Source organism: Zea mays, chromosome 1 (assembly GCF_902167145.1).
Source record: "Zea mays cultivar B73 chromosome 1, Zm-B73-REFERENCE-NAM-5.0, whole genome shotgun sequence".
Lineage (NCBI taxonomy): Eukaryota > Viridiplantae > Streptophyta > Magnoliopsida > Poales > Poaceae > Zea > Zea mays.
The window spans coordinates 204,540,124-204,611,317 of NC_050096.1; the positions used below are offsets into that span (position 1 = coordinate 204,540,124).

The following is a 71,194-nucleotide window of genomic DNA, read 5'->3' on the forward strand; positions in this document are numbered from 1 at the left end:
TGTTTCCAGCACTTAGACACAATACATTAGTCCATAAAACAATGTACTAAGTCTGAGAAACATACTTTTATCCTTGATTTGTACTTTGTCCACCTTTTTACACTTAGGCACTTGTGTTGGACACTAAATCACCAAAATACTTAGAAATGGCCCAAGGGCACATTTCCCTTTCAATCTCCCCCTTTTTGGTGATTTATGCCAACACAACATAAAGCAAGTAGAACAAGTACAAAATCAATTCAAATAAGAACTCAAAATTGTTTTGATTCAATTTTGACATATATGGATCATCATTTGCCACCACTTGATTTGTTTTTGCAAATCAAACCCAATTTTCTATCTCTAAGTCAAACATACTTGTTAAAACATAAAGAGAGTCATTACAAGAGAAATTGATTCAAGATTTCAAAAACTCCCCCTTTTTTTCATAATCAACATTTCTCCCCACAAGAAGCCAACTTTTGACAAGAGAGACAATAAAAGAGTTTTGACAAACCAAAAGCTCTATTTTACTATTTTCAAAATCTCTCAAGTGGTAGCTGATCCATTTATCGCTTTGGCCTTTATTTTCTCCCCCTTTGGCATCAAGCACCAAAACGGGATCAATCTTGGCCCTTTAACCCCATTGCCTCACCAAAATCTTCAAATGAGAATACAAAGGCAATAAGAGTACATGAGATGAACTTGGAATAAGTTACCCTCTCATCGGAGTGCAGTGGAAGTCTTTCATGGTCCAAGTCCACCTTTCCCTTTCAAACCTCCTTTGAGACTAAATCAAGCAAACTCAAGCAAACGGTTAGTCTCAAAGGGTCAAGTTGTAGCACAGCTCCCCCTAAATATGTGCATCACTTGCAAAAAGGACTTGTGAGGTCCAGGGAGTGTTTGTACAACTTGAGCACCACAAGTAAACAAAATGCATAAGGAACATGATCAAAGGCATAAATGCATGTATGCTATAAATCAATCCAAGTTCCGCGAATCTAGGACATTTAGCTCACTACGCAGCCTGCAAAAGGTCTTTTCATCTAAAGGCTTAGTGAAGATATCGGCTAGCTGGTTCTCGGTGCTAACATGAAACACTTCGATATCTCCCTTTTGCTAGTGGTCTCTCAAAAAGTGATGCCGGATGTCAATGTGCTTTGTGCGGCTGTGCTCAACAGGATTTTCCGCTATTTGGATGGCACTCTCATTATCACATAGGAGTGGGACTTTGCTCAGATTGTAGCCAAAGTCCCGGAGGGTTTGCCTCATCCAAAGTAGTTGCGCGCAACACTGTCCTGCGGCAACATACTCGGCCTCAGCGGTGGATAGGGCAACGGAAGTTTGTTTCTTAGAGTTCCACGACACCAGGGACCTTCCTAAGAATTGGCACGTCCCCGATGTACTCTTCCTATCGACCTTACATCCAGCATAGTCGGAATCTGAATATCCAATCAAGTCAAAGTTAGACCCCTTTGGATACCAGATCCCGAAGCAAGGCGTAGCGACTAAATATCGAAGAATTCGCTTCACAGCCACTAAGTGACACTCCTTAGGATCGGATTGAAATCTAGCACACATGCATACGCTAAGCATAATATCCGGTCTACTAGCACACAAATAAAGTAAAGACCCTATCATAGACCGGTATGCTTTTTGATCAATGGACTTACCTCCTTTGTTGAGGTCGGTGTGTCCGTCGGTTCCCATCGGAGTCTTTGCGGGCTTGGCGTCCTTCATCCCAAACCGCTTTAGCAAGTCTTGCGTGTACTTTGTTTGGGAGATGAAAGTGCCGTCCTTGAGTTGCTTCACTTGGAACCCAAGGAAGTAGTTCAACTCGCCCATCATCGACATCTCGAATTTTTGCGTCATCACCCTGCTAAACTCTTCACAAGACTTTTGGTTAGTAGAACCAAATATTATGTCATCGACATAAATTTGGCACACAAAGAGATCGCCATCGCAAGTCTTAGTGAAAAGAGTTGGATCGGCTTTCCCAACCTTGAAAGCATTAGCAATTAAAAAGTCTCTAAGGCATTCATACCATGCTCTTGGGGCTTGCTTAAGTCCATAGAGCACCTTAGAGAGCTTACACACGTGGTCGGGGTACCGTTCATCCTCGAAGCCAGGGGGTTGCTCCACGTACACCTCCTCTTTGATCGGCCCGTTGAGGAAAGCGCTCTTCACATCCATTTGGTACAACCTGAAAGAATGGTGAGCGGCATATGCTAGCAAAATACGAATTGATTCTAGCCTAGCCACAGGAGCGAACGTCTCCTCAAAGTCCAAACCTGCGACTTGGGCATAACCTTTTGCCACAAGTCGAGCCTTGTTCCTTGTCACCACCCCGTGCTCGTCCTGTTTGTTGCGGAACACCCACTTGGTTCCCACAACATTTTGCTTGGGACGAGGCACCAGTGTCCAAACTTCATTGCGCTTGAAATTGTTGAGTTCCTCCTGCATGGCCAACACCCAGTCCGGATCTAGCAAGGCCTCTTCTACCCTGAAAGGCTCAATAGAAGAGACAAAGGAGTAATGCTCACAGAAAATAACTAATCTTGAATGAGTAGTTACTCCCTTGCTAATATCACCCAATATTTGGTCGACTGGATGATCCCTTTGGATCGTCGCTCGAGCTTGGGTTGGAGGTGCCTGAGGTGCTTCTTCCTCTTCAACTTGATCATCCTGTGCTCCCCCTTGATCATGCGCCTCCACTTGAGGTACCTGTTCGTCATCTTGGGTTGGGGTTGCACCATAGTTGAGGAAGACGGTTGATCTTGCTCCAATTGTTCCTGAGGCCGCACATCTCCAATCGCCATGGTGCGTATCGCGGTCGTTGGAACATCTTCTTCATCTACATCATCAAGATCAACAACTTGCTCTCTTGGAGAGCCATTAGTCTCATCAAATACAACGTCGCTAGAGACTTCAACCAAACCCGACGATTTGTTGAAGACCCTATACACCTTTGTATTTGAGTCATAACCTAATAAAAACCCTTCTACAGCTTTGGGAGCAAATTTAGAAGTTCTACCTCTCTTCACAAGAATATAACACTTGCTCCCAAATACACGAAAATAAGACACATTGGGTTTGTTACCAGTTAGCAGCTCATATGAAGTCTTTTTGAGGAGGCGGTGAAGGTAGACCCTGTTGATGGCGTGGCAAGCCGTGTTCACGGCTTCCGATCAAAAATGCTCGGGGGTCTTGAACTCTCCAAGCATAGTCCTCGCCATATCAATGAGCGTCCTGTTCTTCCTCTCTACCACACCATTTTGCTTAGGTGTGTAGGGAGCGAAGAACTCGTGCTTGATCCCTTCCTCCTCAAGGAACTCCTCCACTTGAAGATTCTTGAATTCGGACCCGTTGTCGCTTCTTATCTTCTTCACCTTGAGCTCAAACTCATTTTTGAGCTCTCCTGAGGAAGCGCTTGAGGGTCCCTTGGGTTTCAGACTTATCCTGCAAAAAGAACACCCAAGTGAAGCGGGAAAAGTCATCAATAATAACTAGACCATACTTACTTCCTCCTATGCTCAGATAGGCGACGGGTCCGAAGAGGTCCATATGCAGCAGCTCCAGAGGTCTTGAAGTGGTCATCACATTCTTGCTGTGATGTGCTCCTCCCACTTGTTTACCTGCTTGACAAGCTGCACAAGGTCTATCTTTTTCGAATTGCACGTTAGTCAAACCTATCACGTGTTCTCCCTTTAGAAGCTTGTGAAGGTTCTTCATCCCCACATGTGCTAAGCGGTGATGCCACAGCCAGCCCATGCTCATCTTAGCAATTAAGCATGCATCTAGACCAGCCTCTTCTTTTGCAAAATCAACCAAATAAAGTTTGTCGTCTAGTACACCCTTAAAAGCTAGTGAACCATCACATCTTCTAAAGACAGACACATCTACATTTGTAAATAGACAATTATATCCCATATTACATAATTGACTAACAGATAGTAAATTATATCCAAGAGACTCAACTAAAAACACATTAGAGATAGAGTGTTCATTTGATATTGCAATCTTGCCTAAGCCTTTCACCTTGCCTTGGTTCCCATCACCGAATATGATTGAATCTTGGGAATCCTTATTCTTGACGTAGGAGGTGAACATCTTCTTCTCCCCCGTCATATGGTTTGTGCATCCGCTGTCGATAATCCAGCTTGAACCCCCGGATGCATAAACCTGCAAGGCAAATTTAGGCTTGGGTCTTAGGTACCCAACTCTTGTTGGGTCCTACAAGGTTAGTCACAATTGTCTTAGGGACCCAAATGCAAGTTTTATCACCCTTGCATTTTGCCCCTAATTTCCTAGCAACTATCTTCCTATCCTTTCTACAAATAGCAAAGGAAGCATTTAAAGCATGATAAATTGTAGAGGGTCCATTCATAACTTTCCTAGGAACATGAACAATATTCTTTCTAGGCACATGATGAATATTTTTCCTAGGCATATCTCTACCATGCATATAGGAAGAACTGGGAGCAAACATAGCATAAGAATCATAGGCATGTGAATCAAAAGCATTACAACTCCTATGAGATTGTCTTCTATCATTGTACATAAAAGCATGGTTCTTTTTAGTACTACTTGCCATAGGGGCCTTCCCTTTCTCCTTGGCGGAGATGGGAGCCTTATGGCTTGTTAAGTTCTTGGCTTCCCTCTTGAAGCCAAGCCCATCCTTAATTGAGGGGTGTCTACCAATCGTGTAGGCATCCCTAGCAAATTTTAGTTTATCAAAATCACTTTTGCTAGCCTTAAGTTGGGCATTAAGACTAGCCATTTCATCATTTAACTTTGCAATAGAAGCTATGTGTTCACTACAAGCATCAATATCAAAATCTTTACATCTATTGCAAATATCAACATTTTCTACACAAGTTGTTGATTTACTAGCTATTTCTAACTTAGCATTCAAATCATCATTAATGCTTCTTAAGCTAGAAATTGTCTCATGGCAAGAAGATAATTCACAAGAAAGCATTTCATTTCTCTTAACTTCTAAGGCATGAGATTTTTGTGCTTCTACAAATTTGTCATGTTCTTCATACAACAAGTCCTCTTGTTTTTCTAAAAGCCTATTCTTATCATTCAAGGCATCAATCAATTCATTAATTTTATCTACCTTGGTTCTATCTAGGCCCTTAAATAAACATGAATAATCTATTTCATCCTCATCACTAGATTCGTCCTCACTTGAAGAAGCATAAGTAGAGTTTCGAGTACATACCTTCTTCTCCCTTGCCATAAGGCATGTGTGACGCTCGTTGGGGAAGAGGGATGACTTGTTGAAGGCGGTGGCGGCGAGTCCTTCATTGTCGGAGTCGGACGAGGAGCAATCTGAATCCCACTCCTTGCCAAGATGTGCCTCGCCCTTTGCCTTCTTATAGTTCTTCTTCTTCTCCCTCTTGTTCCCTTGATCCTGATCACTATCATTGTCGGGACAGTTAGCAATAAAATGACCAAGCTTACCACATTTGAAGCATGAGCGCTTCCCCTTTGTCTTGGTCTTGCTTGGCTGCCCCTTGCGACCCTTTAGCGCCGTCTTGAATCTTTTGATGATGAGGGCCATCTCTTCATCATTAAGTCCGGCCGCCTCAATTTGTGCCACCTTGCTAGGTAGCGCCTCCTTGCTTCTTGTTGCCTTGAGAGCAAGGGGTTGAGGCTCGTTGATTGGACCATTCAATGCGTCGTCCACGTATCTTGCCTCCTTGATCATCATTCGCCCGCTTACGATTTTTCCAAGGACTTCTTCGGACGACATTTTGGTGTACCTGGGATTCTCACGAATATTATTCACCAAATGAGGATCAAGAACGGTAAAGGACCTTAGCATCAATCGGACGACGTCGTGGTCCGTCCATCGCGTGCTTCCGTAGCTCCTTATTTTGTTGATAAGGGTCTTGAGCCGGTTGTATGTTTGGGTTGGCTCCTCGCCCCTTATCATTGCGAATCGTCCAAGCTCTCCCTCCACCAACTCCATCTTGGTGAGCAAGGTGACGTCGTTCCCCTCATGAGAAATCTTGAGGGTGTCCCAGATCTGCTTGGCATTGTCCAAGCCGCTCACTTTATGGTATTCGTCCCTGCACAAGGATGCTAACAACACAGTAGTGGCTTGTGCATTTCTATGAATCTGTTCATTAATAAAAATAGGACTATCCGAGCTATCAAACTTCATTCCATTCTCAACAATCTCCCATATGCTTGGATGGATAGAGAATAGGTGACTACGCATTTTGTGGCTCCAAAATCCGTAGTCCTCCCCATCAAAGTGTGGAGGCTTGCCGAGAGGAATGGAGAGCAAATGTGAATTTGAACTTTGAGGAATACGCGAATAATCGAAAGAAAAGTTTGAGTTAACCGTCTTTCGTTTGTCGTAGTCATTGTCGTCGTTGTCCTTATGAGAAGAAGTGGATTCATCACTGTCGTCGTAGTAGACGATCTCCTTGATGCGTCTCGACTTCTTCTTCCTTCCATCTTTGCGTCTATGGCCCGAGCCCGAGTCGGTAGGCTTATCATCCTTAGGCTCGTTGACGAAGGACTCCTTCTCTTTGTCATTGATCATGATTCCCTTCCCCTTAGGATCCAACTCTTCGGGCGATTAGTCCCTTTGTGAAGAGAACGACTCTGATACCAATTGAGAGCACCTAGAGGGGGGTGAATAGGTGATCCTGTAAAACTTGAAAACTTAAGCCATAAATACTTGGTTAAGCGTTAGCACAGTAAATGCCAAGTGGCTAGAGAGGAGTCTCAACAAAACACAATAACCACAAGAAATCAATCACATAGATGACACGGTGGTTATCCCGTGGTTCGGCCAAGACCAACGCTTGCCTACTCCACGTTGTGGCGTCCCAACGGACGAGGGTTGCAATCAACCCCTCTCAAGCGGTCCAAAGACCCACTTGAATACCACGGTGTTTTGCTTGCTTTTCTCAATCCCGTTTGCGAGGAATCTCCACAACTTGGAGCCTCTCGCCCTTACACTTGAAGTTCACAAAGAAGCACAGAGCAAGGGAGGATTAGCAACGCACACAAGACACAAGAATCAGAGTGTCAACACGCACACAAGTCGCAACAAGAGCTCACAACACAACTCAATGAGTTCACAACTCCACTAGAGCTCTATATGCTATCACAATGAAACAAATGCGCGGAATCGAGGTCTTGGTGCTTAGGAATGTTGTAGGAATGCTTGGTGTGCTCCACCATGCACCTAGGGGTCCCTTTTATAGCCCCAAGGCAGCTATGAGTCGTTGAGAGCATTCTAGGAAGGCTGATCTTGCCTTCTGTCGACTGGTGCACCGGACAGTCCGGTGCACACCGGACACTGTCCGGTGCCCGATTTCCTTCCAAAAATGGCGCAGTCGACCGTTGGCATCCTGAGAGCCGTTGGCGCACCGGACATGTCCGGTGCACACCGGACAGTCCGGTGCCCCCTTCTAGCCGTTGGCTCGGCCACGTGTCCCGCGCAGATTGCGCGGCCGACCGTTGGCTCACCGGACAGTCCGGTGCACACCGGACAGTCCGGTGAATTATAGCCGTACGTCGCCGGTGAATTCCCGAGAGCGGCCACTTCGCTCGAGCCAGCCTGGCGCACCGGACACTGTCCGGTGCACCACCGGACAGTCCGGTGCTCCCAGACTCAGCAGAGTCTTGGCTGCTCGAGCCAAGATATTTTCAATTGGATTTTTTCTGTTTCCAGCACTTAGACACAATACATTAGTCCATAAAACAATGTACTAAGTCTGAGAAACATACCTTTATCCTTGATTTGTACTTTGTCCACCTTTTTACACTTAGGCACTTGTGTTGGACACTAAATCACCAAAATACTTAGAAATGGCCCAAGGGCACATTTCCCTTTCACCGGACTATCCACGCATAGGTGTCGGGCTGTCCACGATGCTCGAGTCAAGTTGTCGTGCTCGACTGCTCAATTGAGCCTGCCCCCGGCGTGACTTGTTAGTCTTCTTGTCTAGAGCCTTCCGAGCAATCCCTTCTTGTGATATGTTTGACGTGCGAGGATCACCAATGATGATGCTTTGGTCCTTGCCTTTATCGGCCATTTACGACCGAACCAAAACTTTTTGCTTGTGGGTTCTATTGTATTGACATGAAATGGTTGTGTGTCCACTTGCATCTTCTGAAAAAACAACCGGCCGTCATTTATGGTCTATTGTATATGTCAACCAAAAACATTGCAATCATTGGTGGCATGAGAAAAAGAGTTATGCCACTTACAATAAGCACGTCTCTTTAATTCGTCCATAGGAGGAACAATATGTGTTAATTTAATGTTACCATTTTTTTAGTAGCTCGTCAAATATTTTATCGTATTTGGCTACATTAACAGTAAATTTAACATATTCTTGATGATTTTTTTGAACTGGCTGTAAAGAAGAACATACAAAAGATTTGGCTTTCGTTAGCCAAACAAGCTCAGCGGTATATACATCTGCGGATTCATCATCTGAACTATCTCGCTCTACTAGATATATAGTACGAGCGGGCGATTTTGATGTCTCTTTAAATTGACTTTCATATGCCATATAGCTGAGCTATTGAAAATAACTGATTGTCATGTAACTTGTCTCTTAAGTAGGATATCAACCCATTAAAAGACAGCCCTGCTAGCTTTTTGTCTACGACATGGATTCGAAAACATCGATTTCTGGTGTCCCGAAACCTCATGATATAATTATTAACCGATTCTCCGCGTCCCTGTCGGATTGAGGCTAAATCAGCCAACCCTAATCCATATTCCCCAGAAAAGAAATATGTAGGGGTGGAACATAATGTTGTTGTGGTGTGTAATAATTTGGTGCATAGTGTGCATCAGTAGGTTCTGCGTATGCGTATCTTGTTTGTCCGGTGGTAAATCCGAACTGTCTGGTTGTGTTTGCTACTATTGGGGCGTCATATGGTGGTCCTGGTGCGGCCCCGGACTGTCCGGCAAGGAAAGCCGAATGGTTCGCGTAAGGGCCGGACCGTCCGGGCAAAAGCTCGGATGGTCTGACTGTGTCCAGAGATGCTAATCTGCCAAGCAGGGATAGAGGTGGTGGCATTTACCCTGGATATGAGTTTATCAGCATATCATATAATGACTAGGGTTGCAAATCTTCATTTGCTACCAATGTATTATATATATATATATATATATATATATATATATATATATATATATATATATATATATATATACTGTTTTTATATATTACACCTGGGTGCATTCAATATAGAGAATGCACCCAGGCCGAACCTACGCGCCAGGTCCGAGCCAACCGTCCCACCCAGGTCGTCTTCGTCCGTCTTCGTCCCTCCCGCACGTCTTCGTCGCTCCCGCCCGCTCCCGACAAAACCTTTTCACTTTCCCGCCCACGCCCCTCTTTCTCCACGAACGACTCAACCTCTTCACATAAGTTGCAATCACATCAGACCAGCAGTTGCAATTACACCAGACAGTAGTTGCAATCATTATTTTGTTTAACAGATTTTTGGACATAGTTATATAGAAGTTGGAATCACACCAGACCAGCAGTTGCAATTACACTAGAAAGCAGTTGCAATCACACCTGACAACAGTTGCAATCATTGTTTGTTTAACAGATTTTTGGACATAGTTATATAGAAGTTGCAATCACACCAGACCAGCAGTTGCAATTACACCAGACAACAGTTGCAATCATTGTTTGTTTAACAAATTTTTGAACATAGTTATAAAGAAGTTGCAATCACACCAGACCAACAGTTGCAATTACACCAGACAGCAGTTGCAATCATTGTTTGTTTAACAAATTTTTGGACATAGTTATATAGAAGTTGCAATCACACGAGACCAGCAGTTGCAATTACACCAGACCAGCAGTTGCAATCATATTTTTTTAACAAAATTTCCAGAGTTATTCAGTACTTGCAATCACATCAGAGCAACTCAACAGTTGCATCCACACCACACCAGCAGTTGCAATTACAACACACCAGCAGTTGCAATCATTGTGTTTACATTTTTAACAGATATTTGGGTAGAATTATACAGCAGTTGCAATCACACCTAATGCGAGGGACATGGAGGCGCGCTGACAGAGAGGCGCGCGGCGGCGCGGGGACAGGGAGGCGCTCGGCGGCGGTGGGGAAGAGGGTGGCGCTCGGCGGCGGTGGGGGAGAGGGTGGCACTCGGCGGCGGTGGGGGAGAGGGTGGCGCGGGGACAGGGAGACGCGCGGCGGCGGGGGGCAGGAAGGCGCGCATACAGGAGGCCGAGACGTGCTCGAGGTGTTATTGCAGGTGGGTGCATTCAATATAGAGAATACACCCAGGTGCATTTTAGTGCCGCCGTGTATATATATATATATATATATATATATATATATATATATATATATATATATATATATATATATATATATATATATATATATATATATATATATATATATATATATATATATATATATATAGTTTCATACGACAAAAAACTAGCAGCAACAAATTTCTCCCATAAACGTGTTAATTTTGAGCTCGCCGCGCCGCAACACGTGGAGGCGAGAGCCGGCGGCTAGAGAGAGGCAGCTAGGGGTGGCGGCGCGGTGAGCCAAAAGGCGGACACGGGACAGCGCCATCGAGCACAAGCGCGTGGCATCAGGAGCGAGCATGAAGAAATGAAAATAAGAAAGAAGGGGTTTCGAGGGGGATAAAAACGGTTAAATTTCAGCGGCAAGAGCACCGGCTGCTGAAAATAATTTTAAATTTGACGGTCTTGATGTAAGCTGCCGAAACTTGCTTTATTTTCGTCGACCCGTACGAACGGCCGAAATTTACTTGTTATTTTCGATGGTGAGGCAGCCGAAAATAATTCTAAACCTCCAAAATCATTCGAACTCCTGTAGTGATATTCTTCACTTCATCACGGCATCACCTGGGCTAGCCTGGTACCGTCCCTTCTTTCCTGAAAGATTTGAGCCCGTGGATATGTCTGACGAGTCGAGATATCAACTACACGTCTACACCACTTGCCCAGGTTATACTGAAGCGAAGAAGTTGACAATAGCGGCATGAGGAATAATGGTACATATATAATAGGGCCGTGCCAGCAAAATCTGAGGCCCTGAACAGGTTTTAAAACGAGGCCTTTTTTATTGGTGGAGGGCACCAGTCGCTGGTGAATGAAACGTCGTAAAACTACAGATATACACGTTATGGCTAAACTCACACCTCACAGTTATATAATAGAAGCATGTGCAGAGACAGAGCCAAAACGAATGAGAGGACTAAATGAAACTGCTAACGTATAAGATCTTTTTTGCATTATATCATATATATACATTTTAAATTTTAGAGGAGTCTTTAGTGGAGTAGGGGCTGGAGCCCCGTCTACTTCACTATTACTTGCGTTACTGAGCATAAGTACAGACAGATAAGTAAAAAAATAGGGATTAACACTACACCAAAATAGTAAACTTCCTAGAGCCTAAACCCTAGGAAGTTAGGCCTAAACTCTAGGAAGTTAGCAAAACTCTCGGAAGTTAAGCCATCCCGTCGGAAGTTTGGCTCTCGAAAATTTTTTGTCGGAAGTTAGCTTAACTTCCTAGAGGGCTCTAGGAAGTTAGCTAACTTCCTACGGCCTGCTAAGCCTCTCGGAAGTTAGTAGATTCTCGGAAGTTAGTAGTTTCACGCCGTCAGCGCCGTCAGCTGGCTAACTTCCTACGAGTAACTTCCTACGGCTTACTGTAGCCTCTAGGAAGTTAGCTGGCTAACTTCCTACGGCTAACTATAGCCCCTAGGAAGTTAGCTGGCTAACTTCCTACGGCTTACTGTAGCCTCTAGGAAGTTAGCTGTCTAACTTCCTACGGCTTTCTGTAGCCTCTAGGAAGTTAATTTGGCCAGCATTACAAATGCTGTTTATATTTTACACCACATTGCACAAAATAACAAATATATCAACAGCTATATAACACAACAGATTATCACATAAAATATCTCACACACAATCACATAACAATATTTAAATCCATAGTCTCATCAATTATTACATCACAAAAGTCTCATCCATAGTCTCATCATCACAAAAGTCTCACAAATATCATCATCCAGTACTAATAAAAGACAATATCTCATACATAGTCATAATAAAAGTCTCAAGTATCAGAACACAATAACATGGAAGCTCACGGTCGCCGATCACCATCGATACCTCCACTATTCAAGAGGGTATCGACAAAGTCTAACCCGTCCTCTTGTTCATGCGTCGGCAAGGTAGCTGGAGGGGTCTAATATATATGTACAAATGACATTTGCTCAGTTACATCAAAATATACTAACAACAACTAAATGATGATAAATATGCATACCTGATGTTCGGTAGATGGAGATGTAGGTATAGGTGGAGGTGAAGACCAAGGATAATGGACGGGAGGTGGGGGGGGCACCGGGACATGTATCCCTTGGGCCTGTGCTAGTTGCTACAAATTTGTCGAACCCATTCACATCAGCATTTTAAATCAATACATATCTTAAAGTGAAAGCTATTATCTTTTGAACTTACTTGTATGAGTGTTTGCTGTTGCTGAATCTGTGTAGCATAATATTCATGTTGCGCAGCTTGTTGCTTCAAGTAATCCTGATGTCGCCTAAGTTCTTCTCGCAGTTGCTCCACTTCTGCTGGATCTTGAGTGGAGCGACGGGAGCTACGAGCAGCAGACCTCGATGAACCTCCACGCTGAACCCTAACCTGGCTCAAGTCGATGACGTTAGCAAACATTGTGTACCTACAAAACAAGTAACATCACGACAGGATTAAGAATACATGTATTGCACTCAACCAATGAAACAATATAAGATATGTAGAGTCCTCACCTTCCATGAGCTTTTCAACCACTTGCATACACAGCCTGAGGATCAATAGGTGAGGTCCTCCAGTCATAGTCTGGTCCGTGCTGACTAGTCATCGCCTCGCCATATGCAGCCTCATACAAAAGAACAATGCAATCTTACATACAAAAATCCATATAAACAGAACCTACCAAACATTTCCAAACACTCACCACACGATCTGTTGCCTTTTGGCTGCACAACACATCTGGATTTGCAGGATCTGGTACTCTGTGCCCCCTAAGGTAGATTTGAACATCACTGGTTACTGCACCAGTGCTAACTTCCTGTATGTACATTTGACAAACACTATAACCAGAAATTACAGCAAGTCAACTACAATCAACGAAAATGGCTTAAACTGTACTTACCATTCGTTTTGCCAAACGAAAGTGATCATCACCTCCATACCTATGATACGACTCGGTTCCACGATTGGAACTGTGTCGCACAGACTTTGCCTTGAATTCAGCCGAAGCCCAGTAACGACATAACGCATGCCAAGCAGCATCATTGGCAGCTATCCATGGAATCGAATGCTACATGAACACAATTCATTTATAAGTAATTGTAATATCTAGAAGCAATGGAAATTTTTTCAACACAAGCAAAAACATCCATTACCTCAAGATATTGTTGCTCAGTCATATCGACTCCATACTGTGTCGCCTCATTCTTACTCTCTGGACGTCGCCCTTCACTACCAAACATGGCTTTACTAATCACCTGGATTCGAGCATAGTACATCATATCCCCAACAACACTTGCCGCATTCCTATGGAACATGGAGTGTGCGTGTTCCGTATGAGTATCTCCTTCAGGCAACTTGTAATGTTTCTAAAAAAAGAAGCATAGTCAAAATTAATAATATGATAGCTTAACAAAAAATTACAACTTGTCGCATTCCTATCGAGATTACAACTTAACAAAAAAAATTAACATACCCAGAAGTCGTGCCAAACTGCAGCTTGTGCATTCCCATGTTGCGCATTTATTGCAAGGGCATATTGATCCCATCTTGTGACAGGGACCTCCTTACCATCCTCTATCAACAATCCAGGCCATTTCATACGACATATGTTGCCCAACACTTTCTTTACTTGCCTTCGACGAAGCAAAAGCACGATCAATAAAATTCTCTGTCTTTCTTATCCACTCCATCGAGGGATGATTCATACGCCAACCTTCATACATCCATCGACGGTCCTCACCCACCATATTTGATGCTAAAATAAAAGAACATGTGATTTATAAATTTTCACGATAAGCTTAATTAACCTAACTATATGCAGCGGTTAGCCACCATATTATTAATCAAACATAAACTTAATTTTAGCCATAACATACAAGATTAATTTTAGCCATAACATACAAGATTAATTTTCATCGAAGGTCCTCACCCACCATATTATTAATTAAACATAAACTTAATTTTAATCATAACATACAAGATTAATTTTAGCCATAACATACAAGATTAATTTTAGCCATAACATACAAGATTAATTTTCATCGAAGGTCCTCACCCACCATATTATTAATCAAACATAAACTTAATTTTAGCCATAACATACAAGATTAATTTTAGCCATAACATACAAGATTAATTTTAGCCATAACATACAAGATTAATTTTCATCGAAGGTCCTCACCCACCATATTATTAATCAAACATAAACTTAATTTTAGCCATAACATAAAAGAGTTTAGCATAGCTAAACTATATGCAGCGGTTAGCCAATCAAGTTAATTAACCTAACTACCGACGACATTATTTGAGTAAACTCTCGGTAGTTAGCACATTGAATAAAAAATAAAAAAAAGTATAAACACGGTACCTGACGGTTGCAGCGGGTGCAGATCGATGATTTGGGTCGGGGACGTCCACGGCGGAGTCGTGGCTGCGCAGCGGGCGCCGACACGGGCGGGGTCGACGGGGGGCGAGGCGGCCGTGCGCACGAACACCAGGCACTACCGGAGGCGGGCGCTGCCGGGGCGAGCTCCTCGTGGACGGGCGCTGCCGGGGGTGGGAGAGACAACCGCGGGGTGGGAGCTGCCGGTGGTGGGCGCTGCCGGGACGGCCTCCTCGGGGGCGGACGCAGGCGGGGGGCGCTCCTCGGTTGTGGGCCGGCGACGGCTCGGTTGTGGACGCAGGCGGCGGCGGCTGCTCAGGCCCAGGACAGCGGGCGCGGCCGGCGGGGCCGGGACGGCGGGCGCGGTCGGCGGCGGCCGGGGCGGGGCGGGCGGCAGCGCGGCTGTAAAAGGTGAGAGAAGAATGGCGTGCGGGCTGTAAAGGAAAGAATGGCGTGCGGGCTGTGAAAGGTGAGAGAAGATGGAGGTAAAAGCTAAAAATATAACTTCCTAGAGTAAAGCCGTAGGAAGTTAGGTAACTTCCTAGAGTTTATGCTTTGCCTCTAGGAAGTTAATTAACTTCCTACAGCCGGCTGTAGGAAGTTAGATTTTCGTTTGACCGGTCAACAGATGAATCCTAACTTCCTAGAGGAGGCCGTAGGAAGTTAGCTGCCCAGATAACTTCCTAGAGCCAGCCGTAGGAAGTTATGTTTTCGGTTGACTGGTCAACAGCTCAAAGCTAACTTCCTAGAGGAAGCCGTAGGAAGTTATCTGGGCAGCTAACTTCCTAGAGCCAGCCGTAGGAAGTTAGCTATTCTATTGTCTTGTGAACGGATGAAACCTAACTTCCTAGAGGAGACCGTAGGAAGTTAGATAAGTTCCTACGGTTTTTTAACTTCCGACAGCTTTTATAAAAAACTGTAGGAAGTTATGTTTATTTCCTAGAGGTACCAGTTGCCTCTCGGAAGTTATGTATTTCCTACGGTTTTTTATAAAAGCTGTAGGAAGTTAAAAAACCGTAGGAAGTGTATGATTTTGGTGTAGTGTAATATTGTATTTCTATTTTATAAATGTACTATAAACCTACACGTTTGGGCCCCAAAGATTTAGGAGCCCTGTTCCATCGCACACCTCGCACGCCCTCTGGCCCGGACCTATATATATATATATATATATATATATATATATATATATATATATATATATATATATATATATATATATATATATATATATATATATATATATATATATATATATATATATATATATATATATATATATATATATATATATATATATATATACGCCGAAAGCATGAAACACACGGCTCTAGAACAGTACTGAAACCTCATTCTGCAGGCCGGATGCAGCTCAAGCGTCACCACCGTAGTACCAAGCTTGATGTTGAATTTGAAACACTTGTTCGGAATTCATAATAAGCTCGTTCTGGCGCCGGCGCCGTCGCTCGTCAGAGAGCTGCCTGGCGAACTTGGCGAGCCGCTCGGCGTTGGTCCCTGCACCGGGCACCTCCACGTTCCGGCCGGTCTCCAGGTCCACCCGGGAGACGTTCATGTCCAGGAGCTTGTTCCCTATCCTCACCAGTCTATCCATGTTCTTCTTGGACGAGTCGTCTATGGAGCCCGCGCTGCCCGTCAGCTGATCGTACTGCATCATATATTTGCATGCATGCACGAATGATGATTGATGATGATGGAAACAATTCACATATATATATATATGCATGCCTGAATGCGCAGGTAGTTTTCGCTGGAGCGCAGGGCCCTGAAGAGGACGCAGAGGTGGATGTCGACCATGTCTGCGCTGGCGGAGTTGAACATGTCGATGATGGGAGCGCTGCCGTCCTTGAAGAGCCAGCTGAAGACGCCCCACCTGGCGGCGGCCTTGGCGCAGTACCTCCGGTTCCGGTTCGACCCGCAGCCGAGCGAGATGACCATGAACTTGCCGTAGTCCGCCGGCATCACCGGGAAGAAGTCGTCGTCCGCAAGGATGATGTCCTTAGACACCTGGCCCATGGCGCACAGGGTCTGCGTGTGTCCAATGCATGCATGTTGTCAGGTCGCGTGCCATGCATGCGTGTGGCTGCATGCATGCATGGCTAGCTGCTTACGGGGTTGTTCGCAGCGATTCCGCCGTCCACGAGGTTGAAGGCCTTCCTCCTGCCATTCTCGTCCCTGGTCTGGAAGTAGTGCGGCGGGAAGTAGGTAGGCGCGGCAGAGGTGCTCATGCATATGTCTGACAGAAGCGCATTTGTCGACGGCCGGTGCTTCAACTGATCGATCGATCATATATAGCAAAGCCACGAAAACAACGAGCAAACTAGGTAACTAAGAACACACATTCTCCAATAATTAATCAAAATACGTCCAGACGGACATCATTCACGAAGCTAGGCTAATAAGGAGATCACTAACACTAACACCCATAGAGAGCCCGAGAGGGCCGGCGCCGGCGGGAAGACAAAAACAATTATTAGCTACTAATGATAGACCGAAATAAATAATGAAGGTACAATGATGATGTCCTTATTATCATTATCATATACTAGAAACTGTAAGGGGGTGTTTGGAAGTAAAATGCTTTGCTAAGTTGTCGGTCGTGAACTGATGATTGGACTAGACTCTAGAGTAAAACTAGCAGCTGGATGTCACTGTCAAAGGTATATAGAGAAAACAAGCTAGTTGGGTTATATGCAGCCCATCAGCACACCTATCTTTGGGCTTTCCCCAAACTTACTGCTATTGAAGTGTGTCACCTTTACCCATGACTCCTCACTCCTGAGCATTACCTTACCTATATCCGACAAAAAAAAAGAATGATTTACCTACTAGGGTGCAGCTGGGGATGGACAGCCGAACAGTCTTCAGACTTCAACACCCACATGCAAATGTTCCTCAGAGATAGAAACAGACTTCGTACGAGGTGTTTTTAATTCACAATCATCTTCCTGTTTTATTTGAAAATGACTTTTCTTTAGGGGCTTTTTTTTACAAGATACTATCTTTTTTTTTCTTGAACAGTGAAATGTTGTATCTCTTTACTACTTCTGAATCTGCTTGCATTGCTAGCTTATTATGTGACCAAAAAAAAACTGTGAACAGCGTTGGTGTTCAAAAACCTCCAACTGAACCTCTCCGCTAGTGTGTCTGTCCACTAAACACGTTTTCTTTTTTTATCACGATTTGATACGTCAACCGAAACAAAAGAGAAAGATAAGACAAAAGACAGCACAGCACACCGTACCTTTCTAGCGTTCTCTAATCTCTTGTCTCCATGAGTCCATGCACTGCATGCTGAGTGTGTGATACCCCCACTCCCCTCACACTCTACATGCCGATACTTTGCTGCGTTGACTCGGCCACATGCTTTGCAGGCTACGTTTTTTTAATTTATTACACGTTACTTGGCTCATCTACAGTAGAAATATAACACATAAATATCTACTGACTAACAGTAGTATATAAATATATTACATATAAAACCATATTAGCGTCTAAACTATTATTATTGGAAAAAATAAAATTCAATTCCAAGAATCCAGACCGAGTTCGTGTTCTCGAAAACAAAGTCGGTGGACACTCCAGGACTGCTTGTTTGGTACTTGAGTGAGTTACCTACCTCAAAGCTGGAGAAAATCATGGGTTGCATGTAGGCAATGTCGAAGGTCGGGATGACAACATTGGTCAGTGTCCTGTCCAGCCTCATATTACCAAGAAGCCGTCGGAGCTGCGCATGGAGGTACTTGCCGTCGTACTTGGGCCCACAAGCCATCCTCAGCTTGCCGACGAGCTTGGACCCCATAGCATTCCTGCACGGCATGGCATCCTTGTGTATGAGCACCCCGATCGATGCATGCATCTTTTTTTTCCTTTGAACAATCACCATGCATGTGTATGAGAAAACTCTAGTCAAGTTTCAGCTAGCAATGCATATATGCATCCTTGTGTCGTTATCGTTACTTCTGCCGGAAGATTTTGGGCGAGTGCTGGATGTAGAACCGCGCCAAGTCCTTGGCGGCGAACAGCGGCCGTTCGTTCGTGTCAGGGGCCGTGAGCATCGCCGTCAGGAGACCGCCGGTGCTCGTGCCGGCGACGACGTCGAAGTAGTCCGCGATACGAGCGTCTGGCCCGTCCAGTTCCTACACGTACACGCACAGGCCGGTTAGGCACAAAATGTGAGGACGACGACGCAAACACCATGATATGATCGATGCATGAAGCAATATATAGGTGAACTCCATCTCTTTCTTGGTTATTACCTGGAGCTTCGCTTCCAGGAAGGCGAGGATGGTGGCCGGGATGATCCCTCTGATGCCGCCGCCATCGATGCTCAGCACGGTGATCAACTTGAGATTGACAGGCAACGTCCTGCCTGCACCTTCTGCAGAGCTACTACGACTTGCCATCTCTGATTTGATCTGTTTGGTACGGTACGGTGGTGGCACAAAGCAAGCTATGCACTTAAGAGCTGCGAGAAGAAACAGGGTATGGGTGGTGGGAGTCTCGTGAAGTAAGGTCGTAGTAGTAGTTCTATTAGGGAACAGCCATTAAGGTTAGTTATAATTACACTTACACGCCCCAAAGCTAAACATCAAATATTTGCAATCGCTTTTAGTACGTAATTAGATAAACCAATCATCAGAGCCGACGTCAGCAATCCAATATATATGCAACCACCGTTTCGGCACCAATTAATGGGTTCTACCAATTCATTGAGCCCTAGTCCAGTACAAAAGACAACCACGCACCAATTGATTGCCCATCAGTACATTATATATATGGACCAAACTGAACCACCGATGACACATCAATCCAAGATGTAACTAACCATTCAAGACCGCTCCACTTGATGGGTAAACAGCTATAAAATGGCGGCGGGCCTGATGACATTCATATACACGTACTGGATGGTGTGATGTGTGAACCAATCAGAAAGTTGATCCACATATGGATGAGCGAGCTGCAAAATGGCGATTAGTTTGTGTTAATATATATATAATACGTACGGTGATTGACGTAGCAATTAGCAATACAATGTTGGTACTATTGGAGTACATAATATTCAAGGTTGTTCCACTAAACATTATATCGTATGTGTGGGAGGTATACTGGACACACGAGCAACGCATCGCTGCAAAGTTCTATAGCCAACAGTGAAGGACCGGTGAGGCGACGAGGGTGTGAATGGAAGTCAATCACATTTTGCCGCCGAACATTGAAAATGAGCACTTCATATCAATTGAAGTGAAGTAAGCACTCAAACTAAAATCATCAGCAAACCAGTGATATCATGATTTCAAAATGTTCCTAATACTTACACGAGACCAGCAAAACAAACGTTCCTATTACCGGTTGTGGATCCAACTGGTACTAATGTACTAGCTTTAACACCCTTTGGAGCCACCAACTGATACTACTCTCTTGAGCACAGGTTAGTACAGATTGGTGGATCCAACTATTACTAAAGAGCTTACTTTAGTATAGATTGGTAATGCCACTCGGTACTAAAATTACAAGAGTCATTATCACTTGTTAGTAACAAAAAAAACTTGGTCTAAAATATGAGTTAGAGAGAATTAAAATCAAGTTTGAGAGTAGAGACAAGAGAAAAGTTCCTTTTACTTGATTGCTCTTTCAAGATATAATTTAGACTTTGGAGCAATATCACAAGTGAATAATTGGAAGGAAGAAGAGATAAAAATACAATGAAGCAAATGGCACAAGAGACACGACATTTTTTATCCCATGGTTCGGTCAAGCGTAATATGTTTGCCTACTCCACGTTGTGGCGTTCCAATGGATGAGGTTTGCACTCAACCCCTCTCAATTGATCCAAAGATCAAACTTGAGTACCACGGTTCTTCCTTATATCTCACAATATCCCGGTTGTGAGGAATCTCCACAAGTTAGAGTCTCTCACGCCTTACACAAACGAACATAATCAAAACATGATTAAGGGAGGGATTAAAATACGCACACAAGAACACAATGCAGCATCAACACGCACAAATGCAAAGAAGAGAGCGCAACAACAAAGCGACAGAGTAACGATTCAGAAAATACGCTCAAATCTCTCTCAAACACTTCGGAGGCGTGGCTGCGAAGTCTCGAAGTTGTAGTGTGCTCAAAGCATGCTTGGTGTACTGCTCCATGTGCCTAGGGGTCCCTTTTACAGCCCCAAAAGGCCTACGAGCCGTTGAAGTCCTATTTGGAAGGCCCTTGTTGCCTTTTGTCTGCGGGGTGCACCGGATTGTTCGGTGGTGCACCAGACAGCTCCTGTGCAACGGCCACAGAATCGTATAATTGGCCGCCTTCCTCTTTGGGTGGGCACTAGACTGTCCGGTGGCACACTGGACATGTCTGGTGACCCTCCCGACTGTTGTCCTGCTGACATGGTCGACGCAGATCGTACGACCGACCGTCGGCGCTCGCGAAGAGCCGTTGCTCGCCTAACCCACCGGACTGTCCAGTGATTTTTAGCCAGCGAGCCTCGACATATTCTCGAGAGCGGCTAGTTTGGGCCAATCGACCATGCCAGCACTGGACATGTCAGGTGCACACTGGACTATCCGTTGGTGCCCAGTCTGGCCCAACTTTGTCCACTTTGAGCCAAACTTCTTAACTCCTTTTTGGCTCGATTTGAAGAGTTCCCTAGCACTTAGATGAACATAGTTAGGCCCTGTTTGGGATAGCTCCAGTTCCAGGAAATTTGGTGGAGTTAGTGGAGTAGGTCATTAGGTGCTCCAAAAAATCATGGAGCTAGAGCGGTAAGCCTTTAGAAGACATTTTAGATAAGTCATTTCGTTCATTATTTAGATTAAAAAATTTAAAACTATTTAAATCGATATTATAAACTACAGCTCCATACTGGAGCTCGAACCTGTAGCCATCCCAAACACCCCCTTAGTCACTAAATCAATTGACCAAGTGTTAGATACATACCTTTATCACTTTGTTCCATAATGGTTTGCAATATGCCCAAACTCAAGTTCAACAGGTGCCTTTCTTATTTTCACCAACCTTTGAATTTGATTGCTTCAATTTGCTTTATAAACACCTGTGTTCATGCTCATACCAAGATGGTTAATTTATAGTGGTGTGTTGAGCAGTTAATCACCAAAACACTTAGAAATGGCTAAAGGGCACATTTCCCTTTCAATCTCCCCCTGTTTGGTGATTTATGCCAACACACCTAAAGCAACTCAAAACTCACTAGCTTAACCAAATATGAGCCAACTTTTATAAATTGAAGTCAAGTTAAATACCAATAGAATAGGTATAGGATTCGGCATATTTGGATCATTTTGCCACCACATGGATTATTTTCGCAAAACAAATTCATTTTTTCTTACTTCTAACTCAAAACACTTTAGTTTTGCAAATCAAACTATTTTTCAAGACTAGTTTTGATCAAAAGCTAAAAGCTCCCCCTTTTCTCATAAGAAAGATTACTCCCCCACAAGAGAGTAGTTTTGCAATTAGAGGGCTCCTCTTGCTGTCAAGAGGGTTTTGATCAAAAAGACAAGTTCAAAAACACACTAATTTTTAAAATTCACAAGTGGCGGTCGATCCAGTTTCTTTGGTCTTAATTTCTTCCCCTTTAGCATTAAACACCAAAATAGAGAAAACTAGTGGCCTTTAACCTCATTGCCTCACCAAGAATTTGAAATGAAGGGTAAAAAGACAATAAACATCGAGGGCAAATTGAACAAGATACACTGGTATCGTTATGCAGTGGAAGCCTTTTCCTTTGTCCAAGTCCACCATTTCCCTTTCAATCCACCTTTGAGGCTACATCAATATCGCTCAAGCAAACATATTAGTCTCAAAGGGTCAAGTTGTAGCATATCCTCTCCCTTAAGATAGGGATTAATGCATAGGGACTTGTGAGGTCCAGGGATGACATTCTACAACTTGAGCACCAATATAAGCAATAAGCCACAATTAATATTAAAAGAACATGATCAAAGGCATAAAGACACATGTATGATCTAGATCAATCCAAGTTTCGTGAATCTAATACATTTAGCTCACTACGCAGCTCACAAAACCTTCTTTCATTTAAATACTTGGTGAAGATATCGGCTAGCTGGTGATCGGTGCTAACATTTTGCGGACTGAAGACAGGAGGGGGTCCGCAGATAGGACGACATGACGAACGCAACAGGATCCATTGCGGTCCCTTCCTTCTGGGTTGGGACGCTGGAGCTGGCCTCCGAATCACCAGGATGAGACGGGCCACCCTCGACTCTAGGGGATCTATCCCATCGTAGGCCATGGAGCTCATGTTCTCTTTATTAGTAGACAGGGAGATGCCCCCCGGCCTGGCACGAGCCAAGCGTGCGACCTTCTTCTCCCTCTTTCTTTGGAGGTGGCACTTCTTGCGCGCCGCCAGGGCCCCCGCTTCTGCCTCCCTCTTTCGCTTTTTCTCCACACTAATGGCGTCGCCTTCTGGGAGAGGAGGGAGGGAGGCTGGGATGACCCCGAGCCCCTACAGTGCGAACATCGATGAGTCCCTGAAAGAAGCAAATCCCTTGAGGATAATAGAAAGAAAGGAGAATCTCACCAACTCACTCAACCTCGCGTGGTTGAAAGGCTGGGGACCCCTCTCCCATGAACTCCGACATCACTCCACCCGTGATGGCAAGGACACGAGCCACGACCTCCACCTTCTCAAGGTTCACGATGGAGTGGAGATCGGAGTTGTTGTCATCGGTGAACCGTCGCATCAGTCTCTGAGAGCACCTAGAGGGGGGTGAATAGGTGATCCTGTAAAGATCTAAAACTTGTAGCCACAAAACTTGGTTAAGTGTTAGCACACTAGAATCAAGTGGCTAAGGACCGAGCTCTTGTGAAACAAAATGGTCACAAAGAAAACAAGCACAAGAGACACGGTGATTTATCCCGTGGTTCGGCCAAGTATAACACTTGCCTACTCCACGTTGTGGCGTCCCAATGGACGAGGGTTGCACTCAACCCCTCTCAAGTGATCCAATGATCGACTTGAATACCACGGTGTTTTTCTTTCTTATACTCTCTCCCGTTTGCGAGGAATATCCACAACTTGGAGCCTCTCGCCCTTACAATAGATGATCACAAAGAAGCACGAAAGTAAGAGTGGGAAGAGCAACACACACAAGACTTAAAGCACGAGCACAATCACGCACACAAGCCACAACTTGAGCTCACAACACAACTCAAGGAGTTCTCTACTCAAATGGAGCTCAAGTCACTATCTCAAAGAATCGAATGTGCGAGAGTGGAGTCTTAGTGCTTAGGAATGATCAAGGAATGCTTGGGTGACTCCTCCATGCGCCTAGGGGTCCCTTTTACAGCCCCAAGGTAGCTAGGAGCCGTTGGAACCCAACAAGGAAGGCAATTCTTGCCTTCTGTCGGGTGGCGCACCGGACAGTCCGGTGCACCACCGGACAGCCACTGTAGCATGTCCGGTGCGGATCTCCTTCCATTCCTGGTGCAGCCGACCGTTGGATCTTCGGGCTGGTTGGCGCACCGGACACTGTCCGGTGCACACCGGACAGTCCGGTGTCCCCAGCCGACCGTTGGCGTGGGCCATGCGTCGCGCGCGGATTGCGCGGCCGACCGTTGCTCTGGCGGTTGTTGGCTCACCGGACAGTCCGGTGCACCACCGGACAGTCCAGTGAATTATAGTCGTACGCCGCCGACGAATTCCTGAGAGTGGCCAGTTCGCCAGAAGCCAGCCTGGCGTACCGGACACTATCTGGTGCACCACCGGACAGTCCGGTGTGCCAGACTGCACTAAGTCTTGGCTGCTCCAGCCAAGTCTTTTCCTTTTTCTCTTTTCTCTGATTCTAGCACTTAGACAAATATATTAGTACACAAAAACCAATGTACTAAGTCTAGAATCATACCTTCTTGTTGATTTGCACTTCATTCATCATTTGGCATACAATTACACTTAGAGAATATGTGTTGGCACTTAATCACCAAAACAATATAGAAATGGCCCAAGGCACATTTCGCTTTCAATCTCCCCCTTTTTGGTGATTTATGCCAACACATCAAAAAGCAACAAATAGAAGTGCAACATCAATGCAGTTGAGAACAAAAATAGTCTTTGATTCAAATTTGGCATATTTGGATCATTCTTTGCCACCACTTGGTTTGTTTTTGCAAATCAAATTCATTTTCCTATCTCTAAGTCAAACACACATGTTTAGACACAAAGAGAGATAATCCAAGAGAAAATTGATCAAGAGCCAAAAACTCCCCCTTTTCCCATAATCAAATATTCTCCCCACAAGAGACCAAATTTTGCACATTAAGAGTATTTTGATAAATCAAAAGTTCTAACTCTACTATTTTTCAAAATTCTCAAGTGGTAGCTGATCCATTTGCTTTGGCCTTAATTTCTCCCCCTTTGGCATTAAGCACTAAAACGGGATCATTGTTGGCCCCTAAACCCAATTGCCTCACCAAAATCGTCAATTAAGAGTAAAAAGGCAATAAGAGCATGGAGATGAACTTGGAGTAAATTACCCTCTCATCGGAGTGCAGTGGAAGTCTTGCATGGTCCAAGTTCACCTTTCCCTTTCAATCCACCTTCGAGACTAAATTAAGTAAACTCAAGCACACGGTTAGTCTCAAAGGGTCAAGTTGTAGCACATCTCCCCCTAAATATGTGCATCACTCACACATGGACTTTTGAGGTCCGGGGATTGCTTGCACAACTTGAGCACCATAAATAAACAACAAAATGCATAAAGGAACATGATCAAAGACATAAAACACATGTATGCTATAGATCAGTCCAAGTTACGCGAATCTAAGACATTTAGTTCACTACGCAGCCTGCAAAAGGTCTTCTCATCTAAAGGCTTGGTAAAGATATCGGCTAGCTGGTTCTCGGTGCTAAACATAAAACACTTCGATATCTCCCTTTTGCTGGTGGTCTCTCAAAAAGTCATGTCGGATGTCTATGTGCTTAGTGCATGTTCAACAGGATTATCGACCATGCGGATTGCACTCTCATTGTCACATAGGAGTGGGACTTTGCTCAGATTGTAGCCGAAGTCCTGGAGGGTTTGCCTCATCCAAAGTAGTTGCACGCAATACTGTCCTGCGACAACATACTCGGCCTCAGTGGTGGATAGGGCAACAGAGGTTTGTTTCTTAGAACTCCAAGACACCAGGGACCTTCCTAGGAATTGGCATGTCCCTGATGTACTCTTCCTATCAACCTTGCATCCAGCATAATCGGAGTCTGAGTATCCAATCAAGTCAAAGGTAGACCCCTTTGGATACCAGATCCCAAAGCAAGGCGTAGCAACTAAATATCTAAGAATTCGCTTAATGGCCACAAGGTGACATTCCCTTGGGTCGGATTGAAATCTAGCACACATGCATACGCTTAGCATAATATCCGGTCTACTAGCACATAAGTAAAGCAAGGAACCTATCATAGACCGGTATGCCTTTTGATCAACGGACTTACCTCCTTTGTTGAGGTCGACGTGTCCGTCAGTTCCCATTGGTGTCTTTGCGGGCTTGGCGTCCTTCATCCCAAACCGCTTGAGCAAGTCTTGCGTGTACTTCATTTGGGAGATGAAGGTGCCGTCCTTGAGTTGCTTCACTTGGAACCCAAGGAAGTAGTTCAACTCGCCCATCATAGACATCTCAAATTTCTGTGTCATCACCCTGCTAAACTCTTCACAAGACTTTTGGATAGTAGAACCAAATATTATGTCATCGACATAAATTTGGCATACAAATAAGTCACCATCACAAGTCTTAGTGAATAGAGTTGGATCGGCTTTCCCAACCTTGAAAGCATTAGCAATAAGAAAATCTCTAAGGCATTAACACCATGCTCTTGGGGCTTGCTTAAGTCTGTAGAGCGCCTTAGAGAGCTTACACACATGGTCGGGGTACCGTTCATCCTCAAAGCCAGGGGGTTGCTCTACGTACACCTCCTCCTTGATTGGCCCGTTGAGGAAAGCGCTCTTCACATTCATTTGGAACAACCTAAAGGAATGGTGAGCGGCATAGGCTAATAGAATGCGAATAGACTCTAGCCTAGCCACAGGAGCAAAAGTCTCCTCGAAATCCAAACCTGCGACTTGGGCATAACCTTTTGCCACAAGTCGAGCCTTGTTCCTTGTCACCACTCCGTGCTCATCTTGCTTGTTGCGGAACACCCACTTGGTTCCCACAACGTTTTGCTTTGGACGTGGCACCAGGGTCCAAACTTCATTTCACTTGAAGTTGTTGAGCTCTTCCTGCATGGCCAACACCCAGTCCGTATCTAGCAAGGCCTCTTCTACCCTGAAAGGCTCAATAGAAGAGACGAACGAGTAATACTCACAAAAATTAGCTAATCTAGAGCGAGTGGTTACTCCCTTGCTTATATCACCCAAGATCTGGTCGATGGGATGATTCCTTTGAATCGTCGCTCGGACTTGAGTTGGAAGGGCCTATGGTGCTTCTTCCTCCATAACTTGATCATCTTGTGCTCCCCCTTGATCACACGCCTCTTCTTGATGAACCTGTTCATCATCGTGAGTGGGGGGATGCACCATTGTTGAGGAAGAAGGTTGATCTTGCTCTTTTTGTTCTTGTGGTCGCACATCTCCAATCGCCATGGTGCGTATTGCGGCCGTTGGAACACCATCTTCATCTACATCATCAAGATCAACTTGCTCTCTTGGAGAGCTATTAGTCTCATCAAATACAATGTCGCTAGAGACTTCAACCAAACCCGATGATTTGTTGAAGACTCTATACGCCTTTTTATTTGAGTCATAACCTAGCAAAAATCCTTTTACCGCTTTGGGAGCAAATTTAGAATTTCTACCTTTCTTCACTAGAATGTAACATTTACTCCCAAATACACGAAAGTATGACATGTTGGGTTTTTACCGGTTAGAAGTTCATATGAGGTCTTCTTGAGGAGGTGATGAAGGTAGACCCGGTTTATGGCGTGGCAAGCTGTGTTCACAGCTTCCGACCAAAACTACTCGGGCGTCTTGAATTCTCCAAGCATCGTCCTCGCCATGTCTATAAGTGTCCTGTTCTTTCGCTCTACCACACCGTTTTGTTGGGGTGTGTAGGGAGCGGAGAACTTGTGCTTGATTCCTTCCTCCTCAAGGTACTCCTCCACTTGAAGATTCTTGAACTCGGACCCGTTGTCACTTCTGATCTTTTTCACCTTGAGCTCAAATTCGTTTTGAGCCCGCCTTAGAAAGTGCTTGAGGGTCCCTTGGGTTTCTGATTATCCTGCAAAAAGAATACCCAAGTGAAGCGGGAAAAATCATCAACAATAACAAGACCATACTTACTTCCCCTGATGATAAGGTAGGCGACGGGTCCGAAGAGGTCCATATATAGTAGCTCCAGTGGTCTTGACGTGGTCATCACATTCTTGATGTGATAAGTACTTCCCACTTGTTTACCTGCTTGACAAGCTGCACAAGGTCTATCTTTTTCGAAAGAAACATTGGTTAGACCTAACACATGTTCTCCCTTTAGAAGTTTATGAAGGTTCTTCATCCCTACATGTGCTAGACGGCGATGCCACAGCCAGTCCATTTTAGTCTTAACAATTAAGCATGCATCTAGATCGGCCTCCTCCTTCGAAAAATCAACTAAATAGAGTTTGTCGTCTAGGACACCCTTAAACGCTAATGAACCATCACTCCTTCTAAAGACAGACACATCTACATTTGTAAACAAACAATTGTAGCTCATGTGGCACAATTGACTAACCGACAGAAGATTATAGCCTAGTGACTCTACTAAAAATACATTAGAAATAGAGTGCTCATTTGAAATAGCTATATTGCCCAAGCCTTTGACCTTGCCTTGGTTCCCATCTCCAAAGATGATCGAATCTTGGGAATCTTTGCTCTTGACGTAGGAGGAGAACATCTTCTTCTCCCCCGTCATGTGGTTTGTGCATCCGCTGTCGATAATCCAGCTTGAGCCCCTGGATGCATAAACCTGCAAGGCAAATTAGGCTTGGGTCTTAGGTACCCAACTCTTGTTGGGTCCTACAAGGTTAGTTACAATTCCTTTGGGACCCAAATGCAAGTCTTATCTCCCTTGCATTTGGCTCCCAACTTCCTAGCAACCACTTTCTTATTTTTACATGAAAGTACAAAATTAGTGTTGCAGGCATGAAAAACAGTAGCAGATTCATTAGGCATTTTCTTAGGCACATGATGAATAACATTTCCCTTCCTAGGCCTACTTCTACCGTGCACAAAAGTAGAACTTGAAGCAAACATAGCATGTGAATTATAAGCACCATAACTCCTATTATAATGAGTATTCCTAGAAACTTTTCTATCATAAATGAACGCATGATTCTTTTGAATACAACTAGCCATAGGGGCCTTCCCTTTTTCCTTGTTGAAAATGGGAGCCCTTTGGCTTGTTAAGTTCTTGGCTTCCTTCTTAAAGCCAAGTCCATCCTTAATTGAGGGGTGTCTACCAACAGTGTAGGCATCCCTAGCAAATTTTAATTTATCAAAATCACTTTTGCACGTCTTAAGTTGAGCATTAAGACTTGCTACTTCATTATTTAATTTAGAAATGGAAATTAAATGTTCATCACAAGCATCAACATTAAAATCCCTGCATCTATTGCAAATTACAATATTTTCTACACAAGAACTAGATTTGTTAACTACTTCTAGCTTGGCATTTAAATCATCATTAATATTCTTCAAGCTAGCCACAGTTTCATTGCAAGTAGATAACTTAGAAGATAGTAATTCGTTTCTCTTTAGTTCTAAGACAAGAGACTTTTGAACACTAACAAACTTGTCATGTTCCTCATACAGAATGTCTTCTTGCCTCTCTAGAAGTCTATCTTTCTCATTTAAGGCATCAATTAATTCATTAATTTTATCTACTTTTGATCTATCTAAGCCCTTAAATAATTCAGTATAGTCTACTTCATCATCACTAGATTCATCATCGCTTGAAGTAGTATACTTAGGAGTTTCACGAACGCTTACCTTTTTCTCCTTTGCCATGAGGCAGGTGTGGCGTTCGTTGGGGAAGAGAAAGGACTTGTTGAAGGCTGAGGCAGCGAGTCCTTCGTCGTCGGAATCAGAAGATGAGCAGTCCGAGTCCCATTCCTTTCCGATGTGTGCCTCACCCTTTGCCTTCCTATAGCTCTTTTGCTTCTCTTTCTTCCCTCCCTTTCCTTGTTCCTGGTCACTAGAGTTATCGGGACAATTTGCTATAAAATGACCAGTCTTACCGCATTTGAAGCAGGAGCGCTTTCCCTTTGCCTTGTTCTTGTTTGAGTACTCCTTGCGTCCTTTCAATGCGGTCTTGAAGTGCCTTATGATTAGAGCCATCTCATCCTCGTTTAGTCCGGCCGCCTCAACTTGTGCCACCTTGCTAGGTAGCGCCTCCCTGCTACTTGTTGCTTTGAGAGCAACGGTTTGAGGCTCGTAGATGGGCATTGGGCCATTCAATGCCTCATCTACGTACCTTGCTTCCTTGATCATCATACGCCCGCTTACAAACTTTCTGAGTATTTCCTCGTGCGTCATCTTTGTGTACCTAGGATTCTCACGAATTGAGTTCACAAGATGAGGATCAAGAACAGTGAAGGACCTGAGCATAAGTCGGACGACGTCATGGTCTGTCCATCTCGTGCTTCCATAGCTCCTGATTTTATTGAGCAGGGTCTTGAGCCTGTTGTACATTTGCGTTGGCTCCTCTCCCCTGATCATTGCGAACCTTCCCAGTTCGCCTTCCACCAATTCCATCTTGGTGATCATGGTGGCGTCGTTCCCCTCATGAGAAATCTTGAGGGTGTCCCAAATTTGCTTGGCGTTATCCAAGCCGCTCACCTTGTGGTACTCGTCCCTGCACAAGGATGCTAGCAAAACAGTGGTAGCTTGTGCATTTTTATGGATTTGCTCATTAATAAAAATGGGGTTGTCAGTATTATCAAAGAGCATTCTGTTTTCAACAATGTCCCAAATACTTGGATGGAGAGAGAATAGGTGACTACGCATCTTGTGACTCCAAAATGAGTAGTCTTCTCCATCAAAGTGCGGAGGTTTCCTAAGTGGAATTGAAAGTAAATGAGCATTGGAGTTAACCGGAATACGTGAATAATCAAAAGAAAAGTTTGAGTTAACCAGTTTCTTTTTCTCGTCATCGTCGTCTCTTGGGGAAGATGAAGACTCATCGCTGTCGTAGTAGACGATCTTCTTGATGCGCCTCTTCTTCTTCCCGTCTCTTTTCTTATGACTTGAGCCAGAGTCTGAGGGCTTATCATCTCTTGGCTCGTTGACGATGGACTCCTTTGTCTTGTCGTTGACCACCATCCCCTTTCCCTTATGATCCATCTCTTCGGGCGATTAGTCCCTTGCGTGAAGAGAACGGGTCTTGTACCAATTGAGAGCACCTAGAGGGGGTGAATAGGTGATCCTGTAAAAATCTAAAACTTGTAGCCACAAAACTTGGTTAAGTGTTAGCACAATGGAATCAAGTGGCTAAGGACCGAGCTCTTGTGAAACACAATGGTCACAGAGAAAATAAGCACAAGAGACACGATGATTTATCTCGTGGTTTGGCCAAGTATAACACTTGCCTACTCCACGTTGTGGCGTCCCAATGGACGAGGGTTGCACTCAACCCCTCTCAAGTGATCCAATGATCGACTTGAATACCATGGTGTTTTTCTTTCTTATACTCTCTCCCGTTTGCGAGGAATATCCATAACTTGGAGCCTCTCGCCCTTACAATAGATGATCACAAAGAAGCACGAAAGTAAGAGTGGGAAGAGCAACACACACAAGACTCAAAGCACGAGCACAATCATGCACACAAGCCACAACTTGAGCTCACAACACAACTCAAGGAGTTCTCTACTCAAATGGAGCTCAAGTCAGTATCTCAAAGAATCGAATGCGCGAGAGTGGAGTCTTAGTGCTTAGGAATGATCAAGGAATGCTTGGGTGACTCCTCCATGCGCCTAGGGGTCCCTTTTATAGCCCCAAGGCAGCTAGGAGCCGTTGGAACCCAACAAGGAAGGCAATTCTTGCCTTCTGTCGGGTGGCGCACCGGACAGTCCGGTGCACCACCGGACAGCCACTGTAGCATGTCCGGTGTGGATCTCCTTCCATTCCTGGTGCAGCCGACCGTTGGATCTTCGGGCTGGTTGGCGCACCGGACACTGTCCGGTGCACACCGGACAGTCCGGTGTCCCCAGCCGACCGTTGGCGTGGGCCATGCGTCGCGCGCGGATTGCGCGGCCGACCGTTGCTCTGGCGGTTGTTGGCTCACCGGACAGTCCGGTGAATTATAGCCGTACGCCGCCGACGAATTCCCGAGAGTGGCCAGTTCGCGAGAAGCCAGCTTGGCGCACCGAACACTGTCCGGTGCACCACCGGACAGTCCGGTGTGCCAGACTGCACTAAGTCTTGGCTGCTCTAGCCAAGTCTTTTCCTTTTTCTCTTTTCTCTGATTCTAGCACTTAGACAAATATATTAGTACACAAAAACCAATGTACTAAGTCTAGAATCATACCTTCTTGTTGATTTGCACTTCATTCATCATTTGGCATACAATTACACTTAGAGAATATGTGTTGGCACTTAATCACCAAAACAATATAGAAATGGGCCAAGGCACATTTCCCTTTCAGTCTCTGGCGGGCCACAAGCGGCTGGAGGCACCGCCACATGAAGGTGCAGATTAGCCTCTCACAAGAGAGACCTCGCGCCCCTCTGCTTGGTGATGGCATCTAGCATGTATTCAATCTTTGGCTTGAACTTCTTCTGTGTGCCATAGTTCCACTCGGGTTTGGATACGGGATCCAACTGGTGAACTGTGGCACTCTCTCCCAGGGTTCCACATGTAGAACCACTCTCCCTTGTAGCCGCGGACTGAAGACAGGAGGGGGTCCGCAGATAGGACGCCTTACGTGACCCATAGAGTTGGATGTTGAAACACCTAACAAACAACTGGTCGCCCTCGATCGGGGCTCATGCATGGGTTAAATAGGTGCTTCCACACCTTCCAATGGGGCTCTATGCCGAGGTAAGCCTCGCATAGCGTGATGAAGCACGCTATGTGGAGGATGGTTTTCGGGTAAAGATTCTAGAGCTCCAATCCATAGTAGAAGAGCAACCCTCGCACGAGCGGGGTGTAGGGGGAGCCCAAAGTCATGCTCATAGAATGAGGCGACCACAACTACATCTCCTTCTCATGGCGCCGGAACGTTGCTTCCTCCTCTAGCCACCAACCGGAGGGTGCTTCAGGTGGGAGCAACCCTTTCCTCTCCAAGGCCTCAAGGTGACTCTGGGAGATCGAGCGTTGGGGGAAGGCGTCCATGACTGTGAAGGATATACACCCAGGTGAGGTAAGAGCACGACGTCAAAAAGGCTTCCGAGGGAAGGAAAGGTCAGAGGCTGGGGGCAAGAATGCAGTAAGCGTAACCGACCCTGGGCATCCTTCCTTTCTATTTATACGTAGGCACAGGGAGGCAGGGCGGTGCCTGGAAGTGCACCCTCCATAGACGGTATTCCACCATGGGGAATCCACCGCTCCAGCTCTTGGCCGCCTTGAGCCCCGAGCGGGGAAACTGTTTGCCTTGCATGGTTTACACCACTTCAAGAAGAGCGCCTGGGGAGCATGCCGTGTGGGACGCGCCAGCAACGAGCAAGACAATTACCCACTCCGTCACGCTACCCACGCACGATACAGCGGACGGGTCATGTGGCGTCCCATCAAGACACCCACGCCAAGCAGTGTCATGGTGGCCTCTAATTTACCGCATTGTCGCCGTAGTACCCGAAACTACCTCAGGCAAACCAAGTAAAAAAACAAAAACTTACCCCAATTTCTCACGTAGAGCGAGGGGTGGACCAAGCAAGCTCCTAGTGGGTCGTAAGCTAGGTGACCGATACAAAGGTCATTTGCCCATATCCACATCTAAGGTCATACCTCACATTCCCTTGCGGTAACCCGGCTGACGGGGTGGCCATGGGGCCCCTCTTTGATCGGTTGGACCTACTAAAAGCCGATACAGGGTCAAATAAGGAAGGACTTAATGAGATATCGCCAGCGGGTCGAGCCTTCTAGTGGGACCACTCGCCAAGACTTAACCCTACCGGAAAGTGATCGGATCTCACTTGGATAACGCATTCGTACTTCGTAGCTCGACGGTCTCCTTCCACGCGCTGGCTAGGTCGGATAAGGGCGACCTCTCCTCGAAAGGACACTAAAAGGCCTTCCGAGGGGGATGTGTGCATCACAAGGATCAAGCGACTAAAGGCGACCAACTTGAGGGTCTAGTCCCCATAACTACGCCCAGTTATGGCATTAACATGGACTTACACTCAGCGTGTGATGACCAACACAGGAAAAGTCTGCCCCTAAACTGCACATACGCCGAATGAACCCCGAAACAATTCACATGAATTACTCGGTGCCTCGAGGGCTACATCTAGCAGATGCGCTTGCGTGCACCTAAGAATTCGGACCTCAACAAGAGCTAGGTAACCATGGGCTCATGCTCAGCGTGTGACGACCATCATAGGAAGGGTCTGCTCCTAAACTACACATACGCCGAATGAACCCCCAAGCAATCCACATAAATTACTCGGGGGCTCGGGGGCTATATCTAGCAGATGCCCTTACGCACACCCAAGAATTCGGTCCTCAACAAAAGTATGGTAACCATGGGCTCACGCTCAGTGCGTGACGAACATCGCTGGAAGGGTCTCTCCCTAAACTGCACATACGCCAAATGAACCCCCAAGCAATCCACATGGATTACTCGGGGGTTCGGGACTACATCTAGCAGATGCGCTTGCACGCACCCGAGTATTTGGTCTTCAACGAAAGCCTACGCGCAACTCCAATGAGTTACACGAAGGCTCGGGGGCTGTTGTCGGGTACCTAGGAACCGAATACCCGAAGTAGGCCCAGAAACCTCTTAACGACCCACTTATCGACCAACCCTCTACCGAGCAACCCTACGAGATGGAGCAACCGACCAACCCTCTGTCAAGCAACCCTGAGAGACGGAGCGGCGGACCAACCCTCGACCGAGCAACCTTGCAAGGCAGAGCAGCCGAGCAACTCCCTGTCGAGCAACCCTGCGAGGCGGATCGGCCGACCAGGCCACTACCGAGAAACTCGGCGAGGCAGAGGCCCAGATCCAGTACTACGGACCAACTTCAGCCATGACGAGACATGTCGTCACCAACCCATGTCCAGATTTAGGGCTGGGCATTTTGAACCCATTAACCGAATCTGAACCCGAATAGACCGGATTGGTCGGGTTTCGGTCCACAAATCGTATCCATTCGGTTATCAAGTTTGGCTTCGGTTTTATCTTATCTAACCCGAATAGACAAAAAAAAAACCCAAATAAAGGAGCAGTCATAGCGTATGAGCTAACCTCAGGTCCTCAGCCGGCCCAAACATGCGTCAGCCAGGGCCCAAGGCCTGGCGCTGGCCGATGGGCGGTTCTCCCTCCTGACCGTGTGTTGTTGCTTGTTGCCTTGTTGGGTTAGGTACTGGCACGTGTTGCTCCAAGTTGCTTTGTGGTTATGTAAATGAATGAAGTTGCAGACTTTGCCTTGTTTGTTCGGGTTCTCAAGGAACCGAATAGAGTAGACAATGACTCATCACAAACCAATCTTTCAACCTCGTATTCGCACAGAAAAATGATGAGTGCTGCTGTGTGCATGCACTTAAGACCTGACAAAGCAACTTTCACAAGTAAAACCGATGACCTTATTGATAGTATCTGATCAATGCAAACCAGGTAATAATACTACGTGACAACAAAAGCGCCATGAAATGAACGGAACACACGTTCCAGAGCATGAAAGTGCAAGCAGCTGGAGAATGTTTAAACCAATGCCCTATGCATGATCGGCAGTTGAAGCGTCGTTACAAAATCTTTATTTCTTCTTTTTTTCTTTTCAGTACCGCTACTTTGAAAGCTTCTGGCGCCGGCGTCGCTCGTCAGAGAGCTGCTTCGCGAACTTGGCGAGCTGCTCGGCGTTTGTGCCCGCGCTGGGGACGTCCATGTTCTTGCCAGTCTCTAGGTCCACCCGGGAGACGTTCTGGCTGAGAAGGTCCTTCCCGATCTGCACCAGCTTATCCATGTTCTCCTTGGAGCAGTCGTCGATGGAGCCCGCGCTGCCCGTCAGTTGATCATACTGCATGCGCGCCCGCCAATATGCATGTAATTAAATTTCCCAGGTCTGGGCATGCATATCTAAAGCAGCAAGATGTAAAGTTATCGGCCGACGCAGGGACCTGAATGCGCAGGTAGTTTTCGCTGGAATGGAGGGCCCTGAAGAGGACGCAGAGGTGGATGTCGACCATGTCGGCGCTGGCGGAGTTGAACATGTCGATGATGGGAGCCGTGCCGTCCTTGATGAGCCAGTTGAAGATGCCCCACTTGGCGGCGGCCTTGGCGCTGTACCTGCGGTCCCGGTTCGACCCACAGCCAACGGAGATGACCATGAACTTGCCGTAGTCCGCCGGCTTCACCGGGAAGAAGTCGTCGTCCCCGAGGATGATGTCCTTGGACACCTGGCCCATGGCGCACAGTGTCTGCGGATGCCAAGATCTATCAGTAAAGGCGGCATTGGCATGATTTGCCCGTACGGGCACAAGGGTACGGTGTGCTTACGGGATTGTTAGCGGCGAGGCCTCCGTCGACGAGGTTGAAGGCCCTGGTCCTCCCGTCCCCGTCTTCCGTCTCGAAGTAGTGTGCCGGGAAGAAGGTCGGCGCGGCCGAGGTGCTGATGCAGATGTCCGCCAGGAGTGCATTCTTCGACGGCCGGCGCTTCAGCTGATCGAAACCAACCCGGGCAAGCAGCACGCACGTGTAGTACGCATGCAACGCGTTGGTATTAAAAAAATCAACAAAAAATAGTCTTCGTTGACGTTGTGACTAGATGATAAGCATCACTAGCAGTAGTTTATAGTTAATGTATTGATGACAGTATGTTCTGATGATATAAGAAATTAAACAATGATGTTGATCGTTCGTGCCTGGATCAAACTGAAACTAGCAGTAGCGTCTCATATAAGATCTACATAAAATACTAAGTACAGGTACAGTTGGTTAATATGCCATCAAATCAAAACCTATCTTTGGTTTATTGCCCCCAAGTTTAAGCTACAAAGACTGGAGAAATACGACAAGACCAGACAGTACTATATATGCAGCAATTTCGCATGAATGCTTAGTGCAGTCTTTATCATACTGACGGCGGCTTCGATCGGTTTTTTCTGCTACAACGTTGGCTTGACACGGACGTTGTCTCGTTGAAAGAGTTTTAGTCAGAAAAGATACAAGTTACGTGCGGCCACTTACTACGATTCTCCTGCGAAACAGACCTAACACTATCTCCGTTCTCGAATATTTATCGTCTTCTTGTTCATCTTTTACTAAAACACGACAAATAAAAAAGAACAGAGGAAATATATATATATATATATTTTCTGTTTGTCTGCAAATCCTGTATAATTTACGTTTGGTAGGTGTGATTCTGCTCTCTAGAAACGGACTGGACAATAATCCCCTACCAAACACTATATTTCTGTTCAGTAGATCGATCGAGTGACAATGTAGTAACTAGCTAGCTGTTCCCTTCTTGACTAAACTGGTGCTTAATAATTGAGTGCTGAGCAAAAAAGTTAAAAGTACACTACGCCGGAGGTGATGAGGGCCCGTTCGGATGATACCTCGAAGCTTGAGAAAATCGTGGGCTGCAGGAGCGCGATGTCGAAGGTCGGGATGACCACGTTGGTGAGCGCCTTGTCCAGCCTCATGTCGCCGAGGTGCTGGCGAAGCAGGCCATGGAGGTACTTGCCGTCGTACTTGGGCCCCCTCACCATCCTCAGCGTGCCGGCGATCTTGGACAGGATCCAGTTCCTGCAGAACTCAACTCACGCGCGCGCCAGCATCTTTAATTTCTCTTCATTCCGTCGCAGTGGTGGAGTAAACAATTAATAATAATGCATCTCTTCTAAACCGCGCCGTGAAATTTTCGCCATGCATGCATGCAGCTGTGTTACTTACTTCTGTGGGAAGATTTTGGGCGAGTGGTCGATGTAGAACTGCGCCAGATCCTTGGCGTCGAAGAGTGGCCGTCGACGTCCGTCATGGTCCTGGCCAGGGGCCGTGAGCATCGCCGCCAGGAGACCACCGGTGCTCGTGCCGGCAACGACGTCGAAGTAGTCGGCGATCCTAGCGTCCGGTCCATCCAGTTCCTGCACACGCGAGAAATCGCAGCAACGAACTCACGCACCTGATAATAATCAGGCCTATATATACCTGCTGTGTATGGTCATGGATACCGGCCGTGGCAAGTGAACGCTTACTTGCAGCTTCTCTTCTAGGAAGGCGAGGATGGTGGCGGGGATGATCCCTCTGACGCCGCCACCGTCGATGCTCAGGACGGTGACGAGCTTCACCTTCTCAGGGTCTGTCTCGTGTGCGCCTTGTGCAGAACTAGCGCTTGCCATTTCGCGATTCCGATGGCACACAAAGCAAGCTATATATGTATGTATGCACTATGAGTTATGAGAACTTGACAAGGAACACGATGTCGTGGAGGTAGTACTGAGAAGCAGAGCGAGCATTATTAAGGTCGTCTTTATATAAACACATGCAGGAGCCTGGATTAACTCGAGGAAGAAGCAACAATGTTGCCTCAGCTGCAGGGTTATACAGGGTCGTCAAAGTAATGCGAGTGATGCTGTGATGGCCAGCTGACCTGATTATATTTCTCTCCTCGGTAGAAGCCTACCTGTTCCTTTCAACCGCTTGTAGGTAGGAGAAGAAATCGGTGCCAGACTGCCACGCATCTTCAACGCGGCAAAATACTGTACCTCAAACTGTATTATAAAGACATCTTTTGTTAATAAAGGAATTAAATGACATCCGGCCGGTTTCATCATCCTCTTGCTAGAGAAATCCTTAGACCAACTCCAGCAGCCTCCGTATATGGCCGTGTATCCATCAAATTTACGCGCCCACGCACTATTCACGTCTCCAGCAGGTACCGTAAACAGCGACGAAAAAACGGGGCAGGGGTTGGCGCTCCCTTTTCTCGCGTATTCTCTCTCATCCGCGCAACCCAACCGTCACTCTCATCTGAACCAGGTTTGCTTTCCTTCCTTCGTCGGTACACCAGATCTACTTTCTTCCTCCAAGCTGCCGGCCTCGCACTGACCAAGTTTTGGAGGTTTGTCTCCTAGGTCGAAGGACGTCGCCCCCATCTGCGGCGCTGGAGCGTGGTCAAAAGCGTCGGCGGCAGTCGACATCTCCCGGCAGCGCGTGCTCGTCCTCGGCGAAACCCATTTCAAGCACAAGGTATGAAGCCGCTACCGGATCCGTGAACCTGTACTTCATTGCACAGATTGTACTTCGCAGTCTTGTTGATTTTATTGAATAGGGTTCGAATATTGCGCAGAGAGGTGCAGCTTCAGTGATTCGTTGGTGTAGGTAGATCTACCCCATGCAAACCCTAGGTGTGTCCAAATAATTTGGTAAAGCAAAACAGATCGGCTGGTAGTTTTATGTGTGCATACTTTTGATCCAGTACTGTCTACCATGGATGTCGTTGCATCTCTGTTCATGTTTGTACAGTCCATAGTGGTAGTTCAACCTCTTTTCACATTGTTGTATTTGAGGTTGACCAAAAAAGTCCACTCGTACCAACAAAAACTGACCACATTCTGAATTGGTCATTTTCAGTTTCAGACAATGGACAAAGACCCCCTCGACATGGTTCAGACTGCAGTTCAAGTGATTGAGGCACATGTCGACATCATTCGCAGTCTTGTAACTGATGGGGTTGTCGAAACTACTTTACCTGAGTCGGTCTACACACTTAAGAGACTACTTTGTTTCAGATTGGAGATGTTTGCGACAAGCTAGAGAAGTGTGCATTGTCCATAAAAAATATGCAACAACCAAGAGAGAAGCACTTGCTGAACATCAGCAATGTCAGTTAGAACATGATATCGATGCAACACTTGAGGTGGAGTCCCTGCCGAGCCCTGAGGACATATCTCAAAGGGAAATTTTGGAAAAACATTTCGGAATCGAGTACGATAGCGACCAGTCCTGGGGCTGTTGATGCTAATTCTGGAGTTTGACAAATAACTATATATAGAACTACCAGTCGTTAGGACATGAACAATCTACTATGTAGTAATGTCGATGGTTGTATGTTGTTGTCGAAATGGTAGGTACAATTGTGTGAAATGGCCAACTGTTTCAAGAATAGTACTTTCGCCCATGCGTAAGTACTCGTCGAGGCTGTCGGCTGGACCTCCGTACGCTAGCATCCGAATTGCTGCAGTTACCTTCTGAATGGTGTGAAATCCTGGCACGTTGGCAGCATTACACGATTGCCTGAAATATGGGTTCGCCGCTTCGAGAGCCTGACATATGTTGTGGAACATAGCCTTCGTCATCCGAAACCGTCGTCTGAATATGTCGTCATTGTACACCGGGTTGTCGGAGAAATAATCTTGCATCAGTCTGACATAACCGGATTCCCTGTCCCGGTTTATGACACGACGACCGACAACTGACCCTCTATGTACATGTATCTCCTCATCTTCGTCTTCAACCATGGACGAATGTAGCATATGGAGAATGTGTTCGTCGTCGTACATTCGTCGGACATGTCGTCGGTGCCTATCCGAAGAAGTCGACATGAATCTGCCAAATCCCTTGCAAACAGTCGACATGGCAACTCCAAATTTAGTACTAAACCCTAAACAGAAAATCGCTCAATGTTGCGCATACAGTGGACAACGATGAACTCACATCTACCGGGAAAATGGAGATAGACGTGTACACGGCCAACAACATACCGACGAGATTGTGGCGCGGGAGTGTAGGCGCGGCCGAGCCGGAGACGCGTGGAGCTAAAATCCGGCGGAGAGTTGCCGCTGTCGAGGTCCGGAGACGAGGCGAAGCTGCAATCCGTCGGAGGATACCCGTGGCCGAGGCGCTGACGACACGGAGATCCAATCCGCCGGGCCGCCGAGCCGGAGACGAGGTTGACGACGGTGGAGTTGTACTTTGGGCGACCGCTGTCTTCGGCCAGGGGCAACATTTCAGCGGAATCGCGGCAACATAAACGACCGTCGTTTTTACGGAGCATTGCTGGAAACCACCCTCTATCCACACCTCCGTATCCACTCCTGGCACTCCGTAGGATACGGATTCGGAGCCATGGACTGCTGGAGTTGGTCTTACCATGTGAAAGGACGCAAAGCTCTCAAACATCTTTGAAGTTGCCCTGAACAGAACCTGCAACTACGTTTTAGGTTGATAGTTATTAATAGTTCATGTCATTTCTTGTTAGACATACAGTGAATTATATTTATTGCCTCTCTGATTATGCTAACCATTGAATACATTTTCCACACACAGAAGACACTAATCCGTAAAGCACGCCACAGAAATCTAGCCTGATAACATTCGGAGAAGAGGCGATGGCTAGATTATATTCAATATTACTATAGAAAGCAACATAAGCTACTATCTCTTTTCAATTTCTTCTACCTAAATTATCTTTAGTAAGGATGACACTCTTCGTTAAAAACCATAAAAAAACACGACCTACCGGGTACGACAGCCCCTAGTCATTGTATTAAGAAGAAGATTTTCTCATATAGGCCGAGAAAACTCCCAAAACTCTGTACCGTGCTCCACTCATACACAGCGGCACCATAGCCTATGTGAGAACGACCGCGACCGATACCGGACCTTAGACATGTGCTTTGGCTGGGATTGACGAGCGTTTTTTTAACCACAACTTGAAATTTGCTCTCACGGAGAGTCGAATCCAGGACATGAGGAGTGTTACTTAGATCATACTTAGACCACCTAACCAACTCAACGAGAGACCATTTCGCATTAAGAACCATAACAAGACCTTAATTTTTGAATGCAATTTTTTTGCCACCTTTCTTCTATTAATTTCCAATTTTTATTGTTTAGTTTTCTTACTACATTGGAATGATTCCTAAATATCGAAAAGTGAGAGATCCAACTTTACAATTAAATAGATGTGCATATTGTGCTTCACATTCTTTTGCTTGTCCAAACCAGAATATCTCTCTTATGGAAATTTATTTTTGAACCTGGTAATTATTTAAAAGTGCATAAAATAAGATTTATGTTCTTTGCATGTCCAATATCATGGTCCATAAAAATAATTGTATCATCTGCATATTGTAGGATAGATGAACCTCATTCCATGAGATGTGGGATAGCCAGCTCTACTTGACCACTCTCCTTGGCTCTAGAGATGAGAATTGCCACCATATCCACCACTATACTGAATAGTTTTGAGGATAGTGGAGGAAAGGACCTAGATTGTCGGGGACCATAATTAGGGGTACCCCCAAGACTCCTAATCTCAGCTGGTAACCCCCATCAGCACAAAGTTGCAAAGGCCTGATGAGCGCAATTCAGGTCAAGGCTCCGTCCACTCAACGGACACGATCTCGCCTCGCCCGAGCCCAGCCTCGGGCAAAGACAGCCGACCCAGGAGGATTCACGTCTCGCCCGAGGGTCCCCTCAAGCAACGGGCACACCTCCGACTCGCCCGAGGCCCAGCTCGGGCAGGCTTCGCGGAGAAGCAACCTTGGCCAGATCGCCTCGCCAGCCGACCGGATCGCAGGAGCATTCAATGCAAGGATCGCCTGACACCTTATCCTGACGCGCGCTCCTCAGTCGACAAGGCCGAAGTGACCGCAGTCACTTCGCCCCTCCACTGACTGACCTGACAGGAAAACAACGCCGTCTGCCCTGCTCCGACTGCTGTGCCACCCGCTAGGGTGAGACTGACAGCAGCCAAGTCCAGCCTCGGGCGCCATAGGAAGCTCCGCCTCGCCCGACCCCAGGGCTCGGACTCAACCTCGACACCGAAAGACGGTCTCTGCCTTGCCCGACCCCAGGGCTCGGACTCAACCTCGATACCGGAAGACGGTCTCCGCCTCGCCCGACCACAGGGCTCGGACTCAACCTCGACACCGGAAGACGGTCTCCGCCTCGCCCGACCCCAGGGCTCGGACTCAGCCTTGACCTCGGAGGAATCACCGCCTCGCCCGACCTTGGGCTCGGACCGACCACGCTACAGGGGGGCCCATCATTACCCTACCCGTAGCTAGCTCAGGCTACGGGGAACAAGACCGGCGTCCCATCTGGCTCGCCCCGGTAAACAAGTAATGATGGCACCCCGCGTGCTCCATGATGACGGCAGTTCTCAGCCTATTACGGAAGCAAGGAGACGTCAGCAAGGATCCGACAGCACCCGACAGCTGTGCTTCCACAGGGCTCGAGCGCTCCTCTGACGACCACGACATCACATGAACAGGGCAGCAACACCTCTCCAACAGCCACGTCGGCATGTACATAGGACTCTGGCTCCTCTCTGCTAGACACGTTAGCACATTGCTACGCTCCCCGTTGTACACCTGGACCCTCTCCTTACATCTATAAAAGGAAGGTCCAGGGCCCTAGTACGAGAAGATGGCCGCGCGGGAGGACGGGCTGACACACAGGCTCTCTCTCTCCCTCGCGAGCGCTTGTAACCCCCTACTGCGAGCGCATCTGCCCTGGGCACAGGACAACACGAGGCCATGATTCCCCTTATTGTTTCCCCTTGTGTTCCGTCTCGCGCCGACCCATCTGGGCAGGGACACGCAGCGACAATTTACTCGTCGGTCCAGGGACCCTCCGGGGTCGAAATGCCGATAGTTGGCGCGCCAGGTAGGGGCCTGCTGCGTGTTGACGAACAGCTTCCCGTCAAGCTCCAGATGGGTAGTCTCCAGCAACCTCTCCAGCTCGGGACGCTGCTCCGTTTCGGGAGTCTTGAGTTCATGTCCCTCGACGGCAGCTACGACATGATACTCCTTCCTCCGCCGCGCGACAACGACAATGGCGGTCGTCAGCCCGCCCGCCGGCGGCGGAATCGACGACGTCTTCCCCACGTGGCGGAAGAGCAACATCCGGGTTTGTCCCATCACCCTTCCCCGCCAACGGAGGAGGAGGCGGGGCAACCATGGCCAAGCAGGAGGAGGCACCTCGTCGGTTGTCGAGCGAGTCGACGGCGTCGGCGCCCCAGCGGGGGGCACGTCGGGCGTTGACCTCGCGTCTGAGACGAAGACGAGCGTCGTTTCCCCGCAACACGCCAACCCCAAGCAGACGGACGACGCCAGCACGCTCGCGAGGCTTGCTGGGTGTTAGCCTCGTACCTGAGATAACGGTGTAGTCCGTCCCTGACGTGACTTCGTCACCATCCGTCGATCAAGAGGTATCGTCCGTTTCACATCCTGTGCCTTTTAGATTCAGCTTCGATGTAACACCCTAAAGTTCAATTTTGTGAAAATAAGGAAGCTTCCCCAAAGGTTTTAAAACAAAGCGCCTTTCCTTAAAGATATTCATAATTTGGAAGTTACTACTCCCAAAATGAATATATTTTTTAAAAAAATAATTAAAGATACTTAGATAAACTAAATTGCCTTTGGATTAGATTATATAGAAGAATTAAGATTAAAACTAATTCTTAATATATATGGTTTACAATATAAATTATATCTCCCAAGAATTAATAATGTGTGAACTATTCTCTTTTATACGATTGAAAGCATGTCTAAAAGAACTAAAATAAAATAACTATATTACTAAAAACCTATAGAATTTCATGCTGGAGTTTAGTATGTGCACCTAATTGAGTTTGAAATCCAAAACCAAGTTGGAATTTGGAAATAGAAATTGGAATAAGAAAGCAGGAAAAAGAATAAAGTAAAAACACTAAACTGGGCCCAATCCTTCAACCACGCTTGGCCGGCCCAAAATCATCTGGCTCCTCACGCGCATACACATCCAGTGGTTGACAAGTGGGTCCCGCTTGTCATCGTTCTCATCCGCACCTGAACAGAATCCGCGCGGAGCTGGCTCTCAACCCCCCTTCCCCCGAGTTCGCCGCAACCGCAACTAATCTTTCCGGGTCTTACTCGGTCGCTTGCTGGTGGGCCCCACCGGCAGGGTCTTCTCCCAGCTCTAGTTCCATTCGCAAACGCTGAATCCGCGCGCGAAGATATCGCTTCTTAACCATGCTCGGACTTCACCGTGGTGCATAAAAGCCGATGGTCCGCGACCCCCCTCCCTCCATCTACCGATTCGAGGCCGTATCACCGTGCGTGTAGTGCCTTACCACCTCCGCCGCGGAGAGGAAGAGAGGAGAAAGAAGTACGCCGCCACCGACCGGCGGGAATTGCTCGCTTGAGTTACAACGCCGCCACGGATCTGCCCCACGCCGCGAGCAGGGTGCTCGCCGCCTCTAATCCTGGTAAGAAACCCATCAAAATGGCTCGCCTCGTCCTCCACTTCATGTAGCGCCAATCAATTTCAGTGTTGGGGACGCTTGGGCGGAGAATCGTGCGCTCGCCGGTGAACCTCCACCGCGGCGTTGGCAGCGCCGCCGCGGCCTGGCTGGGGTTTGGGGGAAAACGATTCTGGCCGTTAGATCTGTTGCCAACGCATAGGATTAGATCTGGATAGCGCATAGTCCGCGTCCGTTAGATGTCGATCGGATGGCTTGGGGTGGACTTCTGGTATTTAAAATCTGGTGCATTCGCGGGGGATCGGACGGTTGCGATTGCGTACCGATTCGGATAGAATTGTTTTAATCCTGGCCGTTCCTATCTAATCCAACGGCTGATAGCACACGATACCCCTTCGCGGCGCGCGATTTGTAAAAGAGACCCTGGGAAATGGGGAAATCAACCCGCAGTACTATCAATAGTGCTCTGAGCCTTGAGTTAACTTGCACCGTAGCCCCTGACTTCCCTGGTAATTGAGGCGCAGTCCAGGAATTAAATAAAACCGGAAAATAGTTTTAGAAATTGAATTTTAGTATAAAAATAATTATAAAACTTGGGTAATTCATAGAAAATTCATATTAAGCCCAAATTAATCCGTTCCAATTCCTATAATTTTGTAATATTATTGTATATCATCTAGTACCACTGCTTTGACATGAAAGCCATATTAAAATTGATATCCTACTTAATCTTGTATTAAGCACATAAAACATTAGAAAATCCATAACTTAAATCTATAACCCCAAATTTAATGATTCCAGTTCCTGTGATCTTATTTTAATGTCTAGATTATTACTGTGTATTTTATTTACATGCTTGGTGTAATTTTAATTTTGCCTATACAACGTTTGTTTGTATTGCTACGACTAGAGCGAGGACACGTGTCATCTGAAAAGCAAGTTGATACCTGGAATCTCAAGTCCCAGGCAAGTTGTGCCCTTGATCACTTCTTTTTACCCAGCCATGTTCTGATTAATCATAACGATCTGCATAGGTTAATTTTGATGGGACCCAATAGGTTACCCTAGTTTGATTATCTTTATACCTTGTTTACCACTGAACTTTTTGGGTAGTACTTGCTAGTGCTTTATGTGGTTTTGGGTATAAAGATACATTATTCATGATCACACTTTTATTATCTGTTTATTATCACTGTTCATGATAAGATCATTATGTTAATTGGAACATGGAGCGACCACCCGGGAAAACAGTGCTACCACAAGGGTATAATGGGACGCCCTTGGCTGATTAATTAGGAAAGCTAGTGGAGGACTACCTTACCCGAAAGAGGCAAGGGCAGTAGGGGAGTGGTCAGTGTAGGGAGGCCCTCGGGAGGATTTTGCTGCGATGGCGGTCCTGCAAGGGATTCCTGCATTGGAGCTTCCTATAAACTGTAGCGGGTTTTCTGAAGCTAGTGGAACTTTGTAAAGGCCTCGTAGTGTTACCCTGCCTCGCCTCCTCGGTAGAGGTGTATGGGAAGTCGCGATCCCTTGGCAGATGGGTAACATGACTTGTGGGTAAAGATGCGCAACCTCTGCAGAGTGTAAAACTGGTATACTAGCCGTGCTCACGGTCATGAGCAGCTCGGACCCTCACATGATTAATTTATGGAACTAAATTCAATTTGTCATATGCATTGCATCGCAGGTGATGTTGTTACTTTTGTTCTACCATTTAATTGGGTTGGTATTTACTTATACTTAGTAATTGCTAATAAAATTTTGACCAACTTTAAAAGCAATGCTCAGCTCTAACCATTCTCTTTGGTAAGCCTTACACTTCACGTGAGCTCCCACCTTTGGCGAGTTCATGCACATTATTCCCCACAACTTGTTGAGCGATGAACGTATGTGAGCTCACTCTTGCTGTCTCACACCCCCCCCCCCCACAGGTTAAGAACAGGTACCGCAGGATGAGGCGCAAGGAGGATGCTGCGATGAGATCGTGAGAGATCTAGGCCGTCGTCTCCCAGTCAACTTTGGGTTGCTGGACCGTTGTCTCCTTATAATGTAATTATTTATTTTGTATAGAACTCCTGTTATGTAGTAAAGATGTGACATTCGATCCTGTGCCATGAATCATCATATGTGTGAGACTTGGTCCCAGCACACCTGGTGATTATGTTCGCGCCCGGGCTTTGGACCCCTAAAATCCGGGTGTGACAGAAGTGGTATCAGAGGAATGTTGACTGTAGGACGAAACCTAGATAGAACTGGACAACCATTATCTACTTACCTTTGCTACTCTGATTCTTTCTAAACTTTTCTTAATCCTTTCCTCATCTATTTCCGCTTTACTCTGATTATTCTTACCTTTTTCTTCTGAAGACAAATGTGGATTTCACACTTTGAAATCCTGTGCCTAAAGTGACCTTTAGGAATAGGAGACCTATTCTTAGGAACAAAATCAAAACTATTTTTGTAAATATTTGTATGATTGAATGTTTGTTCTTGTGATACTTGTTTGATTTGGATCTTTGATTGAGTGCGATGCGTTGTGGAGTAATGTCCACAATTACATCTGTATATACATATAGAAAAAAATGCTTATAAAAAAATAACCAGATAAACTAGATTATCCCTCATTAAAGTATCTAGCCTAACAATGTCCATCTCGTCTTGAAAGATTCTATCCTACACTCATAGATCCATCTTATCTTAAAAGATACTCTATTATCTTAGTAGACTCATCTTATCTTGAAAAGATTTTATCGCATCTTAATATATCTAACTGACCTCAAAAGATTCTACCTTATCCTTATGGAGTCATCTTGCCATAATTAGAATATTTATCCCACTCTAGGATAACAACCATGAGATAATCTAAAATTTATTTAGATCCTATCTAGTCTAAAATAGTCATATCAATTTATTCTAAATCTGATCTAATGTGATATGCTAATCTAACCTAACAAAGTCTAACCTTAAGTTGAGCTAATCTAATGTAAGTTATTTAAACAAGTTAGTTAATACAGGTAACATAGATTAGATTATATTCTTATAAATGGGTGCTAAACCTAAATTAGTGTCTTAGACCAACTCGTTTGTGGAACCACCACAACCTAGCCTATGTTATAGGTTGCTCAACCCATTTATCCCAAAAGCAAAAGTAAACTTTGTTGGGCCTATCCATCCCAAGCACCGACAACTACCTTAATCATATGTCCTTAACTCGGATGGCAACTCCAAGAAGAAAGGCCAAAGAAGACCAACCACGTCAAAGAAGGATAAAGCGTCAACTCAAGTCTTCAAAGATCAACTTGAATCAAGATCCACAGTTCTGGATGAAGTCTTTCCTTGTTATACTCTTCCTTGCCACAACCTATACTTGCCATAATCTTCCTTACCTTAAGCTGTCCAGCTTATATTCCACATAAATGATAACTATACTCTCCTAATCACCCACTATTGACTATAAAAAAAAGGTCTCTGGATTCTTGAACCAATTATAGACTAAAATCTGAATTACAAACCAATCCTTCTATATCCCTTTTCTCACAAATCTCGAGGACGAGATTCTTTTTAAGGGGGGTAGGATTTGTAAAGCCCTAAAATTTGTATAAGATAATAAAATAAAATAAATAAATACATGCATTTATATAAAAAAAGTGTTCTGGAGATTATTTGATTTTCTTTAATTTGTGCATATTTAATTAATGGAATTATATGGGTCAAAAAGCAAATAAATAAATACAGAAATGTGTACCTCATGTTGATGATTTTGTTGTGATGCATTTTTTTAAAAAAAAAGAATCATAACTTGAATTATAAATGAAAATACAAAAAAATGCGAAAGGAAATTGTGATACAGTCATTTTTTTCTCTAGAATTAAAATAATAGAAAGAAGGATAAATAATAATAGTAGGATTTATATTCACCTTAGGATTATGTTTGTGATTAGGATCTGAAAATTCTAAACAGAAATTCGAATTTGGAAATTCACAAATTTAAAATTTAAAACAGAAGATAAAATAGGGGAATAGAAATGAACAAAAGAGAAATGAACTACTAAACGACGCCTGGGCCAAAATCCCTAGAACTCGGCCCACTTTCGTTTTACCTGCTTCATGCGACCAGCCCATCTCAGCCCATTCGCGCTCTCAATCGCTGGCAAGCTGGACCCACACGCAAGACATCCCCTCTGCCGCGCGCACTGCTCTCCTTACTCACTGGTGTGTGGGACCCACGGGCCACGGGTCTTCTTCCCCAGCCGCGCTACGGACTCGCACGGAAGCGCGCAGAAATCGCGCTTGACTCGGTCGAACGGCGCCCGCAATCCTCGCTCCCGCTCGCGACCTGACCTCCAACCTCCCCGGATGAAATCCTGGCGCCCACGCGGACTTACCTCGGGGCTATAAAATCGAGGACTGTCACCACCCTGCCCTCGTACCATGCCCCATCACCGTCGCAGTCGAGGGAGGAATCGAGCCGAACGCCGCCGCCGAACCCATGAGTCTCGGGCACCTGGGCATCCGTGGGGCCTTCCGGTGCTGAGCCGTGACCCTAGGAAATGGGGAAATCAACCCGCAGTACTATCAATAGTGCTCTGAGCCTTGAGTTAACTTGCACCGTAGCCCCTGACTTCCCTGGTAATTGAGGCGCAGTCCAGGAATTAAATAAAACCGGAAAATAGTTTTAGAAATTGAATTTTAGTATAAAAATAATTATAAAACTTGGGTAATTCATAGAAAATTCATATTAAGCCCAAATTAATCCGTTCCAATTCCTATAATTTTGTAATATTATTGTATATCATCTAGTACCACTGCTTTGACATGAAAGCCATATTAAAATTGATATCCTACTTAATCTTGTATTAAGCACATAAAACATTAGAAAATCCATAACTTAAAATCTATAACCCCAAATTTAATGATTCCAGTTCCCGTGATCTTATTTTAATGTCTAGATTATTACTGTGTATTTTATTTACATGCTTGGTGTAATTTTAATTTTGCCTATACAACGTTTGTTTGTATTGCTACGACTAGAGCGAGGACACGTGTCATCTGAAAAGCAAGTTGATACCTGGAATCTCAAGTCCCAGGCAAGTTGTGCCCTTGATCACTTCTTTTTACCCAGCCATGTTCTGATTAATCATAACGATCTGCATAGGTTAATTTTGATGGGACCCAATAGGTTACCCTAGTTTGATTATCTTTATACCTTGTTTACCACTGAACTTTTTGGGTAGTACTTGCTAGTGCTTTATGTGGTTTTGGGTATGAAGATACATTATTCATGATCACACTTTTATTATCTGTTTATTATCACTATTCATGATAAGATCATTATGTTAATTGGAACATGGAGCGACCACCCGGGAAAACAGTGCTACCACAAGGGTATAATGGGACGCCCTTGGCTGATTAATTAGGAAAGCTAGTGGAGGACTACCTTACCCGAAAGGGGCAAGGGCAGTAGGGGAGTGGTCAGTGTAGGGAGGCCCTCGGGAGGATTTTGCTGCGATGGCGGTCCTGCAAGGGATTCCTGCATTGGAGCTTCCTATAAACTGTAGCGGGTTTTCTGAAGCTAGTGGAACTTTGTAAAGGCCTCGTAGTGTTACCCTGCCTCGCCTCCTCGGTAGAGGTGTATGGGAAGTCACGATCCCTTGGCAGATGGGTAACATGACTTGAGGGTAAAACTGGTATACTAGCCGTGCTCACGGTCATGAGCAGCTCGGACCCTCACATGATTAATTTATGGAACTAAATTCAATTTGTCATATGCATTGCATCGCAGGTGATGTTGTTACTTTTGTTCTGCCATTTAATTGGGTTGGTATTTACTTATACTTAGTAATTGCTAATAAAATTTTGACCAACTTTAAAAGCAATGCTCAGCTCTAACCATTCTCTTTGGTAAGCCTTACACTTCACGTGAGCTCCCACCTTTGGCGAGTTCATGCACATTATTCCCCACAACTTGTTGAGCGATGAACGTATGTGAGCTCACTCTTGCTGTCTCACACCCCCCCACAGGTCAAGAACAGGTACCGTAGGATGAGGCGCAAGGAGGATGCTGCGATGAGATCGTGAGAGATCTAGGCCGTCGTCTCCCAGTCAACTTTGGGTTGCTGGACCGTTGTCTCCTTATAATGTAATTAATTATTTTGTATAGAACTCCTGTTATGTAGTAAAGATGTGACATTCGATCCTGTGCCATGAATCATCATATGTGTGAGACTTGGTCCCAGCACACCTGGTGATTATGTTCGCGCCCGGGCTTTGGACCCCTAAAATCCGGGTGTGACATTCGACCCACCGAGCGATCCCGCTTTGGTGGATGCTTTCATAAAGGCATATCTGTCGGTGTTTCGAGACCGGGGGGTCCCTGGGCCGACGAGTGAAATGTCGTTGCGTGCCCCAGCCCAGATGGGTCGGCGCGAGGCCGAGCGCGAAGGGGGGAGAAAGGTGGCCGGAGACGGGCGTGAGAGAGGTGGAAATCCCACGGCCTTCGTGTTCGTCCCGCGCCCAGGTCGGGTGCGCTTGCAGTAGGGGGTTACAAGCGTCCACGCGGGTGAGGGAGTGAGCGGCCTTACGCGGGCGCCTGTCTCGTCCTCGTCCCCGCGCGGCCAACCCTCTGTAAGAGGGCCCTGGTCCTTCCTTTTATAGGCGTAAGGAGAGGATCCAGGTGTACAATGGGGGGTGTAGCGAAGTGCTACGTGTCTAGCGGAGGAGAGCTAGCGCCTAAGTACATGCCGTCGTGGCAGCCGGAGAGGTTTTAGCACCCGGTTCGTGTGGTGTCGTGGCCGTCGGAGGAGCGCTGGAGCCTGGCGGAAGGACAGCTGTCGAAGCTGTTGAGTCCTTGCTGACGTCCTCGTGCTTCCGTAAGGGGGCTGAGAGCCGCCGTCGTCAGGGAGCGTGCGGGGAGCCATCATTGCCTATCTGGTGGAGCGAGCCAGATGGGACGCCGGTCTCGTTTCCCGCAGCCTGAGTCAGCTTGGGGTAGGGTAATGATGGCGCCTCCCGTCGATGTGGCCGGTCCGCGCCCTAGTTTGGGCGATGTGGAGGCTCCTCCGAAGTCGAGGTCAAGTCTGTCTTCCGTGGCCGAGGTCGAGTCCGAGCCCCTGGGTCGGGCGAGGCGGAGACTGTCGGCTGAGGCCAGGGCGGAGTCCGAGCCCTGGGGTCGGGCGAAGCGGAGTTCGTCGTCTTCCGGGGCTGAGCCCAAGTCCGAGCCCAGGGTCGGGCGGAGCGGAGTTCGCCGTCTTCCGGGGCTTAGCCCGAGTCCGAGCCCTGGGTCGGGCAGAGCGGAGTTCGCCGTCTTCCGGGGCTTAGCCCGAGTCCGAGCCCTGGGTCGGGCGGAGCGGAGTTCGCCGTCTTCAGGGGCTGAGCCCGAGTCCGAGCCCTGGGTCGGGCGGAGCAGAGTTCGCCGTCTTCCAGGGCTTAGCCCGAGTCCGAGCCCTGGGCGAAGCGGAGCTTCCTATGGTGCCTGCGGCCAGGCCTGACCGCCTGTCAGCCTCACTCTGTCAAGTGGCACTGCAGTCGGAGCGGCGCAGGCGGCGCTGTCTTTCTGTCAGGCCGGTCAGCGGAGCGGCGAAGTGACAGCGGTCACTTCGGCTCTGTCGACTGAAGGGCGCGCGTCAGGATAAAGGTGTCAGGCCACCTTTGCATTAAATGCTTCTGCGATTTGGTCGGTCGGCGCGGCGATTTGGTCAGGGTTGCTTCTTGGTGAAGACAGGGCCTCGGGCGAGCCGGAAGTATGTTCGTCGCTGGAGGGGGGCCTCGGGCGAGACGGAGATCCTCCGGGGTCGGCTGCCCTTGTCCGAGGCTAGGCTCGGGCGAGGCGTGATCGAGTCCCTCGAATGGACCGATCCCTGACTTAATCGCATCCATCAGGCCTTTGCAGCTTTATGCTGATGGGGGTTACTAGCTGAGAATTAGGAGACTTGAGGGTACCCCTAATTATGGTCCTCGACAGTAGCCCCCGAGCCTCGAAGGGAGTGTTAGCACTCGCTTGGAGGCTTTCGTCGCACTTTTTTGCAAGGGGACCAGCCTTTCTCGGTTGCGCTTTGTTCCGGTGGGTGTGCGCGAGCGCACCCGCCGGGTGTAACCCCCAAGGCCTCGGAGGAGTGGTTTGACTCCTCCGAGGTCTTAATGCCTTGCGCAATGCTTTGGCTGGTCTGGTCGTTCCCTCATGCGAACTGGCCGTAGCCCGGGTGCACGGTCGGGTCCCAAGTTCTCGGGCTGGTATGTTGACGCTGTCAACGGTTTGGTTGGAGCCGGGTTTGCGAGAGCAGCCCCCGAGCCTCTGCACAGGGCGAGAGAACGGTCAGGGATAGACTCGACTTTTTTACATACGCCCCTGCATCGCCTTTCCGCAAGGAGGAGGGGGGGAAAGCGCCATGTTGCCCTCAGTGGGCGCCGAACATGGTGTCTCCGGTAAGCTGCTGGCGGGTAATCCGAGCGGACGTCCGTGCCCCATTCGCTAGGGGTCGGCTAGAGGCCCAGAGGCGCGCCCAAAAGTACCTGCGGGTGATCTGCCGGACCCGGTCCCCTGTCGACGGGGTCCGAGGGCTCGATGCCTCCCTCTGATGGGATTCTATTACAAGATCGTTCCCGCTGGTCTCGGAAATGTCCTAGGGTACCTCGGGAGCGCAGCCCGAGCCTTGGTTATGTATCGAACGTACCCATGGTCATCCCTCGCTCTGTGTCTGAGGCGGCTGTGAACCCTTCGAGGGCCAGCCTTCGAACCCCTGATCAGTAGTGGGCGCGGAGCCCGAGTAGCCTGAGGCGGTCGTTGAACCCTTCCAAGGGGCCAGCCTTCAAACCTCTGACCAGTAGTGGGTGTGGAGCCCACGCGCTCTGAGGCGGCTGTTGAACCCTTCGAGGGGCCAGCCTTCGAACCTCTGATCAGTAGGGAGGCTCGGAGCCTGGTTCCTTCACAGAGAAGGATCCTTTTCGGGGTATCCCCCTTTCCCGGTCCCTGCTGTAAGAGAGAGAAAGAGGAAAAGGATACGAAATTGAACGACGCGGCGTACCTTTTTTGACGCGGTCATTATGGCGAAGGCGAAACGTCGCTCGCTTCCCCTGCCAGAGGCGCCGCCTTTCCCGCCGTGGAGTTAATGCGACGGGGCGTGCGGTTCGCGGGGCGGCCGTTGCGCGTGCGCGAGCCGTTCGAGGAACGGAACACGGGCGCGTCGTCTTCACGCCGTGAGAGAGGGTTCTCTCGCTGCCCTCGGATGGGACGTAAGCTTGGCTGACGACGTGACCGCTGCTCCTGCCCGCCTGCCACCGCCATTACTGCCGGCCCATTTTTGGCCGCATTGGCCGTCGCGCTAGGCTGGCGCTGCTGGGTCGTGCGTAGGGTTGCCTCGAGTCGCGGTACTGGTTCCGCAGTCAAGGAGGCGTGGCAGTGGCGCGAGTGGCGGTGCAGTTGCTCGCACGTAGCATCCGGCGCGCCGGTTGCATGACGCGTGGGCCTGGGCCTCCATGCTGGGCGCGCTGGAGGTCGGAGAGGTGCGCCCACTTGGCGCGGTTGCATGCCGCCTGCATGGCTGCCCACCCTCTCGCCCGCTGGTCTAGGCAAAAGTGGAGGGCCGCTTGTAACCGCTGGGCGGTTGCATGCACCGCGCGCGGCGGTTTGGCTTCTTCTGCTCTGGGCCGGCTTGCATGACGTGTGGGACCCAGCCCCCGCGCCGTAGGGGGAGGACCTTGGAGCGTGTTGGAGAAGACTCATCCCACGACGGTTGGGGACGCGAGTAGGGAGAGTCGCCTTTAAAAGGAGGGCGACCCCCTTGAAAGGCGACCATGTCTTCGTGCTCCCTTATGCATCGTGTCTTTCCACCTTTCGAGCCCCCGGATGGGGGATGTCCGCGGTCCTTCCGCCTTGCCGTTGGAGGAACACAACTCTGTAGGAGTTGGTACCTTTCAGCCATCGTTCGGCTTCAAGGATTTTCATCATGCCGCCCGGCTGCACCCCCCCGCCGGTGGTCACCCAAGACGGTGACCTCCAGTTTGATGGCGGGGGAAAGCAAACCGGGCTGCGGCCTCTGCCCCTCCCTCAGCCTCAAGGATTTTCATCACCAGTGCAGGGGAGGGGAGTATGCCGAGTTGGGGTCAGCCCCCGCGTGGGCGGTGGCCCGCTCCTTCCCTCAGTGATCGGGGGGAAGGACGGTTGTTGTTCGTGGCGCTGGTAGCTGCCGCGTGCCTGGCTCTCGGACCCGAGTGGCTTCGGAGCCGCTCTCGGCGCCGGCTTCCGCCACGGCAGCTGGAAGAGGTTCTTCCGCCGACGAGATAGCCGGGGCCGCCTACGGACCGACCTCAAACTCTACGGCCTTCTGCCCGTCCTTGCCTCACAAGTTTGGGCATGGGCGGGGGCCTCCTGGCAGCAGCATCTGCCCTGAGGTCATTGTTGCCGCTGTTCGGCCCCCCGGAGCAGAATCGTCGTCGTCGCCGCTGCTGGAGCGAGTGACGACGTGCCGTTCGTCGGTCTTCTGTTGCTCCGCAGGCCCCCCCATCGAGTGGGGTTGTTCGTACCTGCGGAGGTGGAACCGGAGTTCCGTTTGTAATGGCACTTTGAATGCCAGTGTTTTTGTTCATTGTGGCTGTCGGGGCTGAACATGTATGTATTTTTCCTCATTTTCGAGCACTAAGACTCGCCTGTTGGTTGTCTGAACCGCTTCACCAAGCGTGAGTTGCCCCGTGCAAAGGTGACGAGTGAGGTATCTGTATCCCGGAGGCGTAGGAGTCCCTCGGCTCGGTCGGCCTTGCTGCCCGAGGCTTCTCTTGCTTAGTTAAAGGAACCCCTCGGCCACTCTTCGGTGAGCCGAGGCCAGGGGTAGCGGTGTCAGCATGGACAGAGGCGGAGTTGGCTCGAAAAGAAGACTTGGTCAGCCGGAGCCTGGCCGGGTCGTCCGTCAGCGGGACCGACGCCGGAATTGATCTGCCGAGGCCTCGGGTCGGGCTGATGTCCTCGGAGGACAGCTGGCCGAGGCCTCGGGGTGACCAGCCGAGCCGCCTGCTCGAGCCGGATTCTTGGAGGAGACCCGTGCGGCGATGGCCCGGGCATGATGATGAAGTCGTCCTTCAGAGTGGAGATCCTCGGACCGCGTCGCCGTCCGAGGCTAGGTCGGACCTCGCCGAAGGTGTTGTTGACGCCGAGGGTGCTGCGGCTCCCTTCAACTGTCCAGATCCAAGCCTGCAGGATCGGATTATCTTGTAGCGTGTGTTTTCTGCGGCCGCCGAGGCCCAAACACACCCTCGCCGTGTAGTAAAGCTGCGCTTCTTTTCCTCTTGTTTCGAGTATCTGGACTTTTTCGTCGGTAACAGAATTGTCTGTACGAGCGAGAGTTGCTTTTCACGGAAGGTGATGAGTGAGGTGTCCGTATCCCGGAGGCGTAGGAATCCCTCGGCTCGGTCGGCCTTGCCGCTTACGCGCGCTCTTGCCCGTCCATGGGGTTCTGTCATCGACGCAGTCGAGAAGGCCCGAAGAACCGCTTCGGCAGAGGAGCTTTCGAACGTGAAGACTTGTTCGGTCCGCGGAATCACTTATCCGAGCGTGAGTTACTTATCGCAGAAGGTGATGAGTGAGGTATCCGTATCCCGGAGGCGTAGGAGTCCCTCGGCTCGGTCAGCCTTGGCTGCTTACGTGTACTCCGTCGTTTTTAGGATCCACTTTCGAAGTAGTCGAAAAGCACGAAAGACATTCTAGCAGAAAGGATCTTTTTTCGAGGAAAAAATTCAGCGCAGAGGGGGTTCCCCCCTTTTAGCCCCCGAGGGAGGGTCGGGCTTTGCCGAGGCAAGGCTGAACCTTCCTTGATGACTAAAATTTGCATGGGAGCGAGGTATATGAACAACTTGAAAACATCTTAAGGGTAGAAGCGACGTAGCTGTTGGATGTTCCAAGCGTTGTTGTAGACCTCGCCTTGACTGTTGGACAGCTTGTACGTTCCGGGATTCAGAACTTTGGCGATGACGAACGGCCCTTCCCAGGGAGGCGTGAGCTTGTGCCGCCCTCGGGCGTCTTGTCGCAGCCGAAGCACCAGGTCGCCCACCTGGAGGTCTCGGGACCGGACCCCTCGGGCGTGGTAGCGTCGCAGGGACTGCTGGTACCGTGCCGAGTGTAGTAAGGCCTTGTCCCGAGCCTCTTCCAGCTGGTCCAGCGAGTCTTCTCGATTAGCTTGGTTGCTTTGGTCAGCATAGGCCCTCGTCCCCGGGGAACCGTATTCTAAGTCTGTGGGCAAGATGGCATCGGCCCCATAGACTAGAAAGAACGGCGTGAAGCCCGTGGCTCGGCTCGGCGTTGTCCTCAGGCTCCAGACCACCGAGGGGAGTTCCTTCATCCATCGCTTGCCGAACTTGTTGAGGTTGTTGTAGATTCGAGGCTTGAGTCCTTGTAGAATCATGCCGTTGGCACGCTCTACTTGCCCATTCGTCATGGGGTGAGCCACGGCGGCCCAGTCCACCCGGATATGGTGATCCTCGCAGAAGTCCAGGAACTTTCTGCCGGTGAACTGGGTGCCGTTGTCGGTGATGATGGAGTTCGGGACCCCGAAACGGTGGATGATGTTGGTGAAGAACGCCACCGCCTGCTCGGACCTGATGCTGTTTAGGGGTCGGACCTCGATCCACTTGGAGAATTTGTCGATGGCGACCAACAGGTGCGTGTAGCCCCCGGGTGCCTTCTGCAAGGGGCCGATGAGGTCCAGACCCCACATGGCAAAAGGCCAAGTGATGGGTATGGTCTGCAGAGCCTGAGCGGGCAGGTGGGTCTGCTTTGCGTAGAACTGACACCCTTCGCAGGTGCGGACAATTCTAGTGGCGTCGGCCACCGCCGTCGGCCAGTAGAAACCTTGTCGGAAGGTGTTTCCAACAAGGGCTCGAGGTGCTGCGTGATGGCCGCAAGCCCCCGAGTGTATCTCTTGTAGGAGTTCCTGACCTTCAGCGATGGAAATGCATCGCTGGAGGATGCCCGAGGGGCTGCGGTGGTAGAGCTCCTTCTCATCTCCCAGCAAGACGAACGACTTGGCGCGTCGCGCCAACCGCCGAGCCTCGGCTCGGTCGAGGGGTAGCTCTCCTCGGTGGAGATATTTCAGGTACGGGGTCTGCCAGTCTTGATTAGGCGTGACCCCGCTTCGCTCCTCCTCGACGCGCAGTGCCTCACCCTCGGGTGCCGAGGGTGCCTCGGGCCGAGCTGAGGGTGCCTCGGGCCGTGCCGAGGATGCCTCGGACTGAGCCGAGGGTACCTCGGGCTGGGCCGAGGGTGCCTAGGGCTCGGTCGTGTCGTCGATCTTGATGGAGGGTCGATGCAGGTCTCGGGAGAAGATGTCCGGGGGAACCGTTGTTCGCCCCGAGGCTATTTTAGCCAGCTCATCCGCAGTCTCGTTGTAGCGCCGGGCGATGTGGTTGAGCTCGAGCCCGTAGAACTTGTCTTCCAAGCGCCGAACCTCATCGCAGTAGGCCTCCATCTTCGGGTCACAGCAGTGGGAGTTCTTCATGACTTGGTCGATGACGAGCTGCGAGTCACCGCGAGCGTCGAGGCGTCGGACCCCTAGATCGATGGCGATCCGCAACCCGTTGACCAGAGCCTCGTACTCAGCCACATTGTTGGACGCCGGGAAATGGAGGCGTAGCACGTAGTGTAGGTGCTTCCCGAGGGGTGAGATGAAGAGTAGGCCTGCGCCGGCTCCTGTCTTCATCAGCGACCCATCGAAGAACATGGTCCAGAGCTCCGGTTGGATCGGAGCTGTTGGGAGCTGGGTGTCGACCCATTCAGCCACGAAGTCCGCCAAGACCTGGGACTTGATGGCCTTCCGAGGGGCGAACGAGATTGTTTCGCCCATGATTTCCACCGCCCACTTTGCGATCCTACCCGAGGCCTCTCGGCACTGGATGATCTCCCCCAGGGGGAAGGATGACACCACAGTTACCGGATGAGACTCGAAGTAGTGTCGCAGCTTCCGCTGCATCAGGATCACCGCGTACAGCAGCTTCTGAACTTGTGGGTAGCGGATCTTGGTTTCGGACAGTACCTCGCTGATGAAGTAGACTGGCCTCTGAACGGGCAATGCATGCCCCTCTTCTTGCCTCTCGACCACAATCGCGGCGCTAACCACCTGAGTGGTCGCGGCGACGTAGATCAAGAGGGCTTCTCCGGCAGCTGGGGGCACCAAGATAGGCACATTCGTGAGGAGCGCCTTCAGGTTCCCGAGGGCTTCCTCGGCCTCAGGGGTCCAAGTGAAGCACTCGGCCTTCCTTAAGAGGCGGTACAGAGGCAGACCTCTTTCGCCGAGGCGTGAGATGAAGCGGCTCAGAGCCGCGAGACATCCCATGACCCTCTGTACGCCCTTCAAGTCCTTGATGGGTCCCATGCTGGTGATGGCTGTGATCTTCTCTGGGTTGGCTTCAATGCCCCGCTCGGAGACGATGAACCCCAAGAGCATGCCTCGGGGTACCCCGAAGACACACTTCTCGGGATTGAGCTTCACGCCTTTCGCCTTGAGACATCGGAATGTCACTTCAAAGTCGGAAAGGAGGTCGGAGGCTCTCCTCGTCTTGACTATGATGTCATCGACGTAGGCCTCGACCGTCCGGCCAATGTATTCGCTGAACACATGGTTCATGCACCGCTGGTACGTCGCACCCGCATTCCTCAAGCTGAACAGCATGGTGACATAGCAGTACATGCCGAAGGGTGTGATGAAAGAAGTCGCGAGCTGGTCGGACTCTTTCATCCTGATTTGGTGATACCCTGAGTAGGCATCAAGGAAAGACATGGTTTCGCACCCAGCAGTGGAATCCACGATTTGATCGATGCGAGGCAGAGGGTAGGGAACCTTCGGACATGCTTTGTTTAGACCAGTGTAGTCTACACACATCCGCCATTTCCCTCCTTTCTTTCTCACAAGCACAGGATTGGCAAGCCATTCGGGATGGAATACCTCTTTGATGAACCCTGCCGCCATTAGCTTGTGGATCTCCTCGCCTATGGCTCTACGCTTCTCTTCGTCGAATCGGCGCAGAGGCTGCTTGACGGGTCGGGCTCCGGCTCGGATGTCCAGCGAGTGCTCGGCGACATCCCTCGGTATGCCGGGCATGTCCGAGGGACTCCACGCGAAGACGTCGGCATTCGCGCGGAGAAAGTCGACGAGCACTGCTTCCTATTTATGATCGAGCTCGGAGCCGATCCGGACTTGCTTGGAGGCGTCGCTGCTGGGGTCGAGGGGGACGGACTTAACTGTCTCCGCTGGCCCGAAGTTGCCGGCATGACGCTTCACGTCTGGCACCTCCTCAGAGAGGCTCTCCAGGTCGGCGATGAGGGCCTCGGACTCGGCGAGGGCCTCGGCGTACTCCACGCACTCCACGTCGCATTCGAACGCGTGTTTGTACGTGGGGCCGACGGTGATGACCCCATTGGGGCCCGACATCTTGAGCTTGAGGTAGGTGTAGTTGGGGACGACCATGAACTTCGCGTAGCATGGCCTTCCCAGTACCGTGTGGTAGGTTCCTCGGAACCCGACCACCTCGAACGTCAGGGTCTCCCTTCGGAAGTTGGAGGGTGTTCCGAAGCATACGGGAAGGTCGAGTTGTCCGAGGGGCTGGACGCGCTTCCCAGGGATGATCCCGTGGAAAGGCGCAGCGCCTGCCTGGACCGAGGACAGATCAACACGCAAGAGCCCGAGGGTCTCGGCGTAGATGATGTTGAGGCTGCTGCCTCCGTCCATGAGGACCTTGGTGAGCCTGACGTCGCCGATGACGGGGTCGACGACGAGCGGGTATTTCCCCGGGCTCGGCACGTGGTCGGGGTGGTCGGCTTGGTCGAAGGTGATGGGCTTGTCGGACCAGTCTAGGTAGACTGGCGCCGCCACCTTCACCGAACAGACCTCCCGGCGCTCTTGCTTGCGGTGCCGAGCCGAGGCGTTCGCCGCTTGCCCACCGTAGATCATGAAGCAGTCGCGGACCTCGGGAAATTCTCCTGCCTGGTGATCTTCCTTCTTGTCTTCGTCGCGGGCCCTGCCACCCTCCGCGGGTGGCCCGGCCCTGTGGAAGTGTCGTCGAAGCATGACGCACTCCTGAAGGGTGTGCTTGACGGGCCCCTGGAGATAGGGGCACGGCTCCTTGAGCATCTTGTCGAAGAGGTTGGCACCTCCGAGGGGTTTCCGAGGGTTCTTGTACTCGGCAGCGGCGACAAGGTCCGCGTCGGCGGCGTCGCGTTTTGCTTGCGACTTCTTCTTGCCCTTCTTGGCGCCACGCTGAGTTGACGCCTCGGGGGCATCTTCCGGTGGGCGGCCCTGGGGCTGCTTGTCCTTCCGGAAGATAGCCTCGACCGCCTCCTGGCCAGAGGCGAACTTGGTGGCGATGTCCATCAGTTCGCTCGCCCTGGTGGGGGTCTTGCGACCCAGCTTGCTCACCAGGTCGCGGCAGGTGGTGCCGGTGAGGAACGCGCCGATGACATCCGAGTCGGTGATGTTGGGCAGCTCGGTGCGCTGCTTCGAGAATCGCCGGATGTAGTCCCGGAGAGACTCTCCCGGCTGCTGTCGGCAGCTTCGGAGGTCCCAGGAATTCTCAGGGCGCACGTACGTGCCCTGGAAATTGCCGGTGAAGGCTTGGATCAGGTCGTCCCAGTTGGAGATCTGCCCCGGAGGCAGGTGCTCCAACCAGGCGCGAGCGGTGTCGGAGAGGAACAGGGGGAGGTTGCGGATGATGAGGTTGTCATCGTCCGTTCCACCCAGTTGGCAGGCCAGCCAGTAGTCCGCGAGCCACAGCTCCGGTCTCGTCTCCCCCGAGTACTTTGTGATAGTAGTCGGGGGTCGGAACCGGGTCGGGAACGGCGCCCGTCGTATGGCCCGGCTGAAGGCCTGCGGACCGGGTGGTTCGGGCGAGGGACTCCGATCCTCCCCGCTGTCGTAGCGTCCTCCACGCCTGGGGTGGTAGCCTCAGCGCACCCTCTCGTCGAGGTGGACCCGACGGTCGCGGTGATGGTGCTCGTTGCCGAGGCGTCCCGGGGCCGCAGGCGCTGTGTTGCGCGTGCGCCCGGTGTAGACCGAGGCTTCCCGCATGAATCGGGAAGTCGCGGCATGATGTTCCGAGGGGTACCCCTGCCTTCGGGAGGCAGAGCTCTCGGCCCGTCGGACCGCGGCGCCTTCCAGGAGATTCTTGAGCTCTCCCTGGATTCGCCGCCCCTCGGTGGTTGATGGCTCTGGCATCGCACGGAGAAGCATTGCTGCTGCAGCCAGGTTCTGGCCGACCCCACTGGATGCGGGTGGCGGCCTGACCCTGACATCGTCGGCGATGCAGTGCTGGAAGCCCCGGGGTAGATGACGCATTTCTCCGGCCGGAGGTTGGCCCGCCCATGCCTGCTCGACGTCCCGGCGGATTGGCTCAAGCGCTCCTGCTCCCTCGTCGAGCCTGGCCTGCACCCCGCGGATTTGCTCGAGCTGTGGGTCATGGCCCCGGCCTGAACGGGGACCACAGCTAGCTCCTGTGGGATGTCAACGCGAGGCACCGGCCTAGGGAGATCACCGTCCTCCGGCATGCCGAGATGGTTGCCTTCGGAGGGACCCCCTAGATCGACGTGGAAACATTCGCGGCTTGGGCCGCAGTCCTCGTCGCCGAGGCTGCGGCTACCGTCGGAACAGCCAGAAAGGCAGTAGTCGCATGCGGTCTTGAAGTCCCGCATGGCATTGGGGTCGCCAAGTCCAGAGAAATCCCAACAGAAGTCAGGCTCGTCATCTTCCTCGGACCCCGAGGGCCCGTAGGTCGAGACGTCCGTCAGCCGGTCCTAGGGTGACCGCACACGAAACCCCAGAGGGTTTGGACTCGCCTCTATGAGAGCGTCCGCCAAAGCGAAGCCGCTTGGCGGGTCGAGGCTGGATCCGAAAGGCGTGAGATGGGAATCGGTCGGTACCTCTTGGTCGACGGGCGGTGATGAAGTCATGTCGGGGACTGACTGCACCGTCGTCTCAGGTACGAGGGTGACGTCCAGCAAGCCTTTCGCGAGCGTGCTGGCGTCGTCCGTTTGCTCGGGATTGGCGTGTCGCGGGGAGACGGCGCTCGTCTTCGTCTCAAACGCGAGGTCGATGCCCGACGCGCCCCCGTTGGGGCGCTGGCGCCGTCGACTCGCTCGACAGCCGACGAGGCGCTGCCTCCTGCTTGGCCTTGGTTGCCCCGCCTCCTCCTCCGTCAGCGGGGAAGAGGTCGGGGTGAGCTCGAATGTTGTTCTTCCACCACGCGGGGAAGACGTCGTAGATTCCGCCGCCGGCGGGCGGGCTGTCGGCCGCCAGTGTCGCTGTCGCACGGAGGTGGAAGGAGTATCATGTCGTAGCTGCCATCGAGGGACATGAACTCAAGACTCTCGAAACGGAGCATCGTCCCGGGCCGGAGAGGTTGCTGGAGACTGCCCATCTGGAGCTTGACAGGAAGCTGTTCGTCAACACGCAGCAGGCCTCTACCTGGCGCGCCAACTGTCGGCGTTTCGAGACCGGGGGGTCCCTGGGCCGACGAGTGAAATGTCGCTGCGTGCCCCAGCCCAGATGGGTCGGCGCGAGGCCGAGCGCGAAGGGGGGAGAAAGGTGGCCGGAGACGGGCGTGAGAGAGGTGGAAATCCCGCAGCCTTCGTGTTCGTCCCGCGCCCAGGTCGGGTGCGCTTGCAGTAGGGGGTTACAAGCGTCCACGCGGGTGAGGGAGCGAGCGGCCTTACGCGAGCGCCTGTCTCGTCCTCGTCCCCGCGTGGCCAACCCTCTGTAAGAGGGCCCTGGTCCTTCCTTTTATAGGCGTAAGGAGAGGATCCAGGTGTACAATGGGGGGTGTAGCGAAGTGCTACGTGTCTAGCGGAGGAGAGCTAGCGCCCTAAGTACATGCCGTCGTGGCAGCCGGAGAGGTTTTAGCACCCGGTTCGTGTGTTGTCATGGCCGTCGGAGGAGCGCTGGAGCCTGGCGGAAGGACAGCTGTCGAAGCTGTCGAGTCCTTGCTGACGTCCTCGTGCTTCCGTAAGGGGGCTGAGAGCCGCCGTCGTCAGGGAGCGTGCGGGGAGCCATCATTGCCTATCTGGCGGAGCGAGCCAGATTGGGCGCCGGTCTCGTTTCCCGCAGCCAGATTCAGCTTGGGGTAGGGTAATGATGGCGCCTCCCGTCGATGTGGTCGGTCCGCGCCCTAGGTTGGGCGATGTGGAGGCTCCTTCGAAGTCGAGGTCGAGTCTGTCTTCCGTGGCCGAGGTCGAGTCCAAGCCCCTGGGTCGGGCGAGGCGGAGACCGTCGGCTGAGGCCAGGGCAGAGTCCGAGCCCTGGGGTCGGGCAAAGCGGAGTTCGTCGTCTTCCGGGGCTGAGCCCAAGTCCGAGCCTTGGGTTGGGCGGAGCGGAGTTCGTCGTCTTCCGGGGCTTAGCCCGAGTCCGAGCCCTGGGTCGGGCGGAGCGGAGTTCGTCGTCTTCCGGGGCTTAGCCCGAGTCCGAGCCCTGGGTCGGGCGGAGCGGAGTTCGTCGTCTTCAGGGGCTGAGCCCGAGTCCGAGCCCTGGGTCGGGCGGAGCGGAGTTCGCCGTCTTCCGGGGCTTAGCCCGAGTCCGAGCCCTGGGCGAAGCGGAGCTTCCTATGGTGCCTGCGGCCAGGCCTGACCGCCTGTCAGCCTCACTCTGTCAAGTGGCACTGCAGTCGGAGCGGCGCAGGCGGCGCTGTCTTTCTGTCAGGCCGGTCAGCGGAGCGGCGAAGTGACGGCGGTCACTTCGGCTCTGTCGACTGAAGGGCGCGCGTCAGGATAAAGGTGTCAGGCCACCTTTGCATTAAATGCTCCTGCGATTTGGTCGGTCGGCGCGGCGATTTGGTCAGGGTTGCTTCTTGGCGAAGACAGGGCCTCGGGCGAGCCGGAAGTATGTTCGTCGCTGGAGGGGGGCCTCGAGTGAGACGGAGATCCTCCGGGGTCGGCTGCCCTTGTCCGAGGCTAGTCTCGGGTGAGGCGTGATCGAGTCCCTCGAATGGACCGATCCCTGACTTAATCGCACCCATCAGGCCTTTGCAGCTTTATGCTGATGGGGGTTACCAGTTGAGAATTAGGAGACTTGAGGGTACCCCTAATTATGGTCCCCGACAATATCCAAACCTTCGGGGGTACCATATGTGGTCAACCTGGGACCGACTGACGGCCGTCTCGACCTACGGGCCCCCGGGTTCCGAGGAAGATGACGAGCCCGACTCTGGTTGGGATTTCTCCGGGCTCGGTGACCCCAGTGCCATGCGGGGCTTCATGACCGCATGTGACTACTGCCTCTCCGATTGCTCCGATGATTGTAACACCTCAAAATTTTGTGGGTGGAATTCGTTAGAAATTATTAAAAAGATTAAAAAAAATTAAAATATCCTTTAATAAGATTTTCTTAACTTGAAAGTTACTTCTCCTAAAATTCTTTCCTAATAAAACACTACTAGATGAATTAAGTTATCTTTTCATGGAACTATACATATAAGTAAGATAATAAATGAATAAATAAAAGCATGCTTTGCATTCATGTTGGGATTTTTTTTGATTGTGCATTTAAACTGACTTAAAGTTTGAACTCTATTTGAATTAAATTTGAAACTTAGAAATCAAAAATAGAAATAAAATAAAATAAAATAAAAAAACGGACTTCTCCACGCATGGGCCGCACTCTGGTCACAGCCCAATGCGGCCCCTCCCTCTCGCGCCCGCGTGGGCCACAAGTCAGCCCATTCCTCGTCGTGCCCGCGTATTTAGCCACGGTCACCGACGTCTTGGGACCCACTGTCCAGTGTCTCCTTGCGTGCGCGGCCTCACTCATGGATCACTGCCATGGGGACCCACGGGTCAGCATGGATCTTCTTACTCCCTCAACGACCCTCCGCCATCCGTGTTGTGGTCGGCTCAGCAGATCTCGCCGAAGACCTCGGCGTGGCGCGCGCGTCATGCACCCGGGTCGGACTCTTCTCGTGTATAAAACGATGTCGCACCGCCCCCTAGCTGTCCTCATAACGGGTAAGCACCATGAATCCTGGGCTCGCGCAGAGAGAGAAACCAAGTGATCGGGGTCGCGCCGCCAGTGAAAAACCACCCGCGCCGGTGTTCCGTCCTCAGCGCGTGGTTGCTTGGGAGTCGCCCGCGCCTGGGAAGTCCGCCCGAGCCCTCGAATCATGCCGTATGCATCCGAATCGAAGTAAATCGCTCACTGGAACTTCAATCACCACCGCGGACCGCGCTTCACCGTGAGCAGGAGGATTCAGGCTGCAATTCGCTGTAAGATTTTGCCCGTGAGATTAGCCTTACTGCGTATTTCGTTTTGCGTTTGTCGGTAGAGAGATTGGGCACTTTGGGATGTGGTTGGATGAATAGCTCACCGCCGCGCGCCGCCGTGCTTCGTGTCCTGGTCTCGATGTCACCTTCAACCAATGGTAGGTGGCCCTAATCAGTGTGCTAGCACTTGGGCATCGCGTTGGAGGCTTCGGATTGGGGATTAGCGCACTAGGGTGCCCGGGTTCATCTCGCCGGCGACCTGCGCTCCGCCGTGCAAATCGTTGGCCTCGGCTCTGTTGCGTGCGCAGTGGGAGGATGAAGAAGCCGCTTGGGCCGTTGGATTGTATTCAACGGTCACGATTAGATCTCAGAGTAATTATGTTTGCGTCGTTGGATCTACATCTAACGGTTATAGAGGGATCAAGGGAATAGCCTTCGCGTGTTTAATACTGTCCGTAAGATCTTGATCGGGCGGCTCACGATAGGAATAGGATGGCGCTAAATCTAGACCGCAGGATCGGAATCGGATGGATCCGGCTTCATACCGATTCATAACCGTGTTGCTCTAATCCTAGCCGCTGATGTTTGATCGTGTGGCCCATGGTGGATGATACCCCTTCACCGTTGTAAATTCACAAAAGAGACCCTGTAGTTTTAAGGAATCAACCCGCTGTCCATCCTGCTGTCAGCCTGTGTCTCGGGTTTCTTGCACCCTTGCCCATGTCTTTCTGCTTAATTGGCGCCCAGTCCAGACAGTGAGAAAAACTTATAAAATAATTTAGAAAATGGATTTTTAATGTGAAAACAATTCCTAGAACTTGGGTAATTCATAGAAAATTCATAATAATTCCAAATAAATCCATTCCAATTTCTATAGTTTTGTAATATTATTGTTCATCATCTAGTACCACTGATTTGACATGAAAGCCACTTTAAAATTTATTGCCTAAGTAATCTTATATCAAATACATAAAATCATAGAAAATTCATATTAAGTCCAAACGAACCCATTCTAGTCCCTATAATTTTATAATATTATTGTTTATCATCTAGTGTTTCTGTTTGGACATAAAAATCACATTAAATTTTAGATTCTATGTAATCTTGTACAAAACACATAGAATCTTTAGAAATTCATAACTTAAAATCTATAACTCCAAAATTAATAATTTCTGTTTCTGTGATCTTATTTCAATATGTAGATTATTAATATGTATTTTGCATATATGTTTGGTGTAATGTTAATTTGGCCTATACACTGCTTGTTTGTATTGCTACGACTAGCGTGAGGTTACGAGTCACCTGAAGATCATCCTGGTACCTGGAATCTCAAGTCCCAGGCAAGTTGTGCCCTTGATCACTTCTTTTTACCCACTCATGTTCTAATTAATCATAATGATCTGCATAGGTTAATTTTGATGGGACCCAATAGGTTACCCTAGTTTGATTATCTTTATACCTTGTTTACCACTGAACTTTTTGGGTAGTACTTGCTAGTGCTTTATGTGGTTTTGGGTATGAAGATACATTATTCATGATCACACTTTTATTGTCTATTTATTATTACTGTTCATGATAAGATCATTATGTTAATTGGAACATGGAGCGACCACCCAGGAAAACAGTGCTACCACAAGGGTTTATGGACGCCCTTGGCTGATTAATTAGGAAAGCTAGTGGAGGACTACCTTACCCGAAAGGGGCAAGGGCAGTAGGGGAGTGGTCAATGTAGGGAGGTCCTTGGTTGATTTTGCTGCGATGGCGGTCAGGCAAGAACCCTGTAACACCCTGAATTTGGGGGTATAAAATTTCTTTGCTCATATTCACAAATTCAGGTGTTACTTCCTTTTCTCACCCTTCCTAATTCTTTTCTCTCTCATTTCAATAGGAACTAAGTACTTATTTTACTTGTAATTATAGTCTATTATGTTAAACCCTAGTGGAGTATGAATTGTTGCATCATGTTGAACCCTAGATTTCACTTTTGTTTGGTGCATAATTCTCAAAAGGTCTAATTTGAATTTGGGGCTCATTTGAATTTGAATCAAATGGAATAAATAAAAGAAAAGGGAGAAACAATTCAGAATAAAAGAAAAAGGTAAAGCAGCCCAACCCAGCCGCCCCCTCGGCCTTTCGGCCCAGCCGGCCCATCTCTCTCGCGCGCACCTCCCTCCCCTCCTCTCTCTGCGCAGCGGGTCCCACCTGTCGGCACTCCCGCCTTCCGCGCACCCGCTCCGTTCTCTCTCTGCTCGCCCGGTCCCACCTGTCGGCGCCCGCTTTCCCCGCGCGCGCTCGCTCCCTCGCTCTCTCTCTGCTCGCGGGCCCGGGCTGTCAGCCCCGTCTTCTTCGCGTAACCGCCGCCCGAGCTGCTCGCGCCCGCGGTCTCCGCGCCCACGTCGCGCGTGGGACTCGCCCCACCTCGCCCCTGGCCACTTGAGCCCCGAACCCCACTCGCCCTCACCCCCCTCCCCCATTTGCGCCCCAGCAGACTCTCTCTCCCCCTCGCTTCGCGCACGCAGAGCGCCGCCGCCACTAACCATCGCCGCCCGAGCCGTTTCCTCGTCGCCGGTGGAGCTCCGCCGCGCCCTTAGCCCCGGTGAGCTCCGCTCTGGCGTCCGCAACCCGGAACGCGCCCCAATTCCCTCTCCCCCTCCCTATTTCTCTCTGCCCGCGCTCACCCGTCGTTCGCCGTGCAGCCGCCACCGTCGACCCGAGTCTCCGTCACGTCCCCGTCGCCGCCGAGGAGTCCCCGGAGCCCGCCTTGAGGTAACGGACCTCTCCCGCCCCTATTGCCCTTTGTCTTGCTCTCTGTTGCGTGTGATTGCTCGCCGGAGTAGAGAAACCCCGCCGCCGAGCCGCCCCGCCGTGAACCGCCCCCCTCCGGTGCCTCTGCCCCGACCCAAACCCTACCGGAGAACTCCCCGCGCCCTCCCCGACCTCCCCGACCACTCGGATGACCCCAGGGCCCCGCCAGTCGCCCGTGCCCCTCGTCTCCGGCGAGCCCTCCGCCGCGGGGACGAGCGCCGCCGCCCCAGCTAGCCGTAGGGGAAGCCCAGGCCGGCCACCCGATCCCCACCGTCCAACCCAGATCGGGCGGCCTCGTTTTAATTCGGCCAAGCCCAATCCTAGCCGTCCGCCGGAGATCCAGCGGCCCAGGCCCGCTGCCCCCCTCACCCCGTCTCTCTGCCCGCTAGGCCCCACCTGTCAGCTCGCCCGCGCGCCCGCGCGCTGTCCGCCCGGCCCCGCCTGTCAGTCCGCCCGCGCGCTCTGTCCGCCCGGCCCCGCTTGCCAGTCGCCCGCGCGCCCGCGCTGTCCGCCCGGCCCCGCCTGTCAGCCGCTCCCGCCGCCGCGCGCTCGCGTGCCCGCCCGCAGGATCTAATCCTGGCCGTTCGCTTTAGATCTGACGGCTGTAGGCGCTCGATACCCCTTCGCCCGCGCTTTTTCTTAAAGAGACCCCCGGTTTTCTGGAATTTGAACCCGCCGTCCCTGGTTTCTCGCAGTTAAGTCCCTGGCCCTTTTATTTAATTAAAAATAAGTCCTTAGGGTATAATTTTAACCCCTAAACTTGTAAAATTCATAACTTTGTCATATGAACTCCAAATTAGGTGCTTCAAATTGCAAAATGTTCATAATATTATTATCTATCTGTTTATGCAATGTTTCCCTGCTGTTTCCATGTATTAATTAATAGCTAATCACTAGGATAGGATTAAGACTATTGGAACCTCATTTAGGATAATTGGAAATAAGTAGACTTTAATAAAAGTTGGATTACTTAAGTTTGTGGACTTAAACACTTAAGTTTAGAAACTCAAACCAGATAATTATTTAATCCCACTACCAACTTAGACCTGATTAGTGGATAGTGAATCACTTTGTGTAATCCTCTACCCCCAGACCTAGGGAACTTTAGAGTGCCTATCCCTTTTCTGTTATGAACTTGTGACCCCTCTCTGCTGCATATGTTTGGTATATTGTTTTTGTCTGTTATTTTCCCAAGTGCATAGTGTGAATGATTGCTTTGCGTAGACAACGAGCAGTCTGTGTTTCCCGAGGCAGTTGCAGAGGAAGTCCCTGATCAGCAGTTTGGTGAAGGCAAGTGTCCTCTGTCCCATTATGTCCTATTCATTTATAACTTACTACCCCGCATTACTTACTTGAAACCTAAGGATTGACTAGCTTTATACTTTATCTTATCCTTGATGACCTTTTGGGTTATTATGGTTAGCATCTTTGCTATTGCTTTAACGTAATCAATGAACATGATGTGACTATTTATGATACTGTTATCCTGTTGATGTTGATGATCTTGTGATACTCTAGGGGGCTCAGGCTGTTTCCTGAGTACCTCTCCGTAAGGACTGGTTCGTTGAGAGACCACCCGGGATAACAGTGCAACCATGAGGGTGAAATGGGATGCCCTTAGCTGATTAATTAGATGAACTAGAGGTGTAGTTGCTTAGCCGTCGTGCCGTCAATGGGGTCCAGGCACAGTGCTTGCTCTGCCGAGGCTGAGTGCCGAGGTTCTTTCGTTTTGCTCTTTGTTAGTCACTCTCCTGCGGGGAGGGGTACTGTGTTTATCAAACTGGAGAAACCTAACGGGCAGCTATGATCTCTGGGGAATCTTTGTAAAAGCTACGTAGTGATGCCCTGCCGGACCACCTAGGTAGTGGTCAATGGGGATTAGCTCTCCCCGGGTAGAAAGGGAATCATGACTCATGGGTAAAGTGTGCAACCTCTGCAGAGGGTAGTGAAACTGGTATATCAGCCGTGCTCACGGTTAAGAGCAGCCTTGGGATCCTCTTTGATTAGAGATACAGATGGTTCGAGATACAATGGTTATGATATGGTTTTGGTTCGACTATGATGATGTCCCTCGATGAGGAAATGGTTTACGGGTTGGTTA

The 71,194-nt window shown here is 49.3% G+C and overlaps 2 protein-coding genes across 5 annotated transcripts; both read right to left on the reverse strand.

Moving 5' to 3' along the window:
* Positions 1-11,902: 11,902 nt before the first annotated feature.
* LOC100282949 (uncharacterized) lies at positions 11,903-19,239 on the reverse strand. Of its 4 annotated transcripts, none has more exons than XR_004857762.1 (15): positions 18,975-19,239; positions 18,676-18,854; positions 18,335-18,584; positions 16,827-16,988; positions 16,444-16,743; positions 16,046-16,363; positions 14,683-15,099; positions 13,789-14,070; positions 13,469-13,681; positions 13,216-13,383; positions 13,018-13,131; positions 12,830-12,939; positions 12,519-12,741; positions 12,325-12,435; positions 11,903-12,243 (listed from the first exon to the last, which is right to left on the reverse strand). XR_004857762.1 is itself a non-coding variant. In XM_020551766.1 (6 exons), the coding sequence occupies exons 1-6, from the start codon at positions 19,119-19,121 to the stop codon at positions 16,070-16,072; spliced, it is 1,332 nt and encodes a 443-aa protein (XP_020407355.1). In that variant the 5' UTR covers positions 19,122-19,239; the 3' UTR covers positions 16,016-16,069. The 4 variants fall into 4 exon arrangements, 2 of the variants coding, with proteins under 2 accessions (XP_020407355.1, NP_001353913.1); XR_004857763.1 differs by having other exon boundaries at positions 18,335-18,524; positions 18,975-19,238; XM_020551766.1 differs by lacking the exons at positions 11,903-12,243; positions 12,325-12,435; positions 12,519-12,741; ... (4 more) ...; positions 13,789-14,070; positions 14,683-15,099 and having other exon boundaries at positions 16,016-16,363.
* Positions 19,240-35,357: 16,118 nt separating this feature from the next.
* LOC103643155 (patatin-like protein 2) lies at positions 35,358-38,453 on the reverse strand. The gene is made up of 6 exons (XM_008666306.2): positions 38,080-38,453; positions 37,778-37,968; positions 37,441-37,630; positions 36,380-36,541; positions 36,001-36,300; positions 35,358-35,900 (listed from the first exon to the last, which is right to left on the reverse strand). The coding sequence occupies exons 1-6, from the start codon at positions 38,221-38,223 to the stop codon at positions 35,670-35,672; spliced, it is 1,218 nt and encodes a 405-aa protein (XP_008664528.1). The 5' UTR covers positions 38,224-38,453; the 3' UTR covers positions 35,358-35,669.
* Positions 38,454-71,194: the final 32,741 nt, after the last annotated feature.

Coding starts and splice junctions, on each gene's coding strand:
- LOC100282949 (XM_020551766.1), bottom strand. CDS start 19,121: ATGGCAAGTCGTAGTAGCTCTGCAGAAGGTGCAGGCAGGACGTTGCCT. Junction 18,855..18,974: donor TCCTGGAAGCGAAGCTCCAG/GTAATAACCAAG, acceptor GTGTACGTGTAG/GAACTGGACGGGCCAGACGC. Junction 16,364..16,443: donor AAAACTACCTGCGCATTCAG/GCATGCATATAT, acceptor TATATGATGCAG/TACGATCAGCTGACGGGCAG.
- LOC103643155 (XM_008666306.2), bottom strand. CDS start 38,223: ATGGCAAGCGCTAGTTCTGCACAAGGCGCACACGAGACAGACCCTGAG. Junction 37,969..38,079: donor TCCTAGAAGAGAAGCTGCAA/GTAAGCGTTCAC, acceptor TCGCGTGTGCAG/GAACTGGATGGACCGGACGC. Junction 36,301..36,379: donor GCCTCGCCGCTAACAATCCC/GTAAGCACACCG, acceptor TGGCATCCGCAG/ACACTGTGCGCCATGGGCCA.